General features: G+C 39.9%; 1 protein-coding gene across 1 annotated transcript; it reads left to right on the top strand.

The window, feature by feature from the left end:
* The first annotated feature begins 7833 nt into the window (after nucleotides 1-7833).
* Nucleotides 7834-47332, top strand: LOC116893416 (vomeronasal type-2 receptor 26-like). Its single transcript, XM_032895198.1, has 7 exons — nucleotides 7834-7915; nucleotides 8660-8834; nucleotides 19154-19445; nucleotides 23328-24125; nucleotides 27481-27690; nucleotides 30549-30672; nucleotides 46356-47332. The coding sequence occupies exons 1-7, from the start codon at nucleotides 7834-7836 to the stop codon at nucleotides 47330-47332; spliced, it is 2658 nt and encodes an 885-aa protein (XP_032751089.1).
* Nucleotides 47333-63223: the final 15891 nt, after the last annotated feature.

Below are 63223 nucleotides of genomic sequence, written 5' to 3'. Positions count from 1 at the left end.
ATAACACTCGAAATGTATATAAGAAATACTCAAGTTAATAAAAAAAAGAAAAAAAAAGAACTCTAAAAGCATTCTGTGCTATATTTTGCCACCCAAAACAGAGATCCAAACTATGTGTGATATATATTCATATATATGTATATGAAAAATCTATATGATTGCAAGAAAAGATCACTCAGAATTACACTTGCACAGCTCTAATCCTGGACTGTGTTGTAACATCTCTCCATTTTTTTATTTTTCAGTAGTAAGATATCCATTGTACTTTTGATTTAACCTGTTGGATCTAAACTCAATTGGGGTTTGATGCACGTCTAAAGGATTATTAAATCCATGAAAGCATTGTGTGTAATACTGTCACCAAAAAAGACCCAAACTAAGGCTGGTACTGTTAGAAACATAATTATATTAATGAGAAAAAATATAAATAACAGCATGAGAATAGATTCATGTGATTAGTGGTTCTGATGTCTGGAAAAATAAGCCCAATGCTTGCCTTCTAATAGGAATACAAATAGAAAGAGAATACTATCCCAAGGAAGAACTAAAGGCAGATCATTCTTCACATATATGATAGAGTCTATTACATTTCCATGGTCCATCCATAATCAGAGACTCATTTGTAAAATAACTTCTCCCTCAAAGCATATAGCCTAATTTGTCCCCAGGTGGGCAGACTTGACTTCTCATAATATGGTCGATATCTCCTTTTCCCCTTTAGCTGGAAGTTTCCTCAATTTCTACTGATGTTCACTGTCAACCTGCCTGCCATAGATGTCCTCAATATTTGAGGGCTAAAAGAATCTAAGTAGTGGGTGGGTGGGGTAGCTCCTTCATAGAAGCAGGGGCAGGGGAATAGGATGGGTATTTGAGGATGGAAAACCAGAAAGAAGATAACATTTGAAATGTAAATAAATAACCAATAAATTTTTTTTAAAAAATAAATTCATTGTACATGAGAAAACCCATTAGATCACCAGCTGGTTTGGATTTTCTATCCTTCAGTTTAATCTGAAAATGAAAACTGAATGTCCATACAGTTATGGAAGACTCTTAAAACCAATCATTTGTTTAAATTACAATGATATAGAAAGAATCAATTCCATGTAAATATTGCCATCACTTCCTTCCTTCAATTACTGATTAAGCAAGAAGAGTAAAGTAAGAAGTTAATGTTTTATGATCCACATGGTGTAAATTAACACATTCCAAAGGTTTATCCTCTTTGCTCTAATACTTGTTGAAGAAAATTTATTGATGAAAATAAATGATTTCAAAGAAAGTGAAAGACACGCGTGGTACACAAATGCTTCTTTTATTCTGGATTGGAATAACTGTAGTTCTTCCTTTTTGACAATGTGTCCCTCAAAATAATGTGCAAGGGCTGAATAATCTGGCTCTCCTTCTAGAATTTTACATAAATAGGTTGGTGCATATAAACATTTTGATTTTGTTGAAATAAATATCTGCATCATTTCAGTCCATCATCAATTAAATCTGGATTTCAATAACAGAAACAACAGAAAGCTAACTAATTCCTGGAAATGAACCCAATTAACAACTTTCTAGAATTCAATGAAAATGAATAGCTATCATACCCCAAAAAATGGTGCTGGTCAAATTGTATACCTAGATGTGTAGAAGAATGCGAGTAGATCTTTACCTATCACAATGCATAAAACTTAGTACCAAATGCATCAAAGACTGCCACCTAAAACAAGGTACACTAAAGCGTATAGAGGTTAAAGTTGAAGAATATCCATGAACTCACTGTCACAGAAGAAGCCTTTCTGAACAGAACACTGAATGCACGTACTAATATCAACAGTTAAAAAATGGGACTTCATGAAACTAAAAAGCGTCTGCACAGCAAATGGCACTTTCATTTATACAAATTGACATCCTCCTGAATGGGAAATAATAACTGATAGATATCAGATATCCAAGCAAAAACGGAAAGAACAGGCATGCAGAGCCTGCCCTACATACATATGTGTATACATACATATACAGTCACCAAAACTAGATAAGATTGATGAAGCTAAAAAGTACATGCTGAAAGGGACCGGATATAGATCTCTCCACAGAGACACAACCAGAGCATGTCAAATAGAGAGGTCAATGCTAGCAGCAAACCACTGAACTGAGAATAGGACCCCCTTTGGGAGAATTAGAGGCAGGATTGAAAGAGCTGAAGGGGCTTGCAACCCCATAAGAACAACAATTCCAACCAACCAGAGCCTCCAGGGTTTAAACCACTACCCAAAGAGTATATTTGGACTGACACAAGGCTCCAACTGCATATGTAGCAGATAATACCCTTGTTGGGACACCAGTGGAAGTCCTTGATCCTGCCAAGTTTAGACCCCCAGTGCAGGGGAAGTGAGGGAGGGAGGTAAGGGGGAGTGGATGGTGGGAACACCCTTATGGGCGAGGGGCAAGGGATAGGGGGCTTATGGACAGGAGACTGGGAAAGGGAATAACATTTGAAATGTAAATAAAGAAATATAGCCAATAAAAAAGAAAAAAATAAATAAATCAAGATATTTCACATAAAATAATCCAATTAAAAATGAGGTAAAATCCAGAAATTTATAAACAGAGCATACTCAAGTGGCTGAGATAACAGTGAACTAAGTGTGCAACATCCATACCTACTCTGGAAATGCAAACACAGATTACTTTAAGATTCTCTCTCTCTCTCTCTCTCTCTCTCTCTCACTCTCTCTCTCTCTCTCTCTCTCTCTTTATTAACTTGAGTATTTCTTATTTACATTTCGAGTGTTATTCCCTTTCCCAGTTTACGGGCCAACATCACCCTAACCCCTCACTCTCCCCTTCTTTATGGTTGTTCTCCTTCCCATCCTCCCCCCATTGCTGCCCTCCCCACAACAATCACGTTCACTGGGGGTTAAGTCTTAGCAGGACCCAGGGCTTCACCTTACACTGGTGATCTTACTAGGATATTCAATGCTACCTTTGAGGTCAGAGTCCAGGGTCAGTCCATGTATAGTCTTTAGGTAGTGGCTTAGTCCCTGGAAGCTCTGGTTGCTTGGCATTGTTGTTCATATGGGGTCTCGAGCTCCTTCAAGCTTTCCAGTTCTTTCTCTGATTCCTTCAACGGGGGTCCTGTTCTCAGTTCAGTGGTTTGCTGCTGGCATTCGCCTCTGTTTTTGCTGTATTCTGGCTGTGTCTCTCAGGAGATATCTACATCTGGTTCCTGTCGGCCTGCACTTCTTTGCTTCATCCATCTTGTCTAATTGGGTGGCTGTATATGTATGGGACACATGTGGGGCAGGCTCTGAATGGGTGTTCCTTCTGTCTCTGTTTTAATCTTTGCTTCTCTATTCCTTGCCAAGGGTATTCTTGTTCCCCCTTTTAAAGAAGGAGTGAAGCATTCACATTTTGATCATCCGTCTTGAGTTTCATGTGTTCTATGTATCTAGGGTAATTCAAGCATTTGGGCTAATAGCCACTTATCAATGAGTACATACCATGTGTATTTTTCTGTGATTGGGTTACCTCACTCAGGATGATATTTTCCAGTTCCAACCATTTGTCTATGAATTTCATAAAGGCATTGTTCTTGATAGCTGAGTAATATTCCATTGTGTAGATATACCACATTTTCTGTATCCATTCCTCTGTTGAAGGGCATCTGGGTTCTTTCCAGCTTCTGGCTATTATAAATATAAATAAGGCTGCCGCCCTTTCTGGGAGCTTCCATGCACCAGGGTTCCAGATAGCATTTGGTGTTTTCCTCTGGCATCAGAGATGTGGGCCAAGTGTAGACTCTTCTGGTTTCCCAGGCATGTCTGCCTCTCTGAAGGTTTAGCTCTCCCTCCCACAGGATTTGGGTGCAGAGAACTGTTTATCCAGTCGGTCCCTTCAGGTTCTGGCGGTGTCTCAGACGCAGCGGATTTCCTGCTCCTGTGCCCTTTTCCAAGGGAATCCAGAGGCCATATACAGTTTCCTCTTGGGCCAGGGATGTGGGCAGGGGTGGGCAGTGTTGGTGGTCTCTTCTGCTCTGCAGAGGTGCCCACCTGTCCGGGTGGTGAGCTCTCTCTCCCACGGGGTTTGGGAACAGTGAGCTGGAGGCAGGGAGCTGGAGATTGGGACTCCCGCTAAAAACCGGAAGTGTCCGGTCCAAAAAGATAGCATTTTCAGCTAATGGTGCTGGTTCAACTGGAAGTCAGCCTGTAGAAGAACGCAGATCGATCTATGCTTATCACCCTGTACAAAGCTTAAGTCCAAGTGGATCAAGGACCTCCACATCAAACCAGATACACTCAAACTAATAGAAGAAAAACTGGGGAAGCATCTCGAACACATGGGCACTAGAGAAAATTTCCTGAACAAAACACCAATGGCTTATGCTCTAAGATCAAGAATGGACAAATGGGACCTCATAAAACTGCAAAGCTTCTGTAAGGCAAAGGACACTGTGGTTAGGACAAAACGGCAACCAACAGATTGGGAAAAGATCTTTACCAATTCTACAACAGATAGAGGGCTTATATCCAAAATATACAAGAAGTTAGACTGCAGGGAGAAAAATAACCCTATTAAAAATGGGGTTCAGAGCTAAACAAAGAATTCACAGCTGAGGAATATCAAATGGCTGAGAAACACCTAAAGAAATGTTCAACATCTTTAGTCATAAGGGAAATGCAAATCAAAACAACCCTGAGATTTCACCTCACACCAGTGAGAATGGCTAAGATCAAAAACTCAGGTGACAGCAAATGCTGGCAAGGATGTGGAGAAAGAGGAACACTCCTCCATTGTTGGTGGTATTGCAGACTAGTACAACCATTCTGGAAGTCAATCTGGAGGTTCCTCAGAAAATTGGACATTGAACCCAGCTATACCTCTCTTGGGCAGATACCCAAAAATATGCTCCAACATATGACAAGGACACTTGCTCCACTATGTTCATGTCAGCCTTATTTATAATAGCCAGAATCTGGAAAGAACCCAGATGCCCTTCAACAGAGGAATGGATACAGAAAATGTGGTACATCTACACAATAGACTACTACTCAGCTATTAAAAACATGATTTAATGAAATTCATAGACAAATGGATGGAACTAGAAAATATTATCCTGAGTGAGGTAACCCAACCCCCCACTAAAAAAAATACACACATGGTATGCACTCACTGATAAGTGGATATTAGTCCAAAAGCTCAGATTACCCAAGATGCAATCCACACACTACATGAAACTTAAGAAGAAGATGACCAAAGTGCAAATGTTTCAGTCCTTCTTAGAAGGGTGAACAAAAATATTCACAGGAGGAAAAATGTAGACAAAATATTGAGCAGAGACTGAAAGAAATGCCATCCAGCTACTGTTCCCATTGGGATCCATCCCACATGCAGTCATTAAATCCAGTCACTATTGGGAATGCCAAGAAGTTCATGGTGACAGGAGCCTGATATAGCTGTCTCCTGAAAGGCCCTGTCAGAGCCTGACAAATACAGAGGCAGGTGCTTACAGTAAACCATTGGACTGAGAAAGGGTTCCCTAGTGGAGTATGTAGAGAAAGTACTGAGGTAGCGAGGGACTTTGCAATTCCATAGAAAGAACAACAACATCAACAAAACAAACACCCCAGAGCTCCCAGGGCCTAAACTACCAACAAAAGAGTACACATGGAGCAACCCTTGTATCCAGCCACATATGTAGCATAGGATGGCCTTGTCTGGCATCAATGGGAGGAGAGGCTCTTGGTCCTGTGAAGGCTCAATGGCCCAATAAGGGGAATGCCAGGGTGGGGAGGCAGGAGGGAGTTGGTGTGGTAGGTGAGGGCACCTTCATGGAGGCAGGGAATGGAGGGATACGATAGGGAGTTTCTGATGGGAAACTGGGAATCAGGATAATGTTTGAAATGTAGATAGAAAAATATCAAATAAAAATGAATAAAAAGAAAATTACTCCAAATAATATATTTTAATATTATATTTAATGAAATATTATGAAGGAGCAAACCTATAATGACATACATTATACTAGTGGTTTTTGATCTTTGTGGAGGGGAAATTGGCCAAGAGAAGTGAAGAGGAAAGGGTGCAGTATTGCTTTCTGGGGTGATGAATTGATGAAACTGACTTTGTGGGACTGGAGTAGTGGCTCAGTGTTTCAGAACACTTACTACTCCTCCAGAGGACCCCAGTTTGGTTGCCATATCCCATGCCACGCAGCTCATATTCACCTGTAATTACAGCTCTAGGGATCCAACAGCTCTGGCCTATGTGAGCACATGTGCTCATACTGCCACTCATGCTTAATTAAAAATAAATAAATAAAATTACATGATAATCTTTATAAAGCAACATGAGTATATGTTTAAAACAAATTAATTGTCATCTGCTTTAATTTATGTTGGACAGCATCTTTCACTGACATCCACTCTTGCTTCAAACTTGTAGCAATCTTGCTGCTTCAACCTTCCAAGTGCAGGCATTGTAGGTTTACTTCCACTTCTAGAAAGTGGGATAATGTAAATGAATATATTGTACAATAATGTCATTATGTCTCAATAAACATGACATTAAAAAGAACTATCAATCAGTTATAGAGTATGATCTTTTCATTATATTCTGATTTATAAGAATGGTCAAACTATTGAAAGAGAATGTTAATTAACTATAGGCTAAAATATCAGTGAAATGGAGTTTTTGGAGTTTTGGTGGAGTTTTGGTTCTTCCTTTATAATTTTATATTTATCGATTGATAGATTGAGGTGTTTCTGTGTTCTCCTTCTGGGCTTCCATACCTTTTGGGGATATGCAAATGCCACACAACATATATGTAAGTCAAAGTGCAAATTGCAGACATCAGTTCTCTCCCCCAAAGAGTGGGACTTGGCGCTTTAGTGAGGGTCCTCAGCCTTAGCAGCATGTGTCTTCCTAAATTGTGGAGTCATCTTTTTCACCTGTCTCAAACTTTTTTAAAAGATTTTTATTTAGATAGATAGATAGATAGATAGATAGATAGATAGATAGATAGATAGATAGATAGATAGATAGATAGATAGATAGATGAGTACACTGTCACTGTCTTCAGACACACCAAAAGAGGGCATCAGATTCTATTACAGATGGTTGTGGGCCACCATGTGGTTGCTGGGAATTGAACTCAGGACCGCTGGAAGAAGTGTCAGTGCTCTTAACCTCTGAGCCATCTTTCCAGCCCATATTTTTAACTTTAAGAATGAGTTTATGGAGCTAGATATGGGTGTCTCCTGAGAGACTCTGCCAGAACCCTACTGATACAGATGAGAGTGGTTGCAGCTAACCATTGGACTGAAGAAGGGGACCTCACTAGAAGAGTCAGAGAAAAGACTGAAGGAGCAGAAGGGGTCTGCAACCCCATAGGAAGAACAACGATATCAACAAATCAAACCCCACCACAGCTCTCAGGGACTAAACCACCAACCATTGAGTACACATGGAGGGACCCATGGCTCCAGCCACATATGTAGCAGAGAATAGCATTGTCCAGCATAAATAGGAGAAAAATCCATTGGTACTGTGAAGGCTTGTTTCCCAATGTAGAGGAATGTCAGGATGTTGAGGTGGGAGTGGGTGGGTGGGAGTGGGAGCATCTTCATAGAAGCAGGAGGGAAGGGGGTGTGGGCGAGGGGGAGAGAGGGTAACATTTGAAATGTAAATAAATAAAATATTCAAGAAAAAATAAAATTAAATAAAGAAAAAAGACAAAAAAAGGAATGGGATTATGGTTATCAGAACTTGAGATTTGTCATTTTACATAAAATTTATCTATTGTGACTTATGAAGTGCATTGGGGGGGTGTTTATCTCTACCATGGCTTCAACGTGGAATCAGAGGACAACTTTGAAGAGTTCTCCTCTTCTATGGTTATATGAGTTCTTGGGATCAAATGCAGGTAAGCAGGTTTGTGTACCATGTGAATTTACCTACTAAACCATCTTTCCAGCCTTGGAATTTGTTTTCAAAAGATAGAAAAAAGGTGCAGTAGCCAAGGATGACTGGTTATGCTCGACAAGGACAAGAACATTTATTGTTTGCTGTTTAATTTCATGTAGGTTCAATTCTCCATGATAAAACCTCCCTGGTATTTCCTCAAAGAACTTCAAAGATTATGTAGGACTGGTGGATCACCCAAGTACAGAAACATGGAGGGAAAATGAAGAGTTTATGGAGTGTGAAGTATGTGCTCAACATAACTCATGCCATCTACTTGGTTAATTGCTTCTTGTACCCATCTGTGGCCTTTCTCCAACACAGTGCCCTGAGCATCCTGGGCACAGCTGAGCTTGCAAGTTCCTCAGGAGACAGTCTGTCCCATTGTCACTCTTCAGATGATGCCCTGAGCTGCCACCTTGCATAAGAGAGGCTAGGAAACCTCAGGAGAAGGGAATACAACTTTTAATTGCTCTGGGATTTAATATTCATCCACCTCCACCACATTATGATCAATATTCTCCTCACTGCCTACAAGCCTAGACTTCCCAGCGTGGTCTTAGCCTCAGGTGCTTTATCGAAGGCAATCTCCCAGATAAAAGACCCCTTCACTGCTAGCCACTGCCCCATATGGGGCTGTCCTGTCATTGGCTGTCTGGCCCCCTAGCAGATATGTGGTTGTGCATTCTTCTTCCTGTTCTCCTAGGCTGTCCCTCTGACCCTGCGCATTCTGGACCAAGAGCCTGGCTGTTGCCAAAAGAGAGACCTCAATTTAACCGGCCTGGAGATATATTGGTTGGGGGCAGCTTCTCTATCTTTCGGTTCTCTGATGATACCCTGTCTAATTTCACTGCCCCACCAGCTGAGCTGCAGGATTCAGGGTAAGTGCAAGATGCAGGGTAGGTAGGAGTCTCTGAAAACCAGAAGCAGCTTTACAAGGTTGATTCTCAGACCCAGCTACAAGGCCACCTTGTCTCTGTGTGTAAATGAAGTAGTTCTGCTCTCCTTTTATATCACCTCTCTCCATCTTTTTTTCTTCTCTATATCAGATTGAAATATACACTGCCCATGGATTGGCTGTAATGTATGTGCTCCACAGGTCAGATGTAGATTCTTTATTCTTTTGTATATCCTTCCTTCTTGAAATAGGGTCCAGTTAGGTGTGCTTATTGAATGAATGATTGTGTAATTAATAGATTTTTCCATAAACCATAAGCCCCTGTGGTTCCTCTCTATTTTATTCCTTTTGCTTGGTATTTTTTTCTAAGAATATCATGTTGCCTCCAACTCTAGATAGTCAAAGATGACCTTGAATTTCTACCTCTTGGGAAATATACCACATTCAGTTGATGAGGATCTAACTCCATGAGCTAAGCCATATCAATAACCTACCTTTTTCCCATTTTTTGTTCCAGCATTCCCAAAAATATTACTACACACAGCCTTTCTGGTTATTATTATTTTTGAATCTTTATAAATAGTTAATTTTATTGAAACAATTGCTGAATATGGGATATATGACTGTACACCTAGGGTTCATAAAGGTGAGCCAAGAGATAGTGACTTTCAGCCAAGATTGAGGAACATTGTGTGACCTGAATCAAAAACACTTATTAAGAGTGTTTTTTTAAAAAAAAAAAAACTACAATCATTCTGTATTCAACTACAAATGCAGGAGACATTTATTTCTGCATTTTCACATTTAACAATATGTAAATGACTTTTTGTTTTTGGTGAGACTATATCTCACTTAGTGTTAAGACTTGGTGCTGTAATTCCTTGTGTAATACAGGTAGCACCAAATATGGGATTACAGGCATGAACCACCACACAAGCTTGCCTAGTTTTGGATACAGTGTCTGTCTGTGTAGATGAGGCTAGTCTAAAAGTCATTATCTGCCTGCCCCTACCAGAGTGCAGGAATCACAATGTGTGCTACCATACTTAGTAATCATATTAATTTTTAGCCAATGTATAATAATGTATGTATTGCATAAAGTGCGATATATTTAAAATGCATATATTGTAGGATAATTAACAAAATTCACCAACAAACTCATTATTTGCACACTTACTTTTTTAATGCTGTGAACATTTAAAGTCTAATGTGGGTGGAAGGGTGTTGTGGTAAATATTATAAATACCTTCATGCCCTCACTTGCTGGCACCGTCAGGCCATATGGCATTAACAGGTACATTCACCTCAGTGGCAGCTGTTTATGGGCACCATGTCACGTTGCCCCCAGCTATTCTCTGTCCCCAGTGGTCTCTCCACCCCTGTTGCTAGCCACATGCCATAGCCACTCTATCCTGGCTAGCTGTCTGCCACGAACTCTGCTCACACTGTCAGAAACCTGGTAAAATCAGGTTTCTAGATGTTTGTAATTCGGCAATCAGATTTATGTTAAATTCTCAATCCACTGGGGGAGATGGGGAAAGGTTTGAAGGAGTTGAAGGTACTTGCAACTCCATAAGAACAACAATACCAACCAACCAGAGCTTCCAGGAACTAAACCACTACCCAAAGAGTACACATGGACTGACCCATGGCTCCAGCTGCATAGCAGAGAATGGCATTGTTGGGCACCAATGGATGAGAAGCCCTTGGTCCTGCCAAGGCTTGATGCCCCAGTGTAGGGAAATGTCAGGGTGGGAAGGGGGGGAGTGGTTGAGGAAGGGGAACATAGAAGAAAGGGAGGGGGGATAGGAAAGGGAATAACATTTGAAATATAAATAAAAATATCCAATAAAAAATCTCAATCCAAAATATGTCCACTCAATAAACTCACAACCAATTAATGATATAAACTACCCATTTAGATAAGGTAATTTAACCTCTAAAAATCCATCCATTAAAAAATATTCATAACAACCTAAGTACCTGTGGCCATTTAAGGCCACATGTATCTGGGTCATCCTTCTCTGCCTCTATCTTGGTCCCTCCCTTATCTTTTTTTTCTCTCTGTCCTTACCGAAACTCTGTCCTCACCCCCTTTCTCACTGTCCAATTACAGGCCTCACATCAACTTGTGCCTGCCCTCACCTGCATATAGACATCAACCCACAGTAGGGAAGGGGGAATCAGGAATAAAGGTCTTGAATCTGAGGATATGCCTGAGTTGGTCTACAGTGCAAACATAAACAGTATGAGTTTGGATTCCCACAATCCATGTAAAACTTTCCATGTGGAGCATCTATAACTCTGATTAGGATCAGAAAGATGAGAGGATTCCTAAAGACTGCTGGGCAGCAGCCTAGCTGAATGGATGAAGTCCAGATTCAGTGAGGTAACCTGTCACATCAAGAAGTATGGAGAGGAGTAGTGAGATGGTTCATGGCATAAAGTGTTTGGGATTAAAGCCTGATGGATGGCCTGAATGATCTCCTCCTAAAACCCACATAAAGGTGGGGGAAGAGAGCTGACTCAGAACTTGTTTCCTGATCTTCGAGTGTTGTAGGATGTGTGGGTCTATAAAAACACATGTGTACAGAATAATGATTTTAAAGGGTGGAGAAGCAATTGAGAAAGGTATCTTGATATCACATCAACCTTTACACCTGCGCAGGGAAATATGCACATACACATCACACATACATACACAATCACACACACACACACACACACACACACACACACAACCCTCTGGCTTATACATGCATGTATATACATATACAAATAAAGGAAGTTCAAGTCCACTCTCAGATGTGAGTGTGGGGTCAAACTATGTGTTGTGGATACTCTGACTCAAAGCAAAAAATAATTTATTCTCAAACTATCATTTTTAAAAATTTAATTAAAATATAACAACATTAGTTGAATGTGGTGGCACATGCCTTTAATCCCAGCACTCACAAAGCAAAGGCAAATGAACCTCTAAATTTCTGGCCAGGCAGGACTATACAGGGAAATCCTGCTGTCTCAAGAACCCTATATATCCTTCCTTAAACACTTTCATATAACTTTCCCTTTCAAATTTATGGCCTTTTATTTTTTTTCTATTTTTTCCATCTTTATTAACTCGTGTAATTTTATTAACATTTTGATTGTTATTTCCTTTCCTGGTTTCCAGGCCAACATCCCGCCTAGCCCTTCCCCCCCCCTTCTATGTGGGTGTTCTCCTCCCCATACTCCCAACATTACTGCCCTCCCACCAACAATAACATTCACTGGGGGTTCAGTCTTGGCAGAACCAAAAGCTTCCCCTTCCAATGGTGCTCTTACTAGGCTATTCATTGCTAACTATGCAGTTGGAGCATAGGGTCAGTCCATGTAGGGTCAGTCATTGGGTAGTGGCTTAGTCCCTGGAAGTTCTGGTTGGTTGGCATTGTTGTTCATATGGGGTCTCCATAAGAGCCCCTTCAAACTCTTTCACTGCTTTCTGTGATTCCTTCAACGGGGGGGTCTCATTCTCAGTTCAGTGGTTTAGTGATTGCATTCGCTTATATATTTGCTGTATTCTGGCTGTGTTTCTCAGGAGAGATCTACATATGGTTCCTGTCAGCCTGCTCTTCTTTGCTTCATCCATATTATCTGGCTTGGTGGTTGTATATGTAAAGGCAACATGTGGGGTAGGCTCTGAATGGGTGTTCTTTCTGCCTCTGTTCTAAACTTTGCCTCCTTATTGCCTCCCAAGGGTATTCTTGTTCCCGTTTTAAAGAAGAAGTGAAGCATTCCCATTTTGGTCATCCTTCTTGAGTTTCATGTGTTCTGTGCATCTAGGGTAATTCGAGCATTTGGAGTAATATGCAATTATCAATGAGTGCATACCATGGGTGTTTTTCTGTGATTGGGTTACCTCACTCAGGATGATATTTTCCAGTTCCATCCATTTGCCTACGAATTTCATAAAGTCATTGTTTTTGATAGCTGAGTAATATTCCATTGTGTAGATGTAACACATTTTCTGTATCCATTCCTCTGTTGAAGGGCATCTGGGTTCTTTCCAGCTTCTGGCTATTATAAATAAGGCTGCTATGAACATAGTGGAGCACATGTCTTTGTGATATGTTGGGGCATCTTTTGGGTATATGCCCAAGAGAGGTATAGCTGGATCCTCAGGTAGTTCAATGTCCAATTTTCTGAGGAATCTCCAGACTGATTTCCAGAATGGTTTTCTCAGTCATTCAGCATTCCTCAGCTGTGAATTCTTTGTTTAGCTCTGAACCCCATTTTTTAATGGGGTTATTTGTCTCCCTGCGTTCTAACTTCCTGAGTTCTTTGTATATTTTGGATATAAGCCCTCTATCAGTTGTAGAATTGGTAAAGATGTTTTCCCAGTGTGTTCGTTGTCATTTTGTCCTAACAACAGTGTCCTTTGCCTTACAGAAGCTTTGCAGTTTTATGAGATCCCATTTGTCGATTCTTGATCTTGGAGCATAAGCCATTGAGGTTTTGTTCAGGAAATTTTCTCCAGTGTCCATGTGTTTGAGATGCTTCCCCACCTTTTCTTCTATTAGTTTGAGTGTATCTGGTTTGATGTGGGGGTCCTTGATCCACTTGGACTTAAGCTTTCTACAGTGTGATAAGCATGGATCTATCTGCATTCTTCTACATGTTGACCTCCAGTTTAACCAGCACGATTTGCTGAAAATGCTATCTTTTTTCCATTTGATGGTTCGGGCTCTGTTTTCAAAAATCAAGTGAACATACGTGTGTGGGTTCATTACTGGGTCTTCATTTCTTTTCCACTTGTCTATCTGTCTGTCTCTGTACCAATACCATGCAGTTTTTATCATTATTGCTCTGTAATACTGCTTGAGTTCAGGAATATTGATTCCCCCAGAAGTCCTTTAATGTTGAGGATAGTTTTAGCTATCCTGGGTTTTTTGTTATTCCAAATGAATTTGCAAATTGTTCTGTCTAATTTGCTGAAGAATTGGATTGGTGTTTTGATGGGGATTGTATTGAATCTATAGATTGCTTTTGGTAAAATGGTCATTTTTACTATATTAATCCTGCCAATCCATGAGCATGGGAGATTTTTCCATCTTCTGAGATCTTCTTCAATTTCTTTTTTCAGAGGTGCAATTGAAGTTCTTATCATACAGATCTTTCACTTGCTTTGTTAAAGTCACACCGAGGTATTTTATATTATTTGGGACTATTATGAAGGGTGTTGTTTTCCTAATTTCTTTCTCTGCTTGTTTCTCTTTTGTGTAGTGGAAGGCTACTGATTTGTTTGAGTTAATTTTATACCCAGCCACTTTGCTGAAGGTGTTTATCAGGTTTAGTCGTTCTTTGGTTGAACTTTGGGGATCACTTAAATATACTATCATATCATCTGCAAATAGTGATATTTTGACCTTTCCAATTGGTATCCTTTTGATCACCTTTTGTTGTTTGATTGCTCTGGCTAGAACTTCAAGAACTATATTGAATACGCAGGGAGAGAATGTGCAGCAATGTCTAGTCCCTGATTTTAGTGGGATTGCTTCCAATTTCTCTCCATGTAGTTTAATATTTGCTACTGGTTTGCTGTATATGGTGTTTACTATGTTTAGGTATGGGCCTTGAATTCCTATTCTTTCCAGGACTTTTATCATGAAGGGGTGTTGAATTTTCTGAAATGTTTTCTCAGCATCTAATGAAATGATCATGTGGTTTTTATCTTTTAGTTTGTTTATATAGTAGATTACATTCATGGTTTTCTGTTTATTAAACCATCCCTGCATCCCTGGGATGAAGCCTACTTGATCATGATGGATGATTGTTTTGATGTGCTTGGATTCAGTTTGGGAGAATTTTATTGAGTATTTTTCGTCAATATCCATAAGGGAAATTGGTCTGAAGTTCTCTTTCTTTGTTGGGTCTTTGTATGGTTTAGGTATAAGAGTAATTGTGGCTACATAAAAGGAATTCGGTTGTGCTCCATCTGCTTCAATTTTGTGGAAGTTTGGATAGTATTGGTTTGAGGTCTTCTATGAACATCTGATAGAATTCTGCACTGAACCCATCTGGATCTGGGGTCTTTTTGGTTGGGAGACTTTTAATGACTGCTTCTATCTCTTTAGGAGTTTTGGAGTTGTTTTAATGGTTTATCTATTCCTTACTTAACTTTGTTACCTGGTATCTGTCTAGGAAATTGTCCATTTTCTCCATATTTTCATGTGTGGTTGAATATAGGCTTCTGTGGTAGGAGCTGATGATTTTTTTAATTTCCTCTGATTCTATAGTTATGTCTCCCTTTCATTTCTGATTTTGATACTTTGGACACACTCTCTGTGTCTTCTGGTTAGTCTGGCTAAGGGTTTATCTCTCTTGTTGATTTTCTCAAAGAACCAGCTTTTGTTTCTGTTGATTGTTTGTATAGTCTTTTTGTTTCTACTTGCTTGGTTACAGCTCTGATTTTGATTATTTCCTGCCTTCTTCTCCTCCTGGGTATATTTACTTCTTTTTGTTGTAGAGCTTTTTTTATATTTTATCAAGCTGCTGAGATATGCTCTCTGCAATTTCTTTCTGCAGGCACTCAGAGCTATGGGATTTCCTCTTAGCACAGCTTTCATTGTGTCCCATAATTTTGGGTATGTTGTACCTGCATTTTCATTAAATTCTAAGAAGTCTTTAATTTCTCTCTTTATTTCTTCCATGACCAGGTTATCATTCAGTAGAGTGTTGTTCTACTTCCATGTATATGTGGGTGTGCTTTTGTTATTGTTCTTGAAGACCAGCTTTAGCCAGTGGTGGTCTGACAGGACACATGGAATTATTTCTATCTTTCTATATCTGTTGAGGCCTCTTTTAAGACCGATTATATGGTCTATTTTGGAGAAAGTGCCATGAGGTGGTAACAAGAAGGTATATCCTTTTGTTTTAGAATAGAATGTTCTATAAATATCTGTTAAGTCCATTTAGTTCATGACTTCTTTAGTGTGTCTACATCTCTGTTTAATTTCTGTTCCATGATCTGTCCATTGATGAGAGTCGGGTGTTGAAATCTACTATTATTGTATGAGGTGCAATGTGTGCTTTGAGCGTTAGTAATGCTCCTTTTTGCATGTAGGTGGCCTTCTATTTGGAGCATAGATATTTATGACTGAGAGTTCATCTTGGTGGATTTTTCCTTTGATGAATATGAAGTGTCCTTCCTTATCTTTTTTGATGACTTTTCGTTGAAAATTTATTTTAATTCAATATTAGAATGGCTACTCCAGCTTCCTTCTTCACACTGTTTGCTTAGAAAATTGTTTTGCAGCCTTTTACTCTGAGGTAGTGTCTGTCTTTCTCTCTGAGGTGTGTTTCCTGTAGGCAGCAGAATGCTGGGTCTTCATTGTATATCCAGTTTGTTACCCTATGTCTTCGTATTGAGGAACTGAGTCCATTGATGTTGAGAGATATTAAGGAATAGTGATTGTTGCTTCCTGTTATATTTGTATTTGGATGTGAGATTATGTTTGTGTGCTTTTCTTCTCTTTGTTTTGTTGCCAAGACGATTAGTTTCCTGCTTTTTCTAGGGTGTAGCTTGCCTCCTTATGTTAGGCTTTACCATTTATTATTTTTGTAGGGCTGGATTTGTAGAAAGATATTGTGTAAATTTGGTTTTCTCATGGAATATCTTGGTTTTTCCATCTATGTTAATTGAGACTTTTGCTGATTACAGTACCCTGGGCTGGCATTTGTGTTCTCTTAGGGTCTGTATGACATCTGTCCAGGATCTTCTGGCTTTCATAGTCTCTGGTGAGAAGTCTGGTGTTATTGTGATAGGTCTTCCTTTATATGTTACTTGACCTTTTTCCCTTACTACTTTGAATATTCTTTCTTTGTTTCATGCATTTTTTGTTTTGACTATTATTTGATTGAAGAAGTTTCTTTTCTAGTCCAATCTATTTGGAGTTCTGTAGGCTTCTTGTATGTTTATGGGCACCTCTTTCCTTAGGTTAGGGAAGTTTTCTTTTATGATTTTGTTGAAGACATTTACTAGTCCTTTGAGCTGGAAGTCTTCATTCTCTTCTATACCTATTATACCTAGATTTGATCTTCTCATTGAGTCCTGGATTTCCTGTATATTTTGGACAAGTAGCTTTTTCCTTTCTACATTATCTTTGACAGTTATATCAATGATTTCTATGGAAACTTTGTCTCCTGAGATTCTATCTTCTATCTCTTGCATTCTGTTGGTGATGCTTGTATCTATGGCTCCTTGTCTCTTCCTTTAGTTTTCTATATTCAGGGTTGTCTCCCTTTGTGTTTTCTTTATTGCTTCTATTTCAATTTTAATTCCTTCACCTGTTTGTGTTTTCCTGTAATTCTTTCAGGGATTTTTGTGATTCCTCTCTATAGTCTTCTACTTGTTTATTTATGTTTTACTGCACTTCTATAAGGGAGTTCTTTATGTCTTTCTTGAAGTCCTCCATCATCATGATCAAATGTGATTTAAAATCTAGATCTTGCTTTTTCTGGTGTGTTTGAGTATTCAGTATTTCCTTTCGTGGGAGAATTGAGCTCTGATGATGCCATGTAGTCTTGGTTTCTGTTGCTTGGGTTCCTGTTCTTGCCTCTCACCATCAGGTTGTCTCTGGTGTAACCTTGTTCTGCTATCTGACAGTGGCTAGACCATTCTATAAGCCTGTGTGTCAGGAGTGCTGTAGACCTGTTTTCCTGTTTTCTTTCAGCCAGTTATAGGAACAGAGTGTTCTGCTTTCAGGTTTGTAGTCTTTCCTGTCTACTGGTCTTCAGCTGTTCCTGTGGGCCTGTGTCGTGAGTCCATCAGGCAGGTCACACGGGGTAGAAAAGTTGGTCTTACCTCTGGTCCTGGGCCTGAAGTCACTCCTGGGGGGCTGTGTTTCAGCTCTCCGAGAGGCGGCAACCAAAAGGGCCTGCCCCAGCTGCACAGGGGTCCCAGATGGCGTTAGGTGTTTTCCTCTAGAGTCAGAAAATGTGGGCAGAGTGTAGTCTCTTCTGGCTTTCCAGGCATGACTGCCCCTCTGAAGGTTTAGCTCTCCCTCCCGCAGGATTTGGGTGCAGGGAGCTCTTTAACCAGGTCCCTTCCTGTCTGGGCGGTGTCTGGACCACAAGGGACCTGCAGCTTGAGTGCCCCTATCTTCCTGTTCCCAGAGGCCCTACACAGTTTCCTCTTGGGACAGGGATGTGAGCAAGGTTGTGCAGTACTGGTGGTCTCTCCTGCCCTGCAGTCTCAGGAGTGCCACCTGTCCGGGTGATGTGCTCTCTCTCTCCCATGCGGATTGGCAGCAGGGAGCTGTGGGCTGGGATTAGCAAGGTTCTGGCCTTTTATTCTTTAATTATTGTTTCTGCATAATTATACAGATAAGTATATAAATAAATATAAATATGACCTGTCAAGTCATTTTTGGTTAATTTTTTGAGTAATTTTAGTATTGTTTGTATGTATGTTTTTAAGTTTTTTAGACTTATTCCTTGATGATTTCATATGTTTATATGGTACATTTAGTTTATTCTCATTCCACCAGCCCCTCTCATCTTTCTTTCATACCTATCATTACCTCCTCCACATGGGAGGTCCCTTTCCCACATTCCTGCCTTTTTACTCACTGATTAAACTGGGGCTGTTGTGTGTGCCTTTGTGTTTGGAATATCCATTGGAGCCCGGTGTGGTCACCTGTTAGTTGCAGGACTGAATAAAATGACAGTCTTTAACGCAAAACACATCACTTTCCAATAGTTCAGCAAGAAAGAGTGAGGCCAACAAAAGAAATTTGCAGAGCATGATTGGCTTTTGACAGACTCACATGCGTGCAGTGTCTGAGTCATGTCCTGAAGGCAGCATTTCACTTCTGGTCCCCATATCTTCTGGATCTTAATTGAGCATTTCTGAAATAGATGTTAGTTACCAAAAATTGTAATCAATAAGATTTATTTTCTTTTTTTCTTTGAGACAGGGTCTTGCTATATGCCTCTGGCTACCTGAATCTGGCTATGTAATCTATTCTGGTCTCTATCTTACAAAGATCCACCTGCCTCTACCTCCTGAGTGGTAAAATTAAACAAGTAGATTGTGCAATAGATCTTCAAATGTTTCTCCTGTATTCTGAAGCTCTCCCTGTGATTAATGTCTCTACATTCCCTCTGGCTCCCCTTTGACTCATCTGGAATGTTCTCCTGTGCATATCTCTGTAGAAGTATTTGAGATGTACTTGTTTACTTAGATCACTTCAATCACAGTGTTCATTCTTGTTCCATTATGTCCCATAATGAGTGATAAATGTGGGCTTCTCTTTCCCTCAGCGTTTCCAGGTGGGGCTACCAGGTGGCACAGAGTTTTGTCTTTGCCATTGAGGAGATTAATAGGAATGCTCACTTATTGCCCAATTTGACACTTGGCTTCTCCATTCGAAACTCTGGGGACTCAGTGCATGGAGCCCTCTATGAGACAATGGGCTTTCTCACAGGGCAGGATGAGCCCATCCCCAACTACACATGCCAGCATGGCTCTCCACAGGCTGCCTTGGTTGGAGACACACGGTCATCCCTGTCTGTACCCATGGCCAGACTTCTGGGACTGTACAAGTTTCCTCAGGTGAGTTGCTCAAACCCTATTCCTTAATTAATGTAGTGGAACCCCTTAATGATGGTAGTGAAATTTAGGTGATGGTCCCAGTAATGAGCCCCTCTATTTCAAAGCCAGGTTTTCTGAGATATTCTCCATGTCCAACATGGTTCTGTCCTCCATGATAGATAATTTAGAGAGAATTATCATCCCCCTGCATTGACAAAAATCTGAGACATTTTCTTTTTTCTATTTAAAAATAATTTTAAAGATTTAATTATTTTTATTTCATGTGTATTGAGTATTTTGCCTATGTGCCATATGGGTGTCTTGTGCCCATGGAAATCAAAAGAGGCATTGGAGTTTGTAGAACTGTAATTCCAAATGGTTTTCAAGTCATGAGGGTGCAAGAAAATGAGGTCCTTTGAAAGAGCAGCAAGTAGTGTTAACTAACCACTTAGCAATCTCTCCAGCTATTTATTTGTTTGTTTGTTTATTATTGTTGTTATTATTGTGTGTGCTTATTCTTGAATATGTGTATTTGTGTGCATATGTGCTCTACACCAATGCCATGGTGCCCGTTTTTCAGAAGACAACTTTTTAGGGTCATGTTTTTCTATGTTGCTTCTAATAATTAAACTCAGGCTTCCAAACTTTGTAACAAACAATTTACTCGGAAGAATCATCTTTCCAACTTACAGATAAAAAACATATAGTAAGTGATCTAGTTATAGGAACTACAACTAGACTTTGAGTCTAGGCAGTTGGGCTCATGACACTAGCTCCTATCTACCACATTGATGTTCCCTGAAACCAAACCATCATTGTCATTCCCACAAGGGTAGCTATATATAACAATCATCTCTTCAGTTCATAGCTTTAACAGGTGACTTGCAGATAATTTATCCATTTAAGATGAACACTTCTGTGGCTTTTGCTTTGGCATGATTGCTACAGGTGAGCTGAGGACATTTTCATCTTCTTGCAGAGACACCAACCTCAAGCAAATTGGCTACCTTATCCCATCATTCCTACTCTGAGAAAACCTCTAAACTACTTTCTGTCTCTGTGGATCTGCCTTTTGTAGTAATTTCATATGAACAGACTCACTATAACTAGATTGGCTTCTTTCACTGAGCATACTTTCAAGGGTCACCCGTTTTGTATCATGTGCCAACATTTTACTCCTTATCAACAATTATTGCTAAATGTTACAACTCTGACAGGAATGGTATCCTGGCAGTAAAGAGCCAAGGAATACCACAACATCACACTGCACACCAAACTACACACAGGCGATTTACTGGGAGGGAAGAATCCAGGAGGGTGACTGCCACTGCTCGGGTGAGAAGCAGCAGAGAACTGAGGAGAAGACATTGTTTATATAGTGTGTCTTGGGAGTGGAGCTTTCTAAGGTGGAGCCATCCAGGTCAGGATTGGGGGGTTTTCAAGACCAGAGCTTAGGGTGAGTTCAAATCCTGGGTTTGGGCTTTTCACACTGTAGGGCAGGGGATGAGTTAGAGTGTTCTATGATAGAGCCTGGCAGTTGAAGGTCCTCATGGGAGGGGTTTGAACACTCCTGTGCCTTGAGAATTTCAAATTTTATTTATTTATATAGAGGCCATGTTTTGCTTATCTATTTATCAGTTCATATTCCACTCAATGTGAAATATGATAATTCTACACCCCTGGACCCATGTTATGTGATAATGAAACTTTTAGGATGAGGGTCGTTGGAGGTGGACCTTAAATTTCAATACATGATCCTACTTCCTGTATTTTTTCTGCTTTTTTCTACCAAGATATGAGGAGGTAAAGATTCCCAGATGCACATCTTATACCATGGACACATATGCTGCTGTACATATACTACCATATAGATTATACCTTCTCAAACTATGAGCCCAAAACACCTCTTCCCCATTCAACTTAGTTCTTGTCAGATATTTTGGTCACACCAATGAACAAACATTACTTCAGCTGTTTTCTCTTTGGGGATCTCAAGCATGTTCTTTCTATGAATAGTGAGTATAGGGCTTTGTTTGCTTTCTTTCTTTCCTTTTTGTAATGCTTACATACTTTTGTCCATCTTAGGAATGTAGATAGAATTACTGAGACAAATGGCAATTGTGTTAAGCCATAGAATCAATCACTAAAATATTGATTAGCTTTTTTGTGTTGGAACAAACACATGTGAGAGAAATAACTTTTTAGAGAGGCTCTCTTTTAAACAAAACCTGTCAATAAATTCATGACTTCATTCATACCTGTGTGCTTGTCTGTGTGGGTGTGCCTGTCTGTGTCTGTGTCCATGTCTGTTTGTTTGTCTTTCTGTGTGCACATGTTGAAGCAGCATCTCTCTGTGTAATCAAGCCTGTCATTGAACTCTTAATCCTCTTTCATCAGTTCCTGAGTGCTGTGCACTACCATGCTCAGAGAAGAAACATGATGAATTAAACATTTTTAAAGAACTTCTTGTTCTTTAAAATGTGTGGGGTTACAAGATAAGCTTCAGTTAAATTCCACAGACTAGAGAGATGGCTCAGAGGTTAAAACCATTTTCTGCTCTTGCAGAGAACATAAGGTTATCTCCTTAGTGGCTCACATCCATCTGTAAATTCATTTCCACTAACGTGACTCCTTCTTCTGTTCTCCAAGGGCTGCAGACGCAGGACCATTGTAATTGCAGGCAAAACCCTATTTTTAGTATGGTACTGTAATATTTCTATTAAAATATAATTTTTCAACTAATAATGTGTGTTTCATGGGACAGGTTGGCATGACCATGCTTATGAGATTGAGTCAATTGTATCCCTCCATTTAAACCAACAAGATACTAGATTGTATAACAATTATAGATTTTGTAGTAACAGGAAAAGGTTTTCAACACGTACTGTGAGGCTGTTAAGCCACATCTGTGCCTTTCATAAAAACACACAGACAATGAATTCCAGTTGTCACATCTCTTTTGAGAACACTGTACCATTATTTCCTAGACAAATTGACAAATCAGACAGATTCCTTTTTCTTTCAAACATGAAAAATCACACAATGGTGGACTGATAAGAGCCCATAACTTATTGGTTCTTATTATAAACAGCTAGGAAGCTCATCAGGTGAAAGAAGACAGATGGTGGAAGAAGAAAAACAGTCCTCCATAATTTTTTTCTGACATCCATACATGCATCATCAAAGGTGCACACACACACACACACACACACACACACACACACACACACACACACACATAAACACACCATAAACATCATAACACACAAATTTACAAAGAACATCTCAATAGCTGTGTGTAAACCAGAGAATCAACCCAAGTCTAGCTGAAACTCAGGATGAAAATATGAAGGGGCAGTGGAAAGGACAGATACTGAAAGGAAAACAAAAAGAACTATGGCTCTGGGATTCACTGCAGGAGTAACAGGGCTCTTAAGGATGACCAGCCATTGAGGCACACATAGCTGATTGATTGAAACAGTGCAATTCCCAAAGCATGATGTGCAAGTCCTTTCATAAATATCTTCATGTTTTATATTTTAATATAATCTCACCTCTCTCTCTCTCTCTCTCTCTCTCTCTCTCTCTCTCTCTCTCTGTGTGTGTGTGTGTGTGTGTGTGTGTGTGTGTGTGTGTGTGTGTGTGTGTGTGTGTGTGTGTGTATGTTTATGTTTGAGTTTATGTCACAGTTACCAGGGTAAGCCAGAGGCAACTCCTGGGGCTGGAGTTACAGGCTACTTGATGTGGGTGTTGGGAATCTAAGTGGGGTCCTCTGCAAGAACAAGGGCGTGATTTACTGAGGTATCTCACCAGACCCCTTCTTCTCACAATCAAACCAAGCTATCAACTTTCACCTGAGTCCAGGATCTCATCCATTTTCAGTGTCTGGCTGTTCCTTCACAGGTCAGTCATGGATCATCATTACCCAGCCTGAGTGACAAGATCCAGTTTCCATCTTTTCTTCGGACCCTGACTAGTGACCTTACATCCTCCCGTGCAGTCACCCAGCTGATAATTCACTTTCAGTGGTCCTGGGTGATCATACTGGCCCAAGATGATGACTTTGGGCAGCAAGCCAGCTCTCTAGCCACTCAAATGCTGACCTCAGCTGAGGTTTGCATTGAATTCCACCTCCGTGTTCCTTCCCATTTGTCCTTGGCTAAGATTGAAGAGACTGTCCAGAAGATGCAGAAATGTACAGCTAGAGTTGTTCTGGTTTTCCTAAGCAATTCAAATTTCCAACTCATCCTGTATGGCTTACTGGCTGTCCCTTTCTCAGGACAGGTGTGGGTAAGCAAGGATACTCTGCACATAGCACTCACTCTAACTATTCCAGATATTTCCCAGGTCTTGCAAGGCACATTTAGCCTTTTGCCTCATAGCAGCAGGGCTATTGGCTTCCCTGAGTTCCTTGATCACTTGCGCCCCAGCCAGACCCCAGAAGACATGTTTATAAAAAAGTTCTGGGAGTTCACTTTTGATTGTACATGGCCCAACCAGAACAACACAGTAACAGAGGATGTCCAGTTCTGTTCAGGAGATGAGAGCCTAAAAAACAAGCCACATCCTTTCCCAGAAGTGAGTAAAACTGATGCAGCTTACGCAGCTGTCTACAGCATTGCCCATGCCCTACATGATATGATAGCCAGTGATCACCAGGATGGGAAAAGTACAATCTCCCAGGACTTCCAGCCCTGGCAGGTAAGAGAGACCTATGTGAAGTGAATGATTTGGGGATGGTCATGGAACAGGAACAATGGTTTATACTAAGCTATAGAGATGTAGCAGACCATATATTTCATCGGGAATATCTCATCCTCTCAACTGAGAGGCATCTCAGAAACTGTATTAAATAAAATACCATGCTATGTGTTTGATCTCAGATGATCCCAGTCCCTATAGTATTGCTTGACCTAGCCAATACAAGATACCTAGTACGATTAAATTTCCAGATAATATTACATTTTTCTAGCATCCAAAATTTGAGTTTTCATAAACACAGGATGATTTTAGTATAGGCATGATGCAAATCAGAATTTCAAACAGATAGCAAATGCCATTGGTTGGTTTGATTCATTCATTCATTCATTGACTGATTAATTGGTATAGGAGCACATGTGTGTATACATGCAGGAAGATGTGGATAGTATGCACAGGTGTGTGAATATATGTGGGAAGGTCTGAGGATATAAGAAATTACCCTTCAATCACTCTTCTACCTTTTCTTTCAATCATGGTCTCTCACTCAAACCCAGAAGTTATTGATATGGCTAGTCCTTCTAAAGAACTACTGTATCTCCTGTCTCCACTCCCTGAAGTTGTAAATACAGAGGAGTTGCTACATCCATTTGGGGATTGTGCATATTTGTAGTCCTATCTTCAAGCTTCTGTGGCAACTGATTTAATTACTGAGCCAACGCCCACAACCTAACACTTTTTTTTGTACTTTAAAAAATTATTTCATAATTTTTTACTTTTTTTATATTTTTTATTAGAGACATTTCTTTACTTACATTTCAAATGTTATTCCCTTTCCTAGTTTCCTGCCCATAAGCCCCAGCCCCTCACCCTCCCACATACAGGTATTCCCTCCATCCATCCCCCTTACTGCCCCCCCCCAAATTCCCCTGCACTAGGGATCCAACCTTGGCAGGACCAAGAGCTTCCCCTTCCACTGGTGCCCCAACAAGGCTATTCTCTGCTACATATGCAATTGGAGCCCTAGGTCAGTCCATGTAGTCTTTTGGTAGTGGTTTTGTACCTGGAAGCTCTGGTTGGTTGGCATTGTTGTTCTGTCTCCTCCTGCCTTCCATGATTATTTTGTTCCCCTTTGTGAGTAAGACTGAAGTATCACATTTGGGCCTTCCTTCTTGTAAAGCTTCATATTGTCTGTGAGTTGTATCATGGGCACTCTGCACTTTGGGGGTTATATCCACTTATCAGTGAATATATACCACTCATGTCCTTTTGAGTCTGGGTTATCTCACTCAGGATATTTTCTAGTTCCATCCATTTGTCTGCAAGGTTCATGATGTTCTCATTCTTAATAGCTGAATAATATTCCATTGTGTAAGTTAAACACATTTTCTGTATCCATTCTTCAGTTGAGGGACTTCTGGGCTATTTCTTATTTATGGCTTTTACAAATAAGGCTTCTATGGTGGGGCATGTTTTGGATAGATGCTAACGAGCAGCACAGCACAGTATTCAGGTGGAACTATTTCCAGTTTTCTGAAGAACCATCAGATTGATTACCAGAGTGATTGCATCAGTTCCCAATCCCACCAGCAATGGAGGAGTGGTCCTTTCTCCACATTCTCTTCAGCATGTACTATCACTTGGGTTTTTGCTCTTGGATATTCTGATTGGTATAAGGTGGAATCTCAGGCCTCCTGGGAGGCAGGAAGTGCTGTGTCTGGTTAGGATAGGCTTCCTGTGTCCCTGGTTATGTCTGACCTCCTGGGAGACAAGCAGACTATGGAGCTTATGAGAGGAGCAGGTATACAAATCTGCACTGGGTGAGGATCCAGCACAGAGGAAAGATGGCACTTGGGCACAAAGGATAGATCCTACATCTGCTGGGCTCTGTGGGTGTACCAGCTGTTATCATGGTTGGGGCTGGGGGGTCTCACCTGTGTCCCTGCTTACAGCAGACCTCCTGGGAGATGGGAAGGATGAATGGTGTGGAAGAGGAGCAGTCACACAAATCTGCCCCTGATGGAGGTGCAGACTAGGAGAAAGATGGTTTTCAGGCAGAGAGGATTGCAATTTCATAGTTATATAATGCTTTTGGTACATTTGACTCATATACATACATATATACATACATACATGCATACACATATATACATATGTATATATATATATATGTGTGTGTGTGTGTGTGTGTGTTGTGTGTGTGTGCACATGTGTTTATCGTCTTCTGCAATCTACTGAGAGTATACCTGAGACGCTACTGTATGCCTGTTGAAAATGCATATGATTTTGAGCCAGATGGACAGTAATAGATGTTGACATTTTTGACTGAGAGTAACTGATAAGAAATTACATGTCACTTGGCTTGGTGATCCAAGCCTATCATCCTAGCACACAGGAGATTGAGGCAAGAGGATCAGATTCAAGGCAAGTCTGAACTTCATAGCAAGATATTGTCACAAAATAAACAAAAAGAGGCTGGTGATTACTATCTGGGTAATCTATAAAAGCATGTAAAGTAGAAGAAGGAGTGAGATGCCAGGAAAGGGTTGAATAAGGTCTGAGAAGATCTTTCTATCAGGAAATATCTGAGTTCCAAACAGAGAATGAGAAATTTCACCATGGGAAGAAGTAATGGCATTGCATATGTCAGGAATAGCATGTGTCAACACCCTAGAATGGAGATAACAAGAAGAGCCACATGAGTACTGAAAGAGTATGGCATGTGAGCCAGAGTTATTAGGAGGCCTAGGTGGGTTGGGGCAAGTCTGTGGAGGTCTTACTATGGTTTAGAGTCTAAAGAGTATAATGAGAATTTTGAGGACATTAGTAAAGATCCAAATGAAACCTTGGAAACAGCACCACATTTTGATGTTTCAGGGTTTAAACTTAAGGCTGGTGAGATGATAATAGAATTTGTACCCAAGCCTAAATTGGATTTCTGAGTCACATATGTCAGCATAAAGAGAGAAAAGAGAGAACACTACTGAGAGTTGTTCTCTGTCTAATGTGTGTGAACTGTATGTGCATACATGTGCATACATGTACACACACGGAGAGAGAGAGAGAGAGAGAGAGAGAGAGAGAGAGAGAGAGAGAGAGAGAGAGAGAGAGAGAAGAGAGAGGGTTAAAATATCTGGATTTGTTATCATGAATTATTACTTTATAAAAGCAAGAACATTTTTGTGAGTCTTTGAAAATATCATATGTCCTTAAGCCCCCTTATACTTACTGGCAACTGGGGCCAGTCCTAAGATGAGGAGGCTTTGTGTCATTACAGAGGTGAATGACCTGTGGAATTTTGGATAAGGTCATGGACACCGGACCTGACCAATCTACAATATTTTCCATTCTTCTTCAGTTGCTTCATGCCCTCAGAAAGGTGCACTTCAAGACTCCTGACAGAATTGAGATTATGTTTGATGTCAATGGAGATTTGGTGTCAAAATTTGACATTCTCCAAGGGCAAAGGATCCCCAAGGGCATATTCCACTTGGTCCATGTAGGCATAATAGACCCTCATGACTCTTCAGAGAACAAAATGGTGGTCCATTTGAAGGAGGATATCCAAGTGAGTTGCTTAGATGCAGAGATGGCTCTTGTGTGTTAGTGTGCTAAAGTCACAGGAAAATTTCAAGTTCAGAGTTCCTTATCTCTTCTTATATCTGAAGTAGATGCCACTCTAGATAGGGCCAGTCAAGTATAACTGACTATGTTCTTAACCTCATAAGAGAGCATTCTCTGAATGCCACTCACTCACCAATAAAAATGACTATATCAGAGCTGAAGTAAGAGATGGCTTAGCAGTTAAAGTGCTTGCTATGCAGGTACAAGGTACAAACATTAGATCTCCAGAATATTCATCCAGGTGGAGTGGGCAGTGTGGTAGATCTGTAATTTCATTCTTGGAAGTTGGAGACAATGAGATGCCCAAAACAAGCTAGCAAGTAAGACTTGAAGTATCAGTTATCTCAGGGTTTTATTTTGTGCCTCAATGTGCATAGTGAAAAAGCAAGAGGGTGATTCCCAACATGATCCTTGGGCCTCTACATGCACTCATTTATACATGCACATAATCACATATAGATGTAAAAAACACATACACATACTTGCGCAATATATACTTGTGTAAAATGGGAGCAAGAACACACTAGAATCCCAAAATAGAATCAGAATCAGTACCTGGTGATCTTTTGAGAGATATCATTGCCTGTGTTCAGGACCTGCTCTGTGAAGAGGAAGATAGTGACCCACTAAACCAGACACTTTCCCATGGGCCACCTGAGAAATGGACTCAGGAGACACCCTCAGGTTACTTGCTGTGTTAGATTTTTCCTAACCATAACAGATACCCGAGAAATAGTATAAAGTGAAGAAAAGCTTTTATTAACTCAGGGTATGAGAGGTCCAAGGCCAGATGAATACACTGCTTTGAGTGTGTGTTTGAGGCAGTTTGTCTTTGCAGCAGGGATGTGTGGAGGAAGAGGTTTCCCAATCCATGGGACCCAGGAAGTAGGAGGTGGGGCTATAGATAGATTAGATAAGTAAACAAGTTAGATCTTACTAGTACATAGCTCTTGTTACTCTCTTCCTCCAATTAAGTCCCATGTCCTGTTTCCATGTACAATAGTTCATCAAATTTTGAGTCTACTGAGGAATTTATCCATTGATTATATCAGATGTATCAAGATCCAATCATTCTTCAAAAATCCACCATCTTTTTTTTTTTTTTTTTATTTATTAACTTGAATATTTCTTATATACATTTCGAGTGTTATTCCCTTTCCCGGTTTCCGGGCAAACAACCCCCTCCCCCTCCCCTTCCTTATGGGTGTTCCCCTCCCCACCCTCCCCCTATTGCCGCCCTCCCCCCAACTGTCTAGTTCACTGGGGGTTCAGTCTTAGCAGGACCCAGGGCTTCCCCTTCCACTGAAAAATCCACCATCTCTTAATCAGTGGTCCAACACACAAGACTTTGGGAAATATTTGAGGCTCAAAGGCTGATGTTTATTAACAAAATGATCAACTGTTTTGAGACAGGCATGTGTATGTGTGTAATATGCTCCATAGAAATGCTTCAGCTTGCTGTCCTATGCCAGTGGATAAAGAATACCCCTCCTTCTACAACTTTGTCTAACTTTGTCCTAGTGACATCTCCAATCAATGGTGACCTTAAGGATTTCTTCATGAGAATGAGGTTCCAATTCATGGATTTGTTAACCATTAAGGACATATCCTAAGTATTCAGAGGACTCTTGTGGAGTATTTTTTTAATGTGATTGATTTGGAAGGTGGTTTTACTCTCTTCTGTTATGGCAGAGACCTCAGGATTCTCCACTGCCATTTTGATAATTCTTTCCTGGAGTTGGAGGTGTGCTAAAAGAAACTGAGTCAGCCTTTAGATCTCTACTGTGGAAGTGTGTGTGTGTGTGTGTGTGTGTGTGTGTGTGTGTGTGTGTGTGTGTGTGTTTGTATGTGTGTGTATCTGTCTATGTGTGTGTCTGCTTGTATGAATGTGCATGTCTGTGTGTGCATGTCTATGTGTGTCTCTGTGTGTCTCTGTGTGTGTGCTAAGGTGTTAAGGGAGTTGCTACATACAATTTTTCTCTTTTTGAAGCTCAAGGATACTTAATTATTAAAGTATATGCAAAAATAACAAACAGGACAATCAAAAGTAAATCTCAACAGCTTCACTGAGGAGGGAGATGAGGGAAAGGAACTAAGACAGTCATGTCTTCTGAGTTAGGCCTGGAGCCCAGCAAGTAGTCACAAGGTTTCAGGGAACTTCAGAGAAAGAAATAAAGGCAAGAATAGCAAGGGAAACATGTCTAGGTTATGGACTGTGTCCAAAATAAAAGAAAAAATTAAAATGATGTTTTTTGAGTAACTGAGACAAGCAGGCTGACTTGACAGAGGGCATGGCATGCTTCTATAATGTCTGACAAAATACAATTCTTTCATAGTTTATTTTGCATGTATGCATATTTGCCTGCATGTATATTACGCATATACTTGGTGCATAGAGAAGCCAGAAAAGGGAATTGGATCCTCTGGAACTGGAGTTACAGTGCAAGGTGCTCTTTGGGTGGGGGGAATTGAATGCTGCTTCTCTGAAAGAGCATTATTTACTCCTTACAGTTTACCCATCTCTGTAGTCCTGTACCTTCAATTATTGATGTAGGAGCCACAGCGAAATTGAAAAACTTTTTAAGTTTTTTTTAAGTTGTTAGCCAAGGAAGCTATATGTAGCTCTTCTCCTATTACATACAATAGTACTTCTGCAGTTTTCCATCTCTTAGGATACACATGTTTTCTGAAGGGTATCTCATCTAGTGGACTAAGAGGAAACTGGTCTGTTCTGCTTCCTCAGGGTGAAGTTAAGCATGATTTCCTGGAGAGTCACAATGACACTATGTTCACTGTTACTAGGTACCCACCTCTGTCTGCAGTGATAGCTGCCTTCCAGGATCCAGCCAAGTACTCCAACTAGGAGCCCCCCACTGCTGTTTTGATTGTAGTCCATGCCCCGAGGGACAGTTTGCAGACCAAAGAGGTAAGGGCAGATGGACCTGGAGTCTAAGGAATCCACAGGGCAAATGTGAGCCTCCTGTATGTCTCCATTGTCTTAGCTACTATTCTACTGCTGTGCAGAGAAACTATGACCAAGGTAGCTTCGAAAAGAAGAACATCATTCTGGGGATTTAGTTAGCATTTCAGAGGCTGAATCCATGACCAGGAAAAATGGGTATCAGGCAGGCTTGGTGCTTCAGCAGTTACTGAGAGCTTATACGCTGATCCACAGGCTGCAGGGGGCAGAGACATGGAGAGTGGGCCTGGTCTGGGATTTTGAACTCTCAACGACCACAGTCAGAAACACATCTCCTCCACAAGACTATACCTCACAATCCATCACGTACAGTCTATCAACTAGGAATCAAACATTCAAATATATGAGCTATGGGGGTAATTCTCATCAACTGAGATGAAAACCACATCAATCTACTCAGATGTTATGTGGATATTAGGAAGAAAAACCATTGAGAATGTTACTAAATTTTCATTTTTATTTATTATTATTCTTTACTTTTCAACCCACTCACTGTTCTCCTTTCAGTCACCCCCTCACCACAATCCGCCCACCACTCCCTTTTCCCAGTGACAAGAACATATCTCATGGATAGGAAACAGCTTTTCTGATAGCTTCCACCCTGGTTGTATGGACCCACATGAAGACCAAGCTGCATATCTGCTATATAGGTATGATTGGCCTAGGTCTGGTCCGTGTATATTCTTTGGTTGTTGGTTCAGTCTCTGAGAGCCCCAAGGGTCCATGTTTACCTGATTCTTTTTGATGCCAACCTAGACTACTATACCTGACAAAACTATATCACCATAGATGGAGAAACCAAGATACTTCAAGACAAAGTCAAATTCAAACAAAATCTATCCACAAATTCAACATTAAGAACATACAACCCAAAGAGGACAAGTACATCCAAGAAAACACAGGAAATAAGTAATACCATACTAGCAAAAACAGGGGAAGCACACATGTAAACACACATATAAAGAGAAATACCTACACACATGCAAACACACTAACACCACCAACATCAAAATAACAGGAAATAACCACCACTTTCAACATCAATGAACTCAATTTCCTAATAAAAAGACACAGACTAACAAAATGGAAGTGAAAATAGGATCCATAATTCTACTACATACAAGAAATATATTTCAGCAGTAAAGATAGATATTACCTCAGAGTAAAGGGCTGGAAAAAGGTTTTCCAAGCAAATGTACTCAGAAAGCAAGCAATTTTTATCTCATTTTTAATTGGATATGTTTTAATTTGAAATTCAAATGTTATATCCTTTCTTGGTTTCCCATCCATAAACCCCCATTCTATCCCCTCCCCCTTCTTCTACAAGGGTGTTACCTCACTTATTCACCCATCCCTTCCCTCCTCCCTACCCTGACATTCCCCATCACTGGGACATCAAGCCTTGGAAGAACAAAGGGCTTCTCCTCCTATTGGTGCCCAACAAGACCATCCTCTACTACATATGCACCTGTAGCCATGGGTCTGTCCATGTGTACACTTTGGGTATTAGTTTAGTCCCTGGGAGCTCTGGAGGTAGGTATTGTTGTTCTTATGGGGCTGCAAACCCCTTCGGCTCCTTTAATCCTTCCTCTAACTCCTCCAATGGGGACCCTCTACTCAGTTCAACGATTGGCTGCGAGCATCCACCTCTGAATTTGTCATGCTCTGGCTGAGCCTCTCAGGAGACAGCTTTATCAGGCTACTGTCAGCTTGCATGTCTTGGCATTGGCATTATTGTCTGGGTTTTGTGGCTGTAGGTACATGGGCTAGATCCCCATGTGGGGCAGACTCTGGATGGCCTTTCCTTCAGTCTCTACTCCGAACTTTGTCTCCGTATTTCCTCCTATGAATATTTTTGTCCATGTGTGATATTTTTGTGTTTGGGTTACCTCACTCAAAATAACATTTTCTAGTTCCATCCATTGGCCTATGAATTCCATGAAGCCATTGTTTTTGATAGCTGAGTAGTATTCCATTGTGTAGATGTACCACATTTTCTGTATCCATTTCTCAGTTGAGGGACATCTGAATTCTTTCAAGCTTCTGGCTATTATAAATAAGGCTGCTATGAACATAGTGGAGCATGTGTCCTTGTTATATATTGGAGCATCTTTTGGGTATATGCCCAGGAGTGGTCTCTCTGGGTCCTCAGGTAGTACTATGTCCAATTTCCTAAGGAATCACCAGCCTGATTTCCAGAGTGGTTGAATCAGCTAGCAATCCCACCAACAAATGGAGGAGTGTTTCTGTTTCTCCACATCCTTGCCAGCATCTGTTGTCACCTGAGTTGTTTTATAGTTTTATTTTAAATTTTTCTGAGGAACCACATTTCTTTTTCACACACTATCTGTTTCAATCTAACTTTTCAACAAACATGAACAGACATTCCCTTTTCTCTACATCCTAACCCTTGTTAACTGCTGAGATTTAGATAAAAGTCATTCTATATTTGGGAGATGATACACAATATTGTTTTGGTTTGATGTTCCCAGATAATAAGTAATATTATACATATTTGGCCATTTGTATTATTGGATAAAACCGTGTTTGTTTCTTTTTTATTTGGGGGAGCAAATTCTTTTTTATTTACATTTCAAGAGTTATCCCCTTTTCCAGTTTCTAATCCATGAACCGCCCTGTCCAATTCCACCTCCCCCTACTTCTATGAGGGTGTTCCCCAGCCCAACCACCCACCCATTCGCCTCCCTGTTCTGACATTCTCCTATACTGGGGTTGTCCAACCTTGGCATAACTAAGGCTCCCCATTGGTGCCAACAAGACATCCTCTGCTACATATGCAGCTGAGCCAGGGTTTGTCCATGCTGCACCTTTGGGGTGGTTGTTTAGTTCCTGGGAGCCTTGTTTATTGGTATTTTTTTCTTATAAAGCACCTTCAGTTGCTTCCTGATCCTTTCTTTATTTTTATTTGTATTCTAACCCTCCAATGGGGACTCCATTCTCACTTCAATGGTTTGCTGCTAACATTCGCCACTGTATTTGTCATGTGCTGGCAGAGACTCTCAGGAGACAATTATATTAGGGTCCTATCAGCATGTACTTCTTGGCATCAGGAATATTGTCTGGGTTTGGTGGCTATATGTATATGGACTGGATTCCCAAGTGAGGCAGGCTCTGAATGGCCATTCCTTCAGACTCTGTCCAAACTTTGTCTCCATATCTCCTCCAATGAATAATTTTGTTCCCCCTTTTAAGAAGGACTGAAGCATCCACACTTTGGTCTTCCTACTACTTTTTTTTAATTGGATATTTTTTGTTTACATTTCAAATGTTATTCCCTTTCCCAGTTTCCAGGATATAAGCCGCATATCTGATCCCCCTCCCCTTCTTCTATAAGGGTGTTCCCCTCTCTATTCACCCCCCTTCCTCCCCCGCTGACATTCCCCTACACTGGGGGTCCAACCTTGGCAGGACTAAGGGCTTCTCCTTCCACTGGTGCCCAACAAGGCCTTCATCTGCTACATATGCAACTAGAGCCATGAGTCAGTCCATGTATAGTCTTTAGGTAGTGGTTTAGTCCCTGGGAGCTCTGGTTGGCTGGCATTGTTGTTCTTATGGGATTGCAAGCCCCTTCAGCTCTTTCAATCCCTTCATTCTAGTATGATTCTGATAGGTCTGCCTTAATATGTTACTTGACCTTTTTCCACTACTGCTTCTAATATTCTTTCTTTTTGAGTGCATTTGGTGTTTTGACTATTATGTGATCAGAGGAATTTCTTTTCTGGTCCAATCTATTTGGAGTTCTGTAGGCTTCTTGTATGTAATAACCACTCTTGTCTCTAATAGAATAGGCGTACTACCAAAATTAATCAAAAGAGTCAGGGAAGTAAACCTCCTACTCTTCAAAGGAATAATCTATCAAGGCAATATCTCAATTCTGAACATTTTTGTCCCAAACACAAGGCCACCCACATTTGTAAAAGTAACATTGCTAAAGTTTAAATCACACTTGAACCCACATATTAATAGTGAGGACTTCAACAGCACACTCTCAGCAATTGACAGGCCATCTAGTCAAAAACTAAAGAGAAATAACAGAAATAACAAACATTATGAATCAAATGGACCTAACAGAAATCTATAGGACATTTCACCGAAACACAGAAGAATATACCTTCTCAGCACCTCATGGAATCTGCTCCAAAGTTGAGCATATAGTTGGTAACAAAGCCAACATCAACAGATACAAGAAAATCAAAATTATGTCCTGTATCTTATCAGACCACCACAATTTAAAGCTGGACTTCAACAACAAGAGAAACACCAGAAAACCTACATATTCATGGAAATTGTACAACTCTCTACTCAATAATCTCTGGTCAGAGAACAAATAAAGAAATTAGAGACTTTCTAGAATTCAAGAAAAATAAAGACACAAGATACATTATGAGACACAATGAAAGCAGTGCTAAAAGGAATGGCCATAGCACTAAGTACCTTTATAAGAAATTGTAAAGTTCTCATAATAGCAGTTCGAAAGCTCTAGAAAAAAGAATTGAGCATACTGGAGAGGAGTAGAAGGCAGGAAATAAACAAAATCAGGACTGATATCAATCAGTTATAAACAAAGAAAGCAACACAAAGAATCAGTGAAACTAAGAACTTGTTCTTTGAGAAAATCAACATGATAGACAAGCCCTTAGCCAAACTAACCAAAAGACAGAGAGTGTATCCAAATAAACAAAGTCAGAAATGAAAGGGGAGACCTAACAAACAACAGACATTGAGGAAATTCAGAGAATTGTTAGGTTTTACTTCAGAAGCTTGTAGTCCACAAAATTGGAAGACCTTGATGAAATGGATGAATTTCTAGACAGATACCACCAACCAAAGTTAAGGTTAAATCAAGATCAGGTAAACTACTTAAATAGCCCCATACCACCTATAGAAATAGAAGCAGTCATTAAAATTCTCCCAATGAAATAAATAAATAAATAAATAAATAAATAAATAAATAAATAAATGCCCAGAGCCAGGTAGATTTAGTGTGGAATGCTACCAGACTTTCAAAGAGCCGACGTTCCTCAAACTATTCCACAAAAAGAGAATGCTAGTCTTATAATTGTTCTTAAATAAATGCTTTATTGAGTAGGACAAGTGAATGATGAAGTGCTTTATTGAGTAAGACAAGTGAATGAATGACCCATAATTACAAAGTCTAATGAACTTTCCAATAGCAAACACTGCTTACCCTTCAGCCCTATATCAAGAAACAGGGTGATAGTGTTGCAGGCCTTGGATTCCAGCACTGGGAGTCAGAAGGTAACTGATCTTTATAAGTGAGTTTGAAAGCAGCCTAGTCTACAGAGTGAGCCTGAAATGGCCAAAGCCCCACCCAGAGAAATCCTGTCTCAAAAAACAAAACATAAAAAGAACCATGGCATAAGCTACTTCCACAAGTATCTATGGGCCTTATAAAAACGTCTGACTTCCATGGAACTGACAATTCTCACTTGCTTTTGAAAGCTCTTTTAAGTGGATTGCATCATGGTTGTTCTGCTGTGACTTCCTTCTCTGTATTGGTTGGGTTCAGCCCAGAGGTTGAATAAATCACAATAAACCACCACATTCTGGACTGTTTTTATGCAGAACTTACTCCTTTACATGCTGAAAGCTGGAAATGCAAAGCCAAGGGTGGGAGTGTTTGGGCAAGATATGTGTGTATGTATATGTCCCCTCTTTTCAGTTTGTTGTTTAGCTTTGAGACAATGTCTTCCAATGCAGCCCTGTCTGGCTTAGAACTCACTATTTTAAACAAGCTAACCTCTAGCTGATAGAAATCCACCTCTTCTGCCTCTCAAGTGCTAAGACTAAGTCATGTATAGCCACACCCTACTCCAACTCCCCCTTCTCATTAGAATACCAGTAGTGTTGGAACTAGAGTCTACCATGGTGGCTTCATTCAACTTTTATTACATCATCTCCAATTAACGTAAGGTGAAATACAATCTCATTTTGGAACACTGAGGAAATAGATGCTTTAAAATGAACTTGGGAGGTATAATTCATTCTAAACTATTTGTTAATATACTCTTTTACTACTGGAAAAATAATTAATCACCAAAAACCTCACATAAGAGAAGGTTCTTATGGCCAGGCAATGTAGTCTAGAGATTCACGGAGACATTCTTTCTCAACAACTAATGAAGAGAATGTCTGGAGAGATGGCTCAGCAGGTGTCTCACAACGATCTGTAATTCCAGTTACAAGGAATGTAAATGACATCTTCTGACTTCTGCACGTACCAAGATAGATAATATATATATATATATGTGTGTGTGTGTGTGTGTGTGTGTGTATTTGTGTGTGTGTGTGTATATATATGTAGAGAGAGAGACACACAACACTCACCAAGTGAAATACAGTAAATATTTCCATACATATATACATACATACATACACACATACATGAACACACACAGACAGAAACAGACAGAGAGAGAGAGAGAGAGAGAGAGAGAGAGAGAGAGAGAGAGACTTCTTGAGACAACTGAAATGGATTCAAGCATTCTCTGACAACTTTTCTTTTTCATCTTAATTAACCTGGGTATTTCTTATTTACATTTCAATTGTTATCCCCTTTCCCGGTTTGCAGGCCAACATCCCCCTAACCCCTCCACCTCCCCTTCTCTATGGGTGTTCCACTCCCCATCCTCACCCCATTACCACCCTTCCCCCAACATTCACTTTAACTGGGGCTTGGCAGGAACAAGGGCTTCACCTTCCACTGGTGCTCTTACAAGGCTATTCATTGCTACCTATGAGGTTGGAGCCCAGGGTCAGTCTATGTATAGTCTTTGGGTAGTGGTTTAGTCGATGAAAGCTCTGGTTGGTTGACAGTGTTGTTCAGATGGAGTCTCAAGCCCCTTAAAGCTCTTACAGTCCTTTCTCTGATTCCATTTCCCCAACAGGGTTCCATTTCTCAGTTCAGTGGTTTGCTCCTGCCACTTACCTGTGTACTTGCCATATTCGGGCTGGGTCTCTCAGGAGAGATCTACATCCAGTCCCTGTCAGCCTGCACTTCTTCGCTTCATGCATCTTATCTAGTTTGGTGACTGTATATGTATGGGCCATATGTGGGGCAGGCTCTGAATGGGTGTTCCTTCTGCCTCTGTTCTAAACTTTGCCTCCCTATTCCCTCCCAAGGATATTTTTGTTCCCCTTGTAAAGAAGGAGTGAAGCATTCCCATTTTGGTCATCCTTGATTTTCATGTGTTCTGTGCATCTAGGGTAATTTGAGCATTTGGGTAATATCCACTTATCAATGAATGCATACCATGTGGGATTTTCTGTGATTGGGTTACCTCACTCAGGATGACAATATCCAGTTGCATCCATTTGCCTATGAATTTCATAAAGTCATTGTTTTTGATAGCTGAATAATATTCCATTGCATAGATGTACCACATTTCTTTATCCATTCCTCTGTTGAAGGGCATCGGGGTTCTTTCCAGATTCTGGCTATTATAAATAAGGCTGCTTTAAACATAGTAGAGAATGGGCCTTTGTTATATGTTGGGGCATCTTTTGTGTATATGCGCAAGACAGGTAAAGCTGGGTCCTCAGATAGTTAAATGTCCGATTTTCAGAGGAACCACCTGACTGATTTCCAGAACGATTTACCAGTCTGCAATCCTACCAACAATGAAGTAGTCTTCCTCATTCACCACATCCTGGCCCGAATCTGCTGTCACCTGAGTTTTTTATCTTAGCCTCTCATTGGTGTGAGGTGAAATCTAGGGATGTTTTGATTTCATTTCACTTATGACTAAAGATGTTGAACATTTCTTTAGGTGTTTCTCAGCCATTTAGCATTCCTCCAGTGTGAATTCCTTGTTTAGTTCTGAACCCTATTTTTAATAGGGTTATTTGTCTCCATGCAGTCTAACTTCTTGAGTTCTTTGTATATTTTGGATATAAGCTTTCTATCTATTGTAGGATTGGTAAAGATCTATTCCCAATCTGTTGCTTGCCATTTTGTCCTAACAACGGTGTCCTTTGCCTGACAGAAGTTTTGCAGTGTTATGAGATCATATATGTCGATTCTTGATCTTAGAGCATAAGCCATTGGTGTTTTGTTCAGGAAATTTTCTCCAGTGCCCATGTGTTCGAGATGCTTCCCAACTTTTTTTTATTAGTTTGAGTGTATCTGGTTTGATGTGGAGTTCCTTGATCCACTAGCACTTAAGCTTTGTACAGGGTGATAAGCATGGATTGATCTGCATTCTTCTACATGCTTGACCTCCAGTTGAACCAGCACCATTTACTGAAAATGCTATCTTTTTTCCATTGGATGGTTTTGGGACCTTTGTCAAAAATCAAGTGACCATAGGTGTGTGGGTTCATTTCTGGGTCTTCAATTCTATTCCACTGGTCTTTCTGTCTGTCTCTGTACCAATACCATGCAGTTTTTATCACTATTGCTCTGTAATAATGCTTGAGATCAGGGATAGTGACTCCCCAAGAAGTCCTTCTATTGTTGAGAATAGTTTTAGCTATCCTGGGTTTTTTGTTTTCCAGACGAATTTGCAAATTGTTCTCTCTAACTCTCTGAAGAATTGGATTGGTACTTTGATGGGGATTGCATTGAATCTGTAGATAGCTTTTGGTAAAATGGCCATTTTTATTACATTAATCCTGCCAACCCATGAGCATGGGAGATCCTTCCATCTTCTGAGGTCTTCTTCAATTTTTTTTCTTCAGAGGCTTGAAGTTCTTATTGTACAGATCTTTTACTTGCTTGGTTAAAGTCACACCGAGGTACTTTATATTATTTGGGACTATTATGAAGGGTGTCGTTTCCCTAATTTCTTTCTCGGCTTCTTTCTCTTTTGTGTAGAGGAAGGCACTGATTTATTTGAGTTAATTTTATACCCAGCCACTTTGCTGAAGTTGTTTATCAGCTTTAGTAGTTCTCTGGTGGAACTTTTGGGATGACTTAAATATACTATCATATCATCTGCAAATAATGATATTTTGACATCTTCTTTTGCAATCTGTATCCCCTTGATCTCCTTTTGTTGTTTGATTGCTGTGGCTAGAACTTCAAGAACTATATTGAATAAGTAGGGAGAGATTGGGCAGCCTTGTCTGGTCCCTGATTTCAGTGGGATTGCTTCAAGTTTCTCTCCATTTAGTTAATGTTAGCTACTGGTTTGCTGTATATGACTTTTACTATGTTTAGGTATGGGAATTGAATTCTTATTCTTTCCAGGACTTTTATCCTGAAGGGGTGTTGAATTTTGTCAAATGCTTTCTCAGCATCTAATGAAATAATCATGTGGTTTTGCTTTTTCAATTTGTTTATATAGTGGATTATGTTGATGGTTTTCTATATATTAAACCATCCCTGCATGCCTTGGATGAAGCTTACTTGATCATGATGGATGATTCTATTAATGTGTTCTTGGATTCAGTTTGCAAGATTTTATTGAGTATTTTTGTATCGATACTCATAAGGGTAACTGGTCTAAAGTTCTCTTTCTTTGTTGGCTCTTTATGTGGTTTAGTTATAAGAGTAATTGTGGCATCATAAAAGGAATTCTGTAGCCCTCCATCTGTTTCAATTTTGTGGAATAGTTTGGATAGAATTGGTATGAGCTCTTCTATGAAGGTCTGATAGAATTCTGCACTGAACCCATCTGGACCTGGGCTCTTATTCGTTGAGAGACCTTTAATGATGGCTACTATTTCTTTAGGAATTATGGGGTTGTTTAAATGGTTTCTCTGTTCCTGATTTTACTTTGGTACCAGGTATCTGACTAGGAAAGTGTCCATTTCCTCTAGATTTTCAAGTTTTGTTGAATATAGGCTTTTCTAGTAGGAGCTGATGATTTTTTTTTAATTTCCTCTGATTCTGTAGTTATGTCTCCCTTTTCATTTCTGATTCTGTTAATTTAGACACACTCTCTGTGTGTCCTCTGCATAGTCTGGCTATGGGTATATCTATCTTGTTGATTTTCTCAAAAAACCAACTTTTGGTTATGTTGATTCTTTGTATAGACCTTTTTGTTTCTACTTGGTTGATTTCAGCTCTGAGTTTGATTATTATCTGTCTTCTATTCCTCCTTGGTGTGTTTGCTTCATTTTGTTCTAGAGTGTTTAGGTGTGCTATCATGCTGCTGATATATGCTCTCTCCTGTTTCTTTCTGCAGTCACTCAGAGCTATGAGTTTTCCTCTTATCACAGCTTACATTGTGTCCCATAAGTTTGGGTATGTCGTACCTTCTTTTTCATTAAATTCTAAGAAGTCTTTAATTTCTTTCTTTATTTCTTCCTTGACCAGGTTATCATTGAGTAGATCATTGTTCAACTTCCATGTATATGTGGGCGTTCCTCCCTTATAGTTATTGAAGACCAGCTTTAGCCGTGGTGGTCTGATAGAACACATGGGATTATTTCTATCTGTCTGTATCTGTTGAGGCCTGTTTTATGACCAATTATATAATGTATTTTGGAGAAATTACCATGAGGTGGTGAGAAGAAGGTATATCCTTTTGTTTTAGGATAGAATGTTCTACAAGTATCTGTTAAGTCCATTAGGTTCATGACTTCTCTTAGTCTGTCTATTTCTCTGTTTAATTTCTGTTTCCATGATCTGTCCATTAATGAGAGTGGGGTGTTGAAATCTCCTACTATTATTGTGTGAGGTGCAATGTGTGCTTGGAGCTTTAGTAAGGTTTCTTTTATGTATGTAGGTGCCCCTGTATTTGGAGCATAGATATTTATGATTGAGAGTTCATCTTGGTGGATTTTTCCTTGATGAAAATGAAGTGTGATTCCTTGTCTTTTTTAATGACTTTTGGTTGAAAAACAATTTTCTTCGATATTAGAATGACTACTGCAGCTTGCTTCTTCACACCATTTTCTTGGAAAACTGTTTTCCAGCCTTTCACTCTGAGGTAGTGTTTCCTGTAGGCAGCAGAATGCTGTGTCCTCATTGTGAATCCAGTTTGCTAATCTGTGTGGTTTCTTTTTTTCATCTTTATTAACTTGAGTATTTCTTATTTACATTTCGAGTGTTATTCCCCTTCCTGGTTTGTGGGCCAACATCCACCTAAACCCCCACCTCCCTTTCTCTATGGGTGTTCCCTTCCCCATCCTCCCCTAATTACCGCCCTCCCCCCAACTATCACATTCACTTGGGGTTCAGTCTTGGTAGGACAAAGGGCTTCCGCTTCCACTGGTGCTCTTACTAGGCTGTACATTGCTACCTATGAGGTGGGAGTCCAGGGTTAGTCCATGTATAGCCTTTGGGTAGTGGCTTAGTCCCTGATTTTAGTGGGACTGCTTCAAGTTTCTCTCCATTTAATTTACTGTTAGCTACTGGTTTGCTGTACAAGGCTTTTAATATGTTTAGGTATGGGATTTCAACTCTTCTTCTTTCCAGGACTTTTATTATAAAGGGGTGTTGAATTTGATCAAATGCTTTCTCAGCATCTAATGAAATGATCATGTGGTTTTGTCTTTCAGTTTGTTTATATAATGGATTACGATTATTGTTTTCCATATATTAAACCATCCCTACATGCCTGGGATAAAGCCTACTTGATCACGGAGGATGATCATTTGATGTGCTCTTGGATTCGGTTTGCCAGAATTTTATAGAGTATTCTTGCGTCAATATTCGTAAGGAAAATTGGTCTGAAGTTCTCTTTTTTGTTGGGTCTTTGTGTGGTTAATGTATAAGAGTAATTGTGGCCTCATAAAGGAATTCGGTAGCGCTCCATCTGTTTCAATTTTGTGGAATAGTTTGGATAGTATTGATATGAGGTCTTCTATGAAGGTCTGATAGAATTCTGCACTGAACCCATCTGGACCTGGGCTGTATTTGTTTGGGAGACCTTTAATGACTGCTTCTATTTCTTTAGGAGTTATAAGGTTGTTTAAATGGATTATCTGTTCCTGATTTTACTTCAGTACCTGGTATCAGTCTAGGAAATTGTCCATTTCCCCCAGATTTTCAAGTTTTGTTGAATATAGGCTTTTGTAGTAGGATCTGATGATTTTTTGAATTTCCTCTGACTCTGTAGTTATATCTCCCTTTTCATTTCTGATTTTGTTAATTTGGACACACTCTCTGTGTCCTCTCGTTAGTCTGGCCAAGGGTTTATCTATCTTGTTGACTTTCTCAAAGAACCAACTTTTGGTTCTGTTGATTCTTTGTATGGTCCTTTTTGTTTCTACTTGGTTGATTTCAGCGCTCAGTTTCATTATTTACTGCCTTCTACTCCTCCTTGGAGTGTTTGCTTCTTTTTGTTCTAGAGTATTTAGGTGTGCTATCAAGCTGCTGATATATGCTCTCTCTCTGTTTCTTTCTGCAGTCACTCAGAGCTGAGTTTTCCTCTTATCACAGCTTTCATTGTGTCCCATAAGTTTGGGTATGTTGTACCTTCGTTTTCATTAAATTCTAAGAAGTCTTTAATTTCTTTTCTTTATTTCTTACTTGACCAGGTTATCATTGAGTAGAGCATTGTTCAACTTCCGTGTATACATGTGAGTTTTTCCCTTATTGTTGTTGAAGAACAGCATTAGCCCGTGGTGGTCTGATAGGACGCATGGGATTATATCTATCTTTCTGTATCTATTGAGGCCTATTTTATGACCAATTATATGGTCAGTTTTGGAGAAAGTACCATGAGATGGCGAGAAGTAGGTATATCCTTTTGTTTTAGGATAGAATGTTCTACAAGTATCTGTTAAGTCCATTAGGTTCATGACTTCTCTTAGTCTGTCTATTTCTCTGTTTAATTTCTGTTTCCATGATCTGTCCATTGATGAGAGTGGGGTGTTGAAATCTCCTACTATTATTGTGTGAGGTGCAATGTATGCTGTGAGCTCTAGTAAGGTTTCTTTTACATATGTAGGTGCCCTTGTATTTGGAGCATAGTTATTTAGGATTAAGAGTTCACCTTGGTGGATTTTTCCTTTGATGAATATGAATTGTCCTTCCTTATCTCTTTTGATGACTTTTAGTTGAAAATTGATTTTCTTCTATATTAGAATGGCTACTGCAGCTTGCTTCTTCAGACCATTTGCTTGGAAAGTTGATTTCCAGCCTTTCACTCTGAGGTAGTGTCTATCTATGTCTCTGAGGTGTGTTTCCTGTAGGCAGCAGAATGCAGGGTTCTCATTGGGTATCCAGTTTGTTAATCTATTTCTTTTTATTGGGGAGTTGAGACCATTGATGTTGAGAGATATTAAGGAATAGTGATTATTTCTTCCTGTTATATTCATATTTGGATGTGAGGTTATGTTTGTGTGCTTTTCTTCTCTTTGTTTTGTTGCCAAGATGATTAGTTTCTTGCTTCTTCTAGGGTATAGCTTGCCTCCTTATGTTGGTCTTTACCATTTATTATCCTTTGTAGTGCTGGATTTGTAGAAAGATATTGTGTAAATTTGGTTTTGTCATGGAATATCTTGGTTTCTCCATCTATGTTAATTGAGAGTTTTGCAGGATACAGTAACCTGGGCTGGCATTTGTGTTCTCTTAGGGTCTGTATGACATCAGTCCAGGATCTTCTGGCCTTCATAGTTTCTGGCGAAAAGTCTGGTGTGATTCTGATAGGTCTGCCTTTATATGTTACTTGACCTTTTTCCTTACTGCTTTTAATATTCTTTCTTTATTTTGTGCGTTTGGTGTTTTGACTATTATGTACGGGAGGAGTTTCTTTTCTGGTCCAATCTCTTTGGCGTTCTGTAGGCTTCTTGTATGTTTATGGGCCTCTCTTTCTTCAGGTTAGGGAAGTTTTCTTCTACGATTTTGTTGAAGATATTTACTGGTCCTTTGAGCTGGGAGTCTTCACTCTCTTCTATACCTATTATCCTTAGGTTTGATCTTCTCATTGAGTCCTGGATTTTCTGTATGTTTTGGACCTGTAGCTTTTTCCGTTTTACATTATCTTTGACAGTTGAGTCAATGATTTCTATGGAATCTTCTGCTCCTGAGATTCTCCCTTCTATCTCTTGTATTCTGCTGGTGATGCATGTATCTATGATTCCTTGTCTCTTCCTTTGGTTTTCTACATACAGTGTTGTCTCCCTTTGTGTTCTCTTTATTGTTTCTATTACTATTTTAATTCCTTCACCTGTTTGTCTTTGTTTTCCTGTAATTCTTTCAGGGATTTTTGTGATTCCTCTCTAAAGGCTTCTACTTGTTTATTTATGTTTTCCTGCGTTTCTCTAATGGAGTTCTTTATGTCTTACTCTAAGTCCTCCATCATCATGATCAAATGTGATTTTAAATCTAGATCTTGCTTTTCTGATGTGTTTGGATATTCAGTGTTTGCTTTGGTGGGAGAATGGGCCTCGATGATGCCATGTAGTCTTGGTTTCTGTTGCATGGGTTCCTTCTCTTGCCTCTCACCATCAGGTTGTCTCTGGTGTTACCTTGTTCTGCTATTTCTGACAGTGGCTAGACCATCCTATAGGCCTGTGTGTGAAGAGTGCTGTAGACCTGTTTTCCTGTTTTCTTTAAGCCAGTTATGGGAACAGAGTGTTCTGCTTTCAGGCGTGTAGTCTTTCCTGTCTACTGGTCTTCAGCTGCTCCTGTGGGAATGTTTCCTGAGTCCACCAGGCAGGTCGCTTGGAGCACAAAGGTTGGTCTTACTGTGGTCCTGTGACTGAAGTTGCTCATGGAGGGGTTCTTTTGAACTCTCCGTGAGAGCAGCAACCAGGAGGACCTGCACCGCTTTTTCCTGGGGTCCCCCATGCACCAGAGTCCCAGATGGCTTTAGGTGTTTTCCTCTGGAGTCAGAAATGTGGGCAGAGTGTAGTCTCTTCTGGCTTCCCAGGTGTGTCTGCCCCTCCAAAGGTTTAGATCTCCCTCCCATGGGTTTGGGTGCAGAGTGCTATTGATCAGGTCCCTTCAGATCTGGGTGGTGTCTGGACCACAGGGCACCTGCCGCTTGAGTGCCCCTATCTTCATGTTCCCTCTGTCAACTTTAAGAACCTGAGTTCACCTCCTAATACTCACATAGTGAAAAGATAGGATCGAATTCCTGAAAGTTGTCCTGTCCTGCAAGTTTACACCAAGATATGCCTGAGCTCACACACATATATACAAAGTATACAAATAAATATGATATATATAAATATCATATATAGTTAGAAACAATATCTGATTATAATCTCTCATCTCCACATGCATGTGTATCTACACCTCCACACCATACATGTATGAACACACAAACATGCACACACACGAACAGACACACACAGGGAGAGAGAGAGAGAGAGAGAGAGAGAGAGAGAGAGAGAGAGATGCCAACTCACATAAGTTAGGTATAGTGGTACAGTTTTCTAACCATAGTACCTAAGAGGATAAGGAAGGATGTTGAGGAGTTCAAGGTAATTGACCAGACTGAGTTACATGAAACACAGTTTTAAGGCAGAAACAAAACACTCACATAAAACAGATATAGAGTGCACAAGTGTCTCTTTGTGCCTCTGCCTCTAATATTACAAATTCCAAAACTGGACACCAAGAATAATTCATAAATACATTAACTGATGGAAAAGCTACAAGAGCATTTAGAGTTTGGGGCACCATTCTTTAGAGCTAGTGTAGTTCCTACTGTATTACAGATATTATGTCTGTGTGTCTCCCATAGACATGAAGAGATGCCTTCCGTGCCCCAAGGAGCTGTACTCGAGCCATAAAAGAGATCATTGCCTGCCCAGGACAGAGATCTTCCTGTCCTTTGAGGAACCATTGGGATTCATATTGGCTTTGATGGCACTCTTGTTGGCTGGTCTTGCTGTCCTGGTTCTTGGAGTGTTCCTGAAGCATCGAGATACACCTGTGGTCAGGGCCAACAACAGAATGCTCAGCTACTTCCTCCTGATCTCTCTTTCCCTGTGTGCCCTATGTGCCTTGCTCTTTCTTGGAAGACCCACTGTCATCACCTGCCTCCTCCGTCAGACCACCTTTGCTGTGGTGTTCACAGTGGCTATCTCCTCTGTTCTGGCCAAGACTCTCACAGTGGTCCTGGCCTTCAGAGTTACTAGGCCACAGAGCAGAATCCAGATATTCCTGAACCCTAGTGCTTCAACCTCAGTGGTCCTCATTGCTTCCTTAGTACAAGTTGTTTTTTGTGGGGTCTGGTTGGTGACTTCTCCACCATTCCCAGACAGGGATATGATCTCAGAGCCCCAGCACATTGTCATCCAGTGCCATGAAGGTTCTGGTGCTACCTTCTTCTATGTGTTGGGCTACTTGGGTTTCCTAGCAGTGGGTACATTCTCTGTGGCATTTCTGGCCAGGGGACTTCCAGATGTCTTTAATGAGACCAAGTTCCTCACCTTCAGCATGCTGCTCTTCTGCACTGTCTGGACAGCCTTCCTGCCCCTGTACCACAGTGCCCGGGGAAAGTCCACTGTGGCTGTAGAGATCTTCTCCATCCTGGCGTCCACTGCTGGGCTTCTGGGTGGCATCTTCATCCCCAAGTGCTATATCATCTTGCTGAAATCTGAGATGAACACTCCTGCCTGGCTAAGGCAAGGCCACCAGTCACAGCAAGAAAAACAGAGTGGGATGATCCAGAGGAGGCATGTCCCCAAATCATCACCAAAAAGCCTCAAGATCTAGACTTCAGGGGAGTGACCAGGACCAAGTGTATGATTTCAGCTCATTGTTTTTCTGTGGCTCAAAAGGCAAAACCCTGAAAGATGAATTCTACTCCACTCAAGTTTTCTTCAGGATTCCATATCCCAATAATAAGAACAATTGGCATGGAGCAGACTATTTTTTATTCAATATTTTTTATTAACATTTGAAATGTTATCCCATTTCCCAGTTTCCTGTCCATAAACCCCCTATCCAATCCACCACCCCCCTATTTCTATAAGGGTGTTTCCCCACCAACCCACCCAACTTTACCACCTCCATGCCCTGACATTCCCCTACACTGGGACATCGAGTCTTGGTAGGACCAAGGGCTTCTCCTCCCACTGATGCCCAACAAGGCCATCCTCTGCTACATATGCAGATGGAGCCATAGGTCTGTCCATTGTATTCGTTAGATGGTTGTTTAGTCTCTGGGAGCTCTGGCTGGTTAGTATTGTTCTTCCTATGAAGATGAAAACCCCTTAGACTCCTTCAATCTTTTCTCTAACTCCTCCATTGGGGATCCCATTCTCAGTTCACTGGTTGGCTGTGAGCAAACACCTCTGTATTTTTCATGTTCTGGCAGAGCCTCTCAGGAGACAATTATATCAGACTCCAGTCAGCTTACACTTCCTGGCATCAGCAAAACTATCTGAGTTTAGTGGCTTTATATGGACTGGATCCCCAGGTGGGGTAGTCTCTAGATAGCCTTTCCTTCAGGTTCTCCTCCAAACTTTGTGTCTGTACTTCCTCCTGTGAATACTTTTGTTCCACCTTCTAAGAAGAACTGAAGCATCCTCACTTTGGTCTTCCTTCTTCTTGAGCTTGATATGGTCTGTGGAATGTATCTGGGGTAATCCAAGCATTTGGATTAATCCACTTATCAGTGAGTGAATACCATGTTTGTGGTTTTTTTTGTTGTTGTTGTTGTTGGTGTGTGTGTGTGTGTGTGTGTGTGTGTGTGTGTGTGTGTGTGTGTGTGTGTGTGTTCTGGGTTACCTCACTCAGGATTATATTTTCAAGTTCCATTCAATTACATGAAGTAATTATTTTTGATAGCTGAATAGTACTCCATTGTGTAAATATACCACATTTTCTGTATCCGTTTCCTTCTTGAGGGACATCTGGGTTCATTCCAGCTTCTGGCTATTATAAAGAAGACTGCTATGAACATAGTGGAGTATGTGTCCTTGTTATATGTTGGAGCATCTTTTGGGTATATGCCCAGGAGTGGTATAGTTGGGTCCTTAGGTAGTACTATGTCCAATTTCCTGAGGAATTACCAGACTGATTTCCAGAGTGGTTGTACCAGCTTACAATCCCACCAACAATGGAGGAGTGTTCCTCTTTTCTCCACATCCTTGACAGCATCTGCTGTCACCTGAGATTTTAATCTTACCCATTCTGATTGGTGTGAGGTGGAATCTCAGAGTTGTTTTGATTTGCATTTCCCTGTTGTCTAACATTTCTTTATGTGCTTCTCAACCATTCAATATTTCTCAGTTGGAAATTTTTTCCTTAGATCTCTATCCAAATTTTAATAGGGTTATTTGATTCTCTGGATCTAACTTCTTGAGTTCTTTGAATATATTGAATATTAACCGTCTATCAGATATAGGATTGGTAAAGATCTTTCCCAATCTGTTGCTTGCCATCTTCTCCTATTGACAGTGTCCTTTACTTTACAGAAGCTTTGCAATTTTATGAGGTTCCATTTGTTGATCCTTGATGTTAGAGCATCAGGCACTGGTATTCTGTTTAGGAAATTGTTCCCCAGTGCCCATGAGTTCGAGGCTCTTCCCTAACTTTTTTCTGTTAGTTTGAGTGTATCTGGGTTTTTTTGTTTGTTTCTGTTTTGGGGTTTATTTTTGGGAGGGGGTTGTTTACTCTTTTTTTCCTTTTATTGGATTTTTTTATTTACATTTCAAATGTTACTCCCTTTCCCAGTTCCATGGACATAAGCCCTCTATCCCATCCCCCTCCCTTCTTCTATAAGGATGTTCCCCTCCCATCCACCCCCTCTTCACACCTCCGTGACATTCCTCTACACTGGGGGTCCAACCTTGGCAGGACCAAAGTCCTTCCATTGGTGCCCAACAAGACCATCCTCTGCTACATATGTAGCTTGAGCCATGGGGTCAGTCCATGTATAATAGTGGATTATTCCCTGGGACCTGTGGTTGGTTGGCATTGTTGTTCTTATGGGATTGCAAGCCCCTTTAGTTCCTTCAATTCTTTCTCTAATTCTTCCGGAGGGGGGGTCCCATTCTCAATTCGAAGATTTGCTGCTAACATTCACCTCTATATTTAACATGCTCTGGCTGTGTCTCTTAGGAGAGATCTATATCCAGTTCCTGTCAGCAGGAACTTCTTAGCTTCATCAATCTTACCTAGTATTGGTGGCTGTATATATATATGAGGCACATGTGGAGCAGGCGCTGAATGGCTATTCTTTCAGTCTCTGCTCCAGACTTTGCCTCCATATCCCCTCCTATGAATATTTTTGCTCCCCCTTCTAAGAAGGAGTGAAGCCTCCACATTTTGGTCATCCTTCTTGAGCTTCATGTGGTCTATGGACTGTATCATGGGTAATTCAAGGTTTGGGCTAATATCCACTTATCAGTGAATGCATACCAAGAGTGATTTTGCTGTGATTGGGCTACCTCACTCAGCATGATATTTTCTAGTTCATTCAATTTACTTATGAATTTCATAAAGTCATAGTTTTTGATACCTGAGTAGTACTGCATTGTGAAGATATACCACCTTTTCTGTATCCATTCCTCTGTTGAAGGGCATCTGGGTTCTTTCCAGCTTCTGACTATTATAAATAAGGCTGCTATGAACATAGTGGAGCACGTGTCTTTGTTATTTGTTGGAGCATCTTTTGGATATATGCCCAGAAAAGGTATAGCTGGGTTCTTAGATAGTAGAATGTCCATTTTTCTGAGGAAGCTCCAGACTGATTTCCAGAGTGGTTGTACCAGTCTGCAATCCCACCAACACTGGAAGAGTGTTCATCTTTCTCCACATCCTTGCAGCATCTACTGTCACCTGAGATTTTGATCTTAGCTATTCTGACTCGTGTCAGGTGGACTCTCAGGGTTGTTTTGATTTGCATTTCCCTGATGACTAAGGATATTGATTATTTCTTTAGGTACTCCTCAGCCATTCTATATTCCTCAGCTGAGAATTCTTTGTTTAGCTTTGTACCCCATTTTCAATAGGGTTACTTGGCTCTCTGGTGTCTAACTTCATGAGTTCTTTGTCAATTTTGGATATTAGCCCTCTATCAGATGTAGGATTGGTAAAGATATTTTCCCAATCTTTTGGTTGCCGTTTTGTCCTAATGACAATATCCTTTGCCTTACAGAAGCTTTGCAGTTTTATGAGGTCCCATTTGTCGATTCTTAGTCTTAGATCATAAGTCATTGGCGTTTTTTACAGGAAATTTTCTCCAGTGCCCATGTGGTCAAAACTCTTTCCCACTTTTTCTTCTATTAGAGTGTATCTGGTTTTAGGTGGAGGACCTTGATCCACATGAACTTGAGCTTTATACAGGGCACTAAGAATGGATCAATTTGCATTCTTCTACATGCTCACCTCCAGTTGAACCAGCAGCATTTGTTGAAAATGCGATCTTTTTCCCCCGGATGGTTTTAGCTCCTTTGTCAAAGATCAAGTGACCCTAGGTGTGTGTGGGTTCATTTCTAGGTCTTCAATTCTATTCTATTGATCTACCTGCCTGTCTCTATACTAATACATTACAGTTTTTATCACTATTGCTCTGTAATACAGCTTGAGGTCAGGGATTGTGATTCCCCCAGAAATTCTTTTATTGTTGAGGATAGTTTTTTCTATCCTGGGTTTTTTGCAAATTACTCTTTCTAACTCTGTAAAGAATTGAGTTGGAATTTTGATGGGGATTTCATTGAATCTGAGATTGTTTTAGGCAAAATGGCCATTTTTACTATATTAATCCTGCCCAATCCATGAGCATGGAAAATCTTTCAATCTTCTGAGATCTTCCTCAATTTCTTTCTTCAGAGACTGAAGTTCTTGTCATACAGATCTTTCACTTGCTTGGTTAGAGTCAAACTGAGGTATTTTATATCATTTGTGACTATTGTGAAGCGTGTTGTTGCACTAATTTCTTTCTCAGCCTGTTTATCCTTTGAGTACAAGAAGGCTACTGATTTGTTTGAGTTAATTTTATATCTATCCACTTTGCTGAAGTTGTTTATCAGGTTTAGTAGTTCTCTGGTGGAAAGTTTGTGATCGCTTAAGGATACTATCCTATCATCTGCAAGTAGTGATAATTTGACTTCTTCCTTTCCAATTTATATCCCTTTGACCTCCTTTTGTTGTCTGAACTCTGGCTAGGACTTCAAGTACTGTATTGAATAGGTAGGGAGAGAATGGGGCAGCCTTGTCTAGTCTCTGATTTTAGTGGAATTGCTTCAAGTTTCTGTCCTTTTATTTTGATATTGGTTTCTGGTTTTCTGTATATTGCTTTTACTATGTTTAGGTATGAGCCTTAAATTCCTGATTTTTCCAAGGTTTTTTTAAACATGAATTGGTGTTGAATAATGTCAAATGCTTTCTCAATATCTAATCAGATGATCATGTGTTTTATTTCTTTGAGTTTCTTTATATAGTGGATTTCATTGATAGATTTCCATGTATTGAACCATCCCTGCATTCCTGGGATGAAGCTTACTTGATCAGGATGGATTATCATTTGATGTGCTCTTGGATTCGATTCAGCTTGACAAAATTTTATTCAGTATTTTTCATCAATGTTCATAAGGGAGATTGGTCTGAAGTTCTCTTTGTTGGGTCTTTGTGAAGTTTAAATATAAGTATAATTATGCCTTCATAGAAAGAGTTGAGTAGTGCTCCTTCTGTTTCTATTTTGTGGAACAGTTTGGAGAGTATCATTATTAGGTCTTCTAAGAAGTTCTGATAGAATTCTACCCTAAACCTATATTTTTTGCATGGGAAATTTAATGACTGCTTCTATTTCTTTAGGAGTTATAGGACTGTTTAGATGGTTTATCTGATCCTGGTTTAACTTTGGTACCTGGTATCTGTCTAGAAATTGTCTTTTTCGTCCAGATTTTCCAGGGTTTCTTTGTTTGTTTGTTTTGAGTATGGGCTTTTGTCCTAGGATCTGATGATTTTTTTGGATGTCCTCAGTTTCTGTTGTTGTGTCTCCCTTTTCATTTCTGACTTTGTTAATTTGGATACTGTCTCTGTGCCCTCTGGTTAGTCTGGCTAAGGGTTTATCTATCTGGTTGATTTTCTCAAAGAACCAGCTCCTTGTTTTGTTGATTGTATGTATAGTTCTTTTTGTTTCTATTGGTTGATTTCAGCCCTCAGTTTGATTATTTCCTGTCACCTACTTCTCTTTGGTGTATTTGCTTCTTTTTGTTCTAGAGCATTTACATGTCCTGTCAAGCTGCTAGTGAATGCTCTCTCCAGTTTCTTTTTGGAGGCACTCAGAGCTATGAATTTTTCTCTTAGTACTCCTTTCATTATCTTCCATAAGCTTGGATATGCTGTGCCTTAATTTTCCTCAAATTTTAAAAAGTGTCTTTAATTTATTTCTTTATTTCTTCCTTGACCAAGTTCTCACTGAGTAGAGCATTGTTCAACTTCCATGTATATATGAGCTTTCTGTCATTTTTATTGTTATTGAAGACCAGTTTTAGTCCATTGTTATCTGCTAGGATGCATGGGATTATTTTAATCTCCTTGTAGCTGTTGAGGCTTGTTTTGTGAACAATTATATGGCCAGTTTGGGAAAAGCTACCATGAGGTACTGAAGAAGATATATTGTTTTGTTTTAGGATGAAATGTTGTATAGATTTCTATTAAATCCATTTGGTTCATAATTTCTGTTAGTTTCTCTGTATCTCTGTTTAGTTTCTGTTTCCATGTTCTGTCCATTCATGAGAGTGGGCTGTTGAAATCTCCCACTATTATTCTGTGATGTAATCTGAGATTTGAGCTGCAGTAAGGTTTCTTATATGAATGTAGATGCCCTTGCATTGGAGAATAGATATTCAGGATTGAGAGTTCATCTTGGTGGACTTTTTCTGTGATGAATATTAAATGTCCTTTCTTATCTTTTTTGCAGCTTTCAGTTGAAAGTCAATTTTATTCGATATTAGAATGGCTGCTCCAGCTTGTTTCTTGGGACTATTTGTTAGGAAAATTGTTTTCCATCCTTTTATTCTGAGGTAGTGTCTGTCTTTGTCACTGAGGTATGTTTCCTCTATGCAGCAAAATGCTCGATCCTCTTTATGTGTCCAGTCTGCTAGTCTATGTCTTTTTATTGGGAATTGATTCCATTTATGTTAAGAGATATTAGGGACCAATGAGTGTTGTTTCCTATTATTTTTGTTGTTAGAGGTGACATTATGTTTTTCTGGCTAACTTCTTTTGGGTTTGTTGCAAGAAGATTACTTCCTTGCTTTTTATAAGGTGTAGTTGCTTCCTCGTACTGGAGTTTTCCATCTATTATCCTTTGTAGGACTGCATTTGTAGAAAGATAGCGTGCGAATTTGGCTTTGTCATGGAAAAATCTTGGTTTCTCCATCTATGTTATTGGAGAGTTTTGCTGGGTATAGGAGGCTGGACTGGCAATTGTGGTCTCATATGGTCTGTATGATATCTGCCCAGGATCTTCTTTCATAGTCTCTGTTGAGAAGTCTTGTGTGATTCTGATAGGTCTGCCTTTATATGTTACTTGACCTTTTTCCCTTACTGCTTTTATTATTCTTTCTTGGTTTAATGCACTTGGCGTTTTGACTATTATGTAATGGCAGGAATTTCTTTTCTGGTCCAATCTATTTGGGGCTCTGTAAGCTTCTTGTATGTTTATGGGTATTTCTTTCTTTAGGTTAGGGAAGTTTTCTTCTGTAATTTTGAAGATATCAACTGCCCCTTTAAATTGGTAATCTTTGCTCTCTTCTATACTTAGTATCCTTAGGTTTGATCTTCTCATTGTATTCTGGATTTCCTAGATGTTTTGGGTTAGAATCTTTTTGCATTTTGCATTTTCTTTCACTATTGTGTAAATGCTTTCTATGGTATCTTCTGCCCCTGAGATTCTCTGTTCTATCTCCTGTATTCTGTTGGTTATGTTTATGTCTATGACTCCTGATCTCTTTCCTAGGTTGTCTATCTTAAGGGTCACCTACTTTTGTGATTTCGTTATTGCTTCTATTTCCATTTTTAGATTCTGGATGTTTTTGTTCAATTCCTTCACCTGTTTGACTGATTTTTGTGTTTCTTCTTTAAGGGCTTCTACCTGTTTACCTGTGTCGTCCTGTATTTCTTTGGGAGAGTTTATTTATGTCTTCATGAGCTGTGATTTTTAAATCAAAGTCTTGCTTTTCTGGTGTGTTGGGGTACCCAGGGCTTGCTGTGGTGGGGAAACTGGGTTCCAACGATGCCAAGCAGCCTTGGTTTCTATTGTTTAGAATCTTGCCCTTACCTCTTGCCATCTGCTTATCTCTGGTGCTACCTGGTCTTGCTGTCTCTAACAGTGGCTTGACCCTACTGTATGCCTGATTGTCAGCACTACCAGGAGACCAGCTCTCTCTCTCTCTCTCTCTCTCTCTCTCTCTCTCTCTCTCTCTCTCTCTCTCGGATCTGGGTACAGAGAGCTATGGCACAGGGTCAGGTCAGAGTGCAGACAGAAACTGGAAGGATCCTGGCCCAGACTGATCTTCAGTTCCTGTGTCCTGAGAGCTCTGGACAGGTTCCTCTAGGGCCAGGAATGTGAGCAGAAATGGTGTTCTCAACTATGCTCTCAAGTGCGTCAGCACTTCTGAGAATCCAGCTTTCTCCCATCAGGATCTGAGTACAGAGAGCTGTGGCCAGGGTTTGCCCTCCCTATGTTTTATGCTATTTAATAGTGTATTTAATGTAAAAGGGGGTATTGAAAAGAAAGATTAAGATTAAACTGAAATAATTAGAACAAAACAAATGACTGTTGCATTTAGAGTGGACATATAGATGGTCATTGACTATTCTCTCCATATGTATTGCTAAAAGTCATCACAGTTAAGAAACTTGGAAAGGGGAGCTTGGAATATTGTTGAATGGGTAAAAGTGCTTGCCACTAAGCATGGCAATTTGAATGTGATCCCAAGACAACACATGGTGAATGTAGTAAAGTGACTTCAAGAATTTTTCTCTCTGACCTCTGCTTGCTAACCACTGCATACCCCTCACATGCATGCACAATGCAAAGGTGAGAAAATTGTGATGAAGTGAAGTGATGATGATGATGATGATGATGATGATGATGATGATGATGACGACGACAACGACGACAATGATGATGATGTCATTGTCAAGAGTTGCTGACAGTGTGGGAAATTGACAGGCAGATTGTTGATCTGTTAATTTGTTTGGTCGGTTTGGGGTTTGTTTGTTTTTTTATTTGGCGTGGTTTTTTGTTTTGTTTTGTTTTGTCTTATGAGAATAGAAGTGCCGGTAGATGGACCTTTCACTGATAGTTCCTACAGAGACTTACCATGTGACTGAGCAATCTCACTTTTAGATATATACACAAGAAAAATAAATCATGTCTGTAAAGACTATTAATAAAACCTCAAAGAAGCATCATTTCTATAATAAAACTTGAATGAATCTAAATGTTTTTCAGTTGATGAATGTTTTATAAGACTTATTCAATGACTATGACATAATTTTTAAATAAGAATTAAACATTAGTAGAATAGTGTTTAATATACAGTCAAGTATTGAGAGCTTTATACTGAGTTAAGGAAGCCAATCAAAATAATATATTTGGAACCTCACTGATCCCAGCCCACAGCTCCCTGCTCCAAAACCCCGTGGGAGAGAGAACTCATGGTCCAGACAGGAGGGCACTCCTGAGACTGCAGGGCAGGAGAGTACTGCCCACCCTTGCCAACATCCCTGGCCAAAGAGGAAATCTTACAGAGCCTCTGGGAACAGGAAGATAGAGGTATTCAAGCTGAAAGTCCCCTGGGGTCCAGACACCGGTGGGATCTGAAGGGACCACGTCAAACAGCTCCCTGCACCAACATCCTGTGGGAGGGAGAGCTAAACCTTCAGACAGGCAGACACACCTGGGAAGCCAGAAGAGACTACACTCTGCTCAAATTTCTAACTCTAGAGGAAAACGCTTAGTGCCATCTGGACTCCCTGTGCACAGGGACCCGAGAAGAGGCAAGGGAGGCCTTTGTGGTTGCTGCCATCACAGAGAGCTGAAACGCAGTCAACGAGGAGTGACTTCAGGCTGAAGACCAGAGGAAAGACCAACTTTTCTGCTCCAAGTGACCTGCCTGATGGACTCAGAACACACACCCACAGAAACAACTGAAGACCAGTAGACAGGAAAGACTACACCACTGAAAGCAGAATACTCTATTCCCATAAATGGGTGAAAGAAAACAGGAAAACAGGTCTACAGCATTCCTGACACACAAGCCTATAGGACGTTCTAGGCACTGTCAGAAATAGCAGAACAAGGTAACACCAGAGACAACCTGATGGCGAGCGACAAGTGCAACAACCAAAGCAACAGAAACCAAGACTACATGGCATCATTGGAACACAGTTCTCCCACCAAAGCAAACACTGAATATCCAAACACGTCAGAAAAGCAAGATCTAGACTTTAAATCACATTTGATCATGATGCTGGAGGACTTCACGTAAGACATAAAGAACTCCCTTACAGAAATGCAGGGAAACATAAATAAACAAATAGAAGCCTATAGAAAGGAATCACAAAAATTCCTGAAAGGATTCCAGGAAAACACAATCAAACAGGTGAAGGAATTAAAAATGGTAATAGAAGCAATGAAGAAAGCACAAAGGGAGACAGCCCTGGATACAGAAAACCAAAGAGAGAGACAAGGAGCCATAAATGCAAGCATCACCAACAGAATACAAGAGATAGAAGAGAGAATCTAAGGAGCAGAAGACTCCATAGAAATTATCGACATAACTGGTAATGACAATGTAAAATGGAAAAAGCTACTGGCCCAAAACATATAGAAAATCCAGGACACGATGAGAAGATCAAACATAAGGATAATTGGTATAGAAGAGAGTGAAGATTCCCAGCTCAAAGGACTAGTAAATATCTTCAGCAAAATCATAGAAGAAAACTTCCCCAACCTAAAGAAAGAGATACCCATAGGCATACAAGAAGCCTACAGAATGCCAAAGAGATTGGACCAGAAAAGAAACTCCTCCAGTCACATAATAGTCAAAACACCAAATGCACAAAACAAAGAAAGAATATTAAAAGCAGTAAGGGAAAAAGGTCAAGTAACATACAAAGGAAGACATATCAGAATCACACCAGACTTCTCGCCAGAGACTATGAAAGCCAGAAGATCCTGGACAGATGTCATACAGACCCTAAGAAAACACAAATGCCAGCACAGGTTACCATATCCAGCAAAACTCTCAATTAACATAGATGGAGAAACCAAGATAATCCACGACAAAACCAAATTTACACAATATCTTTCTACAAATCCAGGCCTTCAAAGGATAATAAATGGTAAAGCCCAACATAAGGAGGCAAGCTACACCTTAGAAAAAGAAACAAACTAATCATATTGGCAACAAAACAAAGAGAAGAAAAGCACACAAACATAATCTCATATCCAAATGCTAATATAATAGGAAGCAACAATCACTATCCCTTAATATCTCTCAACATCAATGGACTCAATTGCCCAATAAAAAGAAACAGATTAACACACTGGATATGCAAAGAGGACCCTGCATTCTGCTGCCCACAGGAAACACACCTCAGAGACAAAGACAGACACTACCTCAGAGTGAAAGGCTGGAAAACAACTTTCCAAGCAAATGTTGTGAAGAAGCAAGTTGGAGTAGCCATTCTAATATCGAATAAATTCGTTTTTCAACAAAAAGTCATAAAGAAAGAAAAGGAAGGATACTTCATATCCATCAAAGGAAAAATTCACCAAGATGAAGTCTCAATCCTAAAAAACTATGCTCAAAATACAAGGGATCCTACATACATAAAAGAAACCTTACTAGAACTCAAAGCACACATTGAACCTCATAAAGTAATAGTAGGAGATTAAAACACCCCACTCACAACAATGGACAGATCATGGAAACAGAAATTAAACAGAGACATAGATAGACTAAGAGAAGTCATGAGCCAAATGGAATTAACAGATTTTACAGAACATTCTATCCTAAAACAATAGGATATACCTGCTTCCAACAACCTCATGGTACTTTCTCCAAAATAGACCATATAATTGGTCATAAAAGAGGCCACAATAGATACAGAAAGATAGAAATAATCCCATGCATCCTATCAGACGACCACGGGCTAAAACCAGTCTTCAATAATAATAAGGGAAGAACCCTCACATATAAATGGAACTTGAACAACGCTCTACTGAATGATCACCTGGTCATGGAAGAAATAAAGAGAGAAATTAAAGACTTCTTAGAATTTAATAAAAATGAAGGTACAACATACCCAAACTTATGGGACACAATGAAAGCTGTGCTAAGAGGAAAACTCATAGCTCTGACTGCTTGGAGAAAACTGGAGAAAGCACATATCAGCAGCTTGATAGCACACCTAAAAACTCTAGAACAAAAAGAAGGAAATACACCCAGGAGGAGTAGAAGGCAGGAAATAATCAAACTCAAAGCTGTAATCAACCAAGTAGAAACAAAAAGGACTATAAAAACAATCAACAGAACCAAAAACTGGTTCTTTGAGAAAATCAACAATAGAGATAAACCCTTAGCCAGACTAACCAGAAGACACAGAGAGTCTTTCCAAAGTAACAAAATCAGAAATGAAAAGGGAGACATAACTACAGAATCTGAGGAAATTCAAAAAATCATCAGATCCTACTACAAAAGCCTATATTCAACAAAACTCGAAAATCTACAGGAAATGGACAATTTCCTAGACAGATACCAGGTACCGAAGTTAAATCAGGAACAGATAAACCAGTTAAACAACCCCATAACTACTAAGGAAATAGAAGCAGTCATTAAAGGTCTCCCAACCAAAAAGAGCCCAGGTCCAGACACGTTTAGTACAGAATTCTATCAGACCTTCATAGAAGACCTCATACCAATACTATCCAAACAATTCCACAAAATTGAAACAGATTGAGCAGGAAATGGACAATTTCCTAGAAAGATACCAGGTACCAAAGTTAAGTCAAGAACAGATAAACCATTTAAACAAACCAAAAACTCCTAAAAGAAATATAAGCAGTCTTAAAAGTCTCCCAACCAAAAAGAGCCCAGATCCAGATGGGTTCAGTGCAGAATTCTATCAGACCTTCATAGAAGACCTCATACCAATACTATCCAAACTTCCACAAAATTGAAACAGATGGAGCACTACCAAATTCCTTCTATAAAGCCACAATTACTCTTACACCTAAACCAAACAAAGACCCAACAAAGAAAGAGAACTTCAGACCAATTTCGCTCATGAATATTGATGCAAAAATATGCAATAAAATTCTTGCAAATCGAATTCAAGAGCACATCAAAACAATCGTCCATCATGATCAAGTAGGTTTCATCCCAGGCATGCAGGGATGGTTTAATATATGGAAAACACCAATGAAATCCACTATATTATATAAACAAATTGCAAGATAAAAACCACATTATCATTTCATTAGATGCTGCAAAAGCATTTGACAAAATTGAATACCCCTTCAAAAAGTCCTAGAAAGAACAGGATTTCAAGGCCCATACCTAAACATAGTAAAAGCCATATACAGCAAACCAGTAACTAACATTAAACTAAATGGAGAGAAAATTGAAGCAATCCCACTAAAATCAGGGACTAGACAAGGCTGTCCACTATCTTCCTACTTATTCAATATAGTTCTCTAAGTTCTAGCCACAGCAATTAGTCAACAAAAGGAGATCAAAAGTATTCAGATCGGAAAGGAAAAGTCAAAGCAATATTACAGAGCAATAGTGATAAAAACTGCATGGTATTGGTACACAGACAAACATACAGACCAGGGGAATAGAAATGAAGACCCAGAAATGAACCCACACACATATGGTCACTTAAATTTTGACAAAGGAGCCAAAACCATCCAGTGGAAAAAAAGATAGTATTTTCAGCACATGGTACTGATTCAACTGGAGGCAAGCATGTAGAAGAATGCAGATCAATCCATGCTTATCACTCTGTACAAAGCTTAAGTCCAAGTGGATCAAGGACCTCCACATCAAACCAGATACACTCAAACTAATAGAAGTTAAAGTGGGGAAGAACCTCAAATACATAGGCACTGGAGAAAATTTCCTGAACAAAACACCAATGGCTTATGCTAAGATCAAGAATCAACAAATGGGATCTCATAAAACTGCAAAGCTTCTGTAAGGCAAAGGACACTGTGGTTAGGACAAAACCGCAACCAAAAGATTGGGAAAATATCTTTACCAATGCTACAACTGATAGAGGCCTTATACCCAAAATATACAAAGACTAAGGAGGTTGGACTGCAGGGAGACATATAAGCCCATCAAACAATGGGGTTCAGAGCTAAACATGGAATTCACAGCTGAGGAATGCTGAATGGCTGAGAAACACCTAAAGAAATGTTCAATATCTTTAGTCATAACGGAAATGCAAATCAAAATAACCCTGAAATTCAACCTCACACCAGTCGGAATGGCTTAAATCGAAAACTCAAGTGACATCAACTGCTGGCGAGGACGTGGAGAAAGAGGAACACTCCTCCATTGTTGGTGGGATTGCAGACTGGTACAATCATTCTGGAAATCACTCGGAGGTTCCTCAGAAAATTGGATATTAAACTACCTGAGAACACAGATGTACCTCTTGGGCATATACCCAAAAGATGCTCCAACATATAACAAAGACACATGCTCCATTATGTTCATAGCAGTCTTATTTATAATAGGCAGAAGTTGGATCGAACCCAGGTGCCCTTCAACAGAGGAATCGATACAGAAAATGTGGTACATCTACACAATGGAATACTACTCAGCTATCAAAAAACAATGACTTTAGGAAATTCATAGGCAAATGGAGGGAACTGGAAAATATCATCCTGAGTGAGGTAACCCAATCACAGAAATACACACATGGTATGCACTCATTGATAAGTGGCTATTAGCCCAAATGCTCGAATTACCCTAGATGCACAGAACACATGAAACTCAAGAAGGATGACCAAAATACGAATGCTTCAATCCTTCTTTAAAAGAGGAACAAGAATACCCTTGGCAGGGAATAGCGAGACAAAGTGTAGAACAGAGCCAGAAGGAACAACCATTCAGAGCCTGCCCCACATGTGGCCCATACATATACAGCCACCAAACTAGATGAGAAGGATGAAGCAAATAAGTGCAGGCTGACAGGAACCAGATGTAGATCTCTCCTGAGAGACACAGCCAGAATATGGCAAATTCATAGGTGAATGCCAGCAGCAAACCACTGAACTGAGAATGGGACCCCCATTGAAAGAATCAGACAAAGGACCTAAAAAGCTTGAAGGGGCTCGAGACCCCATATTAACAACAATGCCAACAAACCAGAGCTTCCAGGGACTAAGCCACTACCCAAAGACTGTACATGGACTGACCCTGGGCTCCAACTGCATAGGTAGCAATGAATAGCCTAGTAAAGGCACCAGTGGAAGGGGAAGCTCTTGGTCCTGCCAAGACTGAACTCCCAGTGAAAGTGATTGTTGCGGGGAGGGCGGTAATGGGAGGAGGATGTTGAGGGGAACACCCATATAAAAGGGGAGTGGGAGGAGTTAGTGGGATGTTTGCCTGGAAACTGGGAAAGGTAATAACAATTGAAGTGTAAATAATAAATATCTAATTTAATAAAGTGGAGAAAAAAATAAAGAATAAATCTATCCAAAAATTATATATTTTAATATTCCATTAGAAAATATTCTAAGGAGGTAAACCTTTAATGGCATACATTTGACTACAGGTTTCTTGAGTTCTTTGGAGGGAAATTGGCAGGAAGGAGTAAAGACTAAAGTGTACAGTGTTTCTTTCTGGGGCGATGAAGTTCTAGAAGTGATTTTGTGGGACTAAAGAGGTGGCTCGATGTTTCAGAACACTTATTCCTCCTCCAGAGGACCCCAGATTCGTTGTCACAACCCATGTCAGACAGCTCATATTCACCTGTAATTACAGCCCTAGGCCTATGTGAGCACATGTGCTCATACTGCCACTCACGCTTAAGTAAAAATAAATAAAACTACTTGGTAATCATTAGAACCTGAGTATATATTTAAGACAAATTAATTGTTATCTGCTTTTATTTATTTACATTGGACATGGTCTTTCCATGACATCCATGTTGACTTCAAACTTGTAGCGGTTCATGTTTCAGCCTCCCACGCGCAGGCATTTTAGGTGTGCTTCCACATCTGGAAAATTGCACAGTGTAAATGGATGGATTGAACAATATGTGAATTATATCTCAATAAAGCTAGTATTTAGAGAGAATTATCAATCAATTACAAAGTGTGGCCTTTCATTATATTCTGATTTATATTAATAGGTCAATTATTGAAAGAAGATATTAAATAACTATAGGCTGAAATACCAGTGATCTGGAGTTTTTGCTGATATATTCTATTTCTTTTTAATTTTATATTTATTGATTGAAAGATTGATGTGTTTCTATGTGTTCCTTCTGTGTTTGCTTCCTTGTTTGGGGGATATGCAAATGCCATACCACATATGTGTAAGTCAAATGAAAGTTGAAGAACTGTTTTCTTCTCCAATCACTGGGACTAAAGAATTGAATGAGGGTCCTCAGGCTTAG

Source organism: Rattus rattus, chromosome 2, assembly GCF_011064425.1.
Source record: "Rattus rattus isolate New Zealand chromosome 2, Rrattus_CSIRO_v1, whole genome shotgun sequence".
In the NCBI taxonomy this organism is placed as follows: Eukaryota; Metazoa; Chordata; class Mammalia; order Rodentia; family Muridae; genus Rattus; species Rattus rattus.
Note: the sequence above shows the minus strand (reverse complement) of the source record. Positions and strands in the feature narration are given on the sequence as shown.

What these genes read in the sequence shown, in the direction of transcription:
- LOC116893416 (XM_032895198.1), top strand. Translation starts at nt 7,834, where the DNA reads ATGGCTTCAACGTGGAATCAGAGGACAACTTTGAAGAGTTCTCCTCTT. An exon ending in GTTCTTGGGATCAAATGCAG is followed by an intron (nt 7,916 to 8,659) that starts GTAAGCAGGTTT and finishes CTGTTCTCCTAG; the next exon opens with GCTGTCCCTCTGACCCTGCG. An exon ending in ATTTGAAGGAGGATATCCAA is followed by an intron (nt 27,691 to 30,548) that starts GTGAGTTGCTTA and finishes CACTGTTACTAG; the next exon opens with GTACCCACCTCTGTCTGCAG.